General features: G+C 38.7%; 1 protein-coding gene and 1 pseudogene across 1 annotated transcript; one reads left to right on the forward strand and one right to left on the reverse strand.

Moving 5' to 3' along the window:
• The first annotated feature begins 20584 nt into the window (after positions 1-20584).
• On the forward strand, positions 20585-21220 carry LOC149829594 (NDR1/HIN1-like protein 26 pseudogene; annotated as a pseudogene).
• A 33598-nt stretch (positions 21221-54818) lies between these two features.
• Positions 54819-56882, reverse strand: LOC149829595 (uncharacterized). The gene has a single exon (XM_090015592.1). The coding sequence runs from the start codon at positions 56535-56537 to the stop codon at positions 55806-55808; it is 732 nt and encodes a 243-aa protein (XP_089871718.1). The 5' UTR covers positions 56538-56882; the 3' UTR covers positions 54819-55805.
• Positions 56883-72089: the final 15207 nt, after the last annotated feature.

The following is a 72089-nucleotide window of genomic DNA, read 5'->3' on the forward strand; positions in this document are numbered from 1 at the left end:
TGTTAAAAGATCGGTCTCAAGGTCCTGTCATTCTTAAATCTTTAATTGCAGAGATAAAAACTCAATTTGACATATGTGTTAAAATTGTTCGCACTGATAATGCTCTTGAGTTCAAATCCAAAGACTTACTTCAATTCTACTCTGTTAATGGGATTCAACCTCAATTTACATGTCCCCATACCTCCCAGCAAAATGGGGTGGCTGAGAGAAAACATAGACAAATCCTTAATGTTGTTCGGTGGCTTATGATTCAATCAAATATGCCTGCTACATACTGGGGCGATGCGGTTTTGACAGCCGGGTTTCTTATAAATCGCATGCCATCAAGTTCCGTAGAAGACCAAATCCCAATTCAAATTCTCTATCCAGAGGCTCCTCTCTTTCCTATCCCCCCTAAAGTTTTTGGATGTGTGTGTTTTGTGCATAAACTGGGTCCTGATCGAGATAAACTTGCTGCACAGTCTATTAAATGTGTTTTCCTTGGGTATGCTAAGAACAAAAAAGGATATCGTTGCTATGATCCTATATCTCATAAAGAGTATGTCAGTGCGGACGTTACCTTCTTTGAGTCTATTCCTTATTTTTCGAGTACTACTCCAAGGTTACAAGAGAGTCAGGGTGATGTTTTTCCTCTGCCAATTCCCCATTTTCCTTTAGAGTCATTCACTCCAAAGCCTGTGGCTCCATCCTCTGGGGAGACTCGATACAGAAACCCTCCTATTGTGTATACTCACAGGTTACCACCTACCTCCATGCCCCCATTATCTCCTTCTCCTGAGGCAAGTATCTCTGAGCATCCTGAAGTTTCTGCTATTGATGAGGATCTTCCTATTGCTCTGCGAAAAGGGAAAAGACAGTGCACCCTTTATCCCATTTCTCAGTTTGTTTCTGAAGTTAATCTTGGGGCTTCTATGAAGAATTTTATCTCGGCTTTGTCTGCCTCCTCTGTTCCGCTTCATCACAGTCAGGCTCTATTCGACTCCAAATGGATGCAGGCTATGCAGGATGAGATGGATGCCCTATGCTCTAGGGGCACTTGGGATTTGGTTGATCCTCCAACTGATGCAGATATTGTTGGCTGTAAATGGGTATATACCATTAAATATAACTCGAATGGGTCAATTGAACGGTACAAAGCCCGGTTGGTTGCAAAAGAGTATACTCAGACTTATGCTGTTGACTTTTTTGAAACTTTCTCCCCAGTTGCTCGTCTTGGCACTATTCGTCTTGTTCTGTCTGTTGCTGTGCACCATGAATGGCCCTTGTTTCAGTTGGATGTCAAGATTGCCTTTTTGTATGGGGATTTGCATGAAACTGTCTACATGCAACAACCCCCAGCCTTCGAGGTTTAGGGGGAGTGTAAGAAGGTGTGCAAGTTGAAGAAGGCTATTTATGGCCTGAAGCAGAGTCCAAGGGCATGGTTTCACAAATTATTTGAGGTAATGTCGAGTTTTGGCTTTGTCAGGTCAGCTTCAGATCACTCCTTGTTTATCAAGAAAACCAGTACTGGAATTGTTGTTATGGTGGTATATGTCGATGACATCATATTAATAGGGAGTTGTGCCCAAGATATTTCTGCCACAAAAGATCATCTTCAGAAACACTTTGTTACTAAAGATCTTGGTCACCTTCGATATTTTCTGGGTATCGAAGTTGCAAGAAACAAAAAGGGCTTAGTATTTTCTCAAAGAAAGTATGTGTTGGACTTATTAAAAGAGACTGGAATGCTAGGAGCCAAGCCAGCTAATATTCCAATGGATCCCAAAACTCACATGTTCGATGAGAAGTCTGAGTATGTGGACAGTGCCAGTTTTAGATCCTTGGTGGGTAAGTTGCTATATGTGACTGTTACTAGACCTGACATTTCATTAGCTGTGAGTAAAATCAGTCAGTTCATGGACAAACCTACAAAAGTTCACTGGGATGCAGCTATGATGGTTCTCCGGTACTTAAAGGCATCTCCTGGTAAAGGTCTGTTGTTTAAACGAAATCCATCTTTGGACGTTGTTGCTTACACTGATGCAGATTATGCAGGATCTGTTGAAGATAGGAAGTCAACATCTGGATTTTGTGCGTTTGTGGGAGGAAATCTTGTTACCTGGAGGAGTAAGAAACAAACTGTTGTAGCCAGGTCAAGTGCTGAATCTGAATACCGAGCAATGGCCCAGATTGCAACTGAGATTATGTGGGTAAACTCAATCTTGACCGAGCTTCAGGAGAAAGTATCCCTACCTATGTTGATGATGTGTGACAATAGGGCTGCTACATATATTGCCAACAACCCAGTGTTTCATGAAAGGACTAAACATATTGAAGTTGATTGTCACTATGTTCGCGACTTGGTTCAGGCTGGGTATATCTGCACCGATCATGTATGTTCCGATGATCAAGTAGCTGATGTTTTTACCAAAGCCCTGGCGAGACCAAATTTCTCAAAGTGTTGTGACAAGCTGAGCATGATTGATATCTATGCTCCAGCTTGAGGGGGAGTGTTGAGACTTAGATGTTTTTAGTAAATAAGTTTTTCTAAACTAGAGGTTATTTGAATCTTATTCTTTAATGAGGGACCTGGGTGTAATTTTGTTCTTTGGACTATCTCTATTTAATATAGAGATTAGCCCTAATTGAAGCAGAGTGTTCACTCTTTTCTAGTGCAGCCGTCTCTCTCTCTATCTCTTTCTCTCTCTCTCTCTCTCTCTCTCTTCTCTCTTGATTTAGGGCTCGGTGCCTCTTCAACATTATTAATTAGGATCTTTTTATCTTTTTTATTTTTTATTTTTCCTTTTTTTAAATTTCATTTTTGCACATGCATTGGGGGTCCCACATAGAGTCGTTGGGACCCCAATGGTCATAAATGTGATCGTTGGGGGCTCCCAATGACACTATGGGTGTGAGAAATCAGATGTGGGAGTCACCTTACTATCGTAGCAAGAGATAGAGAGAGAGGTAAGAGGGAAGAAAGAAAAAAATGTTGGGCGTAATGTCTTCTCCCCTTTCCATTGATATTTATATGTTGTACGAGTGGTACAATACAGTACAATAGTACAATACAGTACAGTATGCTGTACAATACAGTACAATAGTACAATACAGTACAGTATGCTGTACAATACAGTACAGTAGTACAATACAGTACAGTATGTTGTATAATACAGTACAGTAGTACAATATAGTACAGTATGCTGTACAAGTGGTACAATACAGTACAGAAATATATTCATTTACATATACATATTTAACAGCCTCCCTCAAGTTGAGGATGATCTTCAATCATGCTCAACTTGCCCTTAAGTAACCAAAATTGATGACTAACCAATCCTTTGGTGAAGATGTCTGCTACTTGGTCTTCTGATCTGACATACGAAGCCTCAATTTCTTCTGTTTCAATCTTTTGTCTAACAAAATGCTGATCAATCTCAATGTGCTTCGTGCGACAATGATGAATAGGGTTAAAAGAAATATTAATGGCACTTTGATTATCACATAAAAGCAGAGAGAAAGAGATAGGTTCATTCAACTCTTGAAGAAGATGCCGTACCCAAGTGACATCAGCTGTCCCTGCTGCCATTGCCCTGTACTCTGCCTCAGTGCTGGATTTAGCAATGGCCTTTTGTTTCTTATTACTCCAAGTGACAATATTTGGGCCAATAAAAACACAATATCCTGAAACCGACCTACGCTCATCAGGGTCCCCACCCCAATCTGCATCACAATATGTAAGTAAACGGTGTCCTGTAGTGAAGCTTTCATCTTTGTGATAGAGCAATCCATCTCCAATAGTCCCTTTCAGATATCTGAGAATACGCTTAATACATTCCATATGACAATCAGTGGGAGCATGCATAAACTGAGATGCTTGATTTACAGCATAAGCAATGTCAGGTCTTGTAAATGTAAGATATTGCAACATACCAACAATGCGGCGATATAAAGTGGAATCATGATATAATTGGCCTTCTTTTGCACTAAACTTATGATTTAAGACAGATGGGGTGCTGAGAGGTTTACAATTAATCATACCAGTGGTGTGAAGAATGTCAAGAGTATACTTGTGTTGACTTAGAGTGAGTCGATCATCTTGTCTATCGACTTCAACTCCCAAGAAGTATCGCAATGGGCCTAAGTCCTTCATCTTGAATTTGGCCATGAGTAAAGACTTGACCAAGGCAATATGTGCATCATCACTCCCAGTGATAATGATGTCATCAACATATATAAGAACCCAAGTAGTAACATGATCATTCTTATACATAAATAAAGAATGATCAAGTATACTCTTAGAAAAGCCATGCTGCTGAATTTCCATGGAGAAACTCTCAAACCAAGACCGAGATGCCTGTTTTAAACCATAAAGAGACCTTCTCAATTTACAAACCCATGTAGCCGCATCATGTTCACTATATCCAGGAGGTTGCTCCATATACACCTCTTCCTTCAAGTCCCCATGTAGGAACGCATTGTTGACATCCAACTGGCTAAGAGACCAACCATGCTGAAGTGCCAAAGTGAGGATCACACGAATGGTGTCAATTTTGACAACAGGGCTAAAAGTTTCCTCATAATGTTGCCCATATTGTTGTGTGAATCCGCGTGCAACAAGGCGAGCTTTATATCTTTCAATGCTACCATCTGGTTTACGCTTGATCTTGTAAACCCATTTGGAACCAACAACATTTCTATCAACAGGTCGAGGAACAATATCCCATGTATGACATTCATGAAGTGCTGCCATTTCTTCGTTCATAGCTTCAATCCAAGCTCGAGAATGGGCTGCCTGATGGAAAGTAGACGGCTCTTTCTCTTTGGCCACATTGGTTAGAAACAACTGAAAGTCAAGAGAAAAATTGTTGTAACTAACCCAACGATGGATAGGATGCCTTTCACGTGTGGATCGTCGAAGAGGGGGAGCCTCGTGAGATGGAGTTGAAGGGGCTCCTCGACGGGCATAAACCAAACCTGAAAACCGTGAAGGTGCATCCTGGATGATGGAGTTGTCTGCTTCAAACTGAATTGGTTCATCAACAACAGGATCTCTGATAGAGTCATATAGCAAAGTATCACAAAGCCATGGATCATAAGTAGTTTGCTCATATACCTGAGAAGTATCACAAGTGCTGAAATGGTCATCATAAAAAACAACATTTCTAGACACCTTAATCTTACCCAAAATAGGATCATAACATCTATATCCTTTATACCCATCGGCATATCCCAGAAATCTGCACTGAACTGCTCTGTCCTGAAACTTGTTACGTAAAGAATGATCCACATGGACATAACAAATGCATCCGAAAGCATGCAAATCATCATAAGAAGGGTGAGAACCGTGAAGCAAATAATAAGGAGACTGATCTCCTAATAATTCCATAGGCAACCTGTTAATGATATGCACTGCAGTGTGAAAGGCCTCAGTCCAAAGAGAGAAAGAAATATCAATATTGTGCATCATACTTAACGCGGTTTCAACAATATGCCGATGCTTACGTTCTGCTACTCCATTATGTTGTGGAGTGTAAGGACAAGAGGAGTTACGTGTGATGCCATGGTCCTTTAAATATTCACTAAAATCATGAGATATGTATTCTCCACCACCATCACACTGGAAATAAGTGATATTTGAATTGAAAAGGTTCTGAACAAGAGCATGGAATTGTTTGAAAAGTTTGAACACTTCAGATTTAGATTTCATAAAGTAAATCCAAGTGTAACGAGTGAAAGAGTCAAGAAATAACACATAATAACGAGAGCCAGATAGAGATGAAACAGGAGCTGGGCCCCAAACATCAGAGTGAATAATTTCAAATGACTTGGAAGCTCTTTTATTGATACTTTGAAAGGGAAGTACATGACTCTTGCAGACATTACAACTAGGACACTTATGATCTAATTTGACTTTGGGAATAAAACCCTGAGAAGACAATTTGTCAAGGAACCCTTGACTACAATGACCTAACCGACGATGCCAAGAAACTGGCTTATTACATTGCATAACAGAAGAAGACTGACTCAAATAAGCAGGAAAAGATGGAGACACGGTAGATGACGTCTTCAAAGTCCCGGGGGCTGCTTCGAAGACGTACATGTTTCCGCGTCGTTCACCCTTAGCGAGCATCTTCTTGGTTCGAAGGTCCTTAAGACAAACAGAAGACGGAGTAAATTCCATGGATGAATTTGTTTCATCAACCAATTTAGAAACAGATAAAATGTTTTTCTCAATGGCAGGAGTGAGTAAGACATTTTTCAATGGTAGTGTAGATTGTGACAAAGAGAGAGATGCATTTCCAGTATGAGAAATAGGGTGGTGGGAACCATCTCCCGTGACAATAGTGCCAGTGCCAATATAAGGAACCATGTTGGAAAGTTTACCTGCATCAGAAGTAACATGTGCGGCTGCTCCAGAATCAATATACCAAACTCCATCATCATTCTGACGCAAATTCATGTTGTTAAATGCAGTCATCAGAATTTGTTGCACATCATGTGGCAACCCTGCACTCTGTCCCTGATCAGTACCCTGATGTGCTCGAAAATTTTCCTGCGGCTGCCCTTGAAACTGTCTAACATTCATCTGTCCAGCTCTTGGTCCTGGCCTCCCTGCCTTGTTGCGATTCTGTGGGTTGTGCCAACAATCTGCTTTCACATGGCCACGCTTGTTGCAATGGAAGCAAGTAGGGACACAGGTACCTCTAGTGGCAGGTGGAGCAGTAGGAGTAGGAAGGAGTCCTCCACGGCCCATATGAGCAGCAGGTGGACGAAATGAGGTAGACCCAGATGTAAACATGACAGGATGAGGATCATCAATAAGATGATCTTGAGTCAAACTAACTTCATACTGTAGGAGTTTGGCCTGTAAATCCTCAAAGCATGGAAGTGTAGAGGCAACCTGTAATGCAGTGCAAAACATACGATATTGGGGCCCAAGGCTTCCCAATACCTGCTGAACAACATCTCTGTCAGAAACAGGATATCCAATAGCGGCCAACTGATCAATGATAATTTTGATATCCCCTAGAAATTCAGTAATGGTCTTAGTTCCCTTTCGCATAGATTGGAACTGCCATTTCAGTTGAAGTGCACGTGATTCAGAAACCTGTGAATAAGAGTGAGCAAGATGTCTCCATAGTTCTGCAGCAGTAAAATGGTCAGAGATAGTTTGTAATATACGATCAGATAACGTGGCAGTCAAATAGGCAACCACAGATTGGTCCTTCTGAAACCAAACATCATACGCAGGATTTGGAATAGCAATGCAACTCACCTTCCCATCATTACCAGTTACCTCTTGCGTAATAGTCATAGGTGGGGCGGGTGATCCCCCATCCAGATGCCCGGAAAGACCATGACTTCGGATAAACGGCAGAATTTGGCGTTTCCAAAGTAAGTAGTTATCATGAGTTAATTTGTGAGAAACAAGTTGAGAAAGAAATCCGGGGCTGATTTTAGAATCCATAAGGAAGAAGATCAAAGATGAATCAAACAGCACGACAGAAATTCGTAGGTTGTACGGACAGAACCGTACGGACAGAAATTTTTGAGTTTTGGAAATCACGATTTTTTAGTTAATCGTGCAGAATGTACGATTTATCAACTATATTGCAAGAAATAGATAAGAAATCACAAGAAGTTTGAGAAAAGAGGCACTTTTGAGAAATGAGGGTTCCCAAATTTGGGGAAAACAGAAATTAGGGTTGATAAAATTGGGGATAACAGAATATGTAAGAAGAAAAAGATGCACGATATGAGGAAATGAAGAAACGACGTCGAAATATAGTGATTCAACGGAGAAACAACAGAGAAAAGATGAAAAAAAAAACACTTTCCTTGAGAACGCCCCAAAACGCACGTCAAGGTCCTTAGGGGCCTTCCAGATGATCGTGATTACCACGCCCTTGGCTCTGATACCATGTGAGAAATCAGATGTGGGAGTCACCTTACTATCGTAGCAAGAGATAGAGAGAGAGGTAAGAGGGAAGAGAGAAAAAAATGTTGGGCGTAATGTCTTCTCCCCTTTCCATTGATATTTATATGTTGTACGAGTGGTACAATACAGTACAATAGTACAATACAGTACAGTATGCTGTACAATACAGTACAATACAGTACAATAGTATAATACAGTACAGTATGCTGTACAATACAGTACAGTAGTACAATACAGTACAGTATGCTGTATAAGTGGTACAATACAGTACAAAAATATATTCATTTACATATACATATTTAACAATGGGGAGCCCCCAATGGCTCCTCTTTTTTGCTCATTCTTTTTGTATAAATAGGGGTAGGGGTGGCAAAATTTGACCTGACCCCCCAACCTGCTTCTTAGCCGGGTTAGGGTTTGGCTTAAACGGGTTCGTGTCGTAAACGGGTCGACCTGCCTAACCCGTTTATTAAACGGGTCATGTTCGTGTTAGGGGTATGCCAACCTGCCAACCCGTTTGACCCATTTAATAAACGGGTTAGGCGGGCGGGTCAACCCGTTTACACGAACCTGTCAACCCGCAACCCGTTTATATATATATATATATTAACTTATCTAACCCTAACTCCTAACTTTACACTTTAGTCACCCACCTAACTCCTGAAATGAAATGGGGATCTTCGAAACACGAGCTTTGATTAACAAGAGCAAGTGTCAAGAATGACACTAAAGCATAACCCTTAAAAAGGGTATAACTGGAAACAAAATAAAAATAAAAATGTATTCTTTATTGATATGAAAAACCAATTGCTTAAGAAGCATTGAAGTGAAATACAAGAGGGGCTGCACCCCTTTATATACACAGCTGAAAGAGGACTCAATAGAGCTGTTGGGCACAGTCCAACAGCTCTATTTAGAGCTGTTGGAATGTGTCAGTCCAACAGCTCTATTGCTAGTCAAGTCTGGACAGGACTTGACTAGCAACAGTCATTCTAGTTCAAACTGAACTAGATGACATAAAGACAAAAAATAAAAATAAAGGAAAAAAAATACAGAAAAGAAAGAAATTAAAAATGTATTTATATATATATATATATATAATAATATAATATTATTATATATACATATATGTACAGTTTTACATTTTAACACTCCCCCTCAAACTTACGGTACAATGAGCGAAAGTTTGTCTAAGAGAAAGTGAAATCGGGGAGCAGCGAGAGGCTTTGTAAAGAGGTCTGCTAACTGATATTCTGAAGTGACATATGGCAGATCAATTATCCCGTGTAGATATTCCTCTCTGACGTAGTGACAATCCATTTCGATGTGTTTGGTGCGTTCGTGGAATGTTCTGTTACTGGCAATGTAGATCGCACTTTTGTTGTCACAACACATTTGTGAAGCCTTTGTTGCTTCAACTCCCATGTCAGCAAGCAGTCGTCGGAGCCAAACTACTTCCATGGTCGTGGTTGCCATGGCTCTGTATTCAGCTTCGGTGGATGAGAGAGATACCTTCTGCTGCTTTTTACACCTCCACGAGATTAATGATTCCCCTAAAAAGACACAAAAGCCAGTGGTTGAGTGTCTGTTATTGGGATCACCTCCCCAATCAGCATCAGTATATGCAATTAAATCAAGAGAAGAGGAGGAAGATAAGAAAAGTCCTCGTGAAAGAGAGGACTTGATGTATCTGATAATACGCATGACTGCTCCCATATGAACAGAAGTAGGAGCATGTTGAAATTGACTTGCTGTATGAACAGCATGTGCTATATCTGGTTTGGTAATGGATAGATAGGAAAGTGCCCCGACAAGCTGTCTGTAAGGAGTAGGGTCTGCAAGAAGTTCTCCATCATCAATCTTCATTTTAACATTAACAACTTCTGGAGTGTCAACTTTCTTATCATCAGTAATACCAGACCTGAAAACAATATCAAAAGCAAATTTAGTCTGAGATAATAAATATCCTCTAGGAGAATAAGCAATTTCAATGCCTAAAAAATATCTCAACAAGCCCAAATCAGTCATTTCAAAATGAGATTTAAAAAGTGTTTTGATTGTTTCAACTCCCTGTTTATCGCTTCCGGTGATGATCATATCATCCACATAGAGAAGAAGCACAATGATCCCTGCATCAGAATTCTTAATAAACAAAGCAGTGTCAGTTAAACAGAATTGAAAACCAATATCAATCATAACACGACTAAACCTATCATACCAAGCTTTTGGTGCTTGTTTAAGTCCATAAAGAGCTTTTTCTAAGCGAAGGACTTTACCCTTAGGAATACTTAGACCAGGAGGGGGTTCCATATATACTTCTTCAACTAGCTTTCCATTCAAAAAAGCATTTTTGACATCCATTTGAAAAATAGACCATTTTTTGATAGAAGCTAAGGCAATTAAGGTTCGGACAGTAGTCATACGAGCCACCGGAGCAAAGGTTTCTTTATAATCAATCCCATATTCTTGGGCATAACCTTTGGCTACTAAACGGGCTTTATATCTTTTAAGAGTACCATCACTCTTGGTTTTAATTTTATAAACCCATCGACATCCTATAGTTTTCTTCCCTGGAGGAAGATCTTGAATATTCCATGTAGAAGCCTTTTCAAGTGCATCTAATTCAACTTTCATGGCTTCTATCCATTTGATATCATTTTTTGCTTGAAAATATGTGGATGGTTCTTCATATGAGTGAATTAATGCAATAACTGCCCTATATGTGGGTGAGAAAGACTCGTATGATACAAACTTTTCTGGAGGCCTCGAGATTCGGGATGATTGTCTAGTTGGAATGTTAGAATATTTCTCAAGTGCACATGGAGTATTAGACTCTTGTCGCCTGGAATATTGAATACTAGTATCTCTATGAACTTCTTCATTTTCAACATTAAGATCAATAATTCTTGGATCATCATCAAAGTTACAATCAAGGTCATATTCATCAGATGTTGATGTTAGATCTAGCAAAAAGGAGTACTCAGTGACGTCTTTTAATTTTCTAAAATCAAAGAAGCTCTCCTTTTCAAGAAAGGAAACATTTCTAGACATATAGTTTATTATTTTTGAAGTCATAACATCTATAACCTTTCTGGTTTTCAGCATATCCTAAAAAGGCACAGGGAATCGCACGAGGGGAAAGTTTATCATTTTTGTCAGTAAATATGAAACATTTGCACCCAAATATTCTTAATCTAGAGTAGTCTGGAGAAATGTTCATAAGTTTTTCAATGGGAGTGATATTTTGTAACGAAGAAGATGGCATCCTATTAATGAGATAGGTGGCAGTTAAGGCAGCTTCTGCCCAAAAGTCTTTAGGGACTTGATTTGCTATTAATAAAGTTCTAGTGGTTTCTATAATATGGCGATGTTTTCGTTCTGCCAGTCCATTTTGTTGAGGTGTATAAGGACAAGATCTTTGATGTGTGATGCCATGCAATTTAAGATAATTTTGAAAATCTGTGGATAAAAACTCTCCCCCTGAATCTGTGCGAAAAATAGTAATATCATTTTGAAATTTGTTTTTAACCATATTATGAAAAGTTTGAAAGTATGAAAATACTTCAGACTTATGTTTGAGAAAGTACATCCACGTATGTCGGGAGAAATCATCGACAAAAATAACATAGTAAACAAATCCTCCTTTAGAAATTACTGGTGCAGGACCCCAAACATCCAAGTGTATTAATTCAAGTGGTCTTGAAGAGAAAAAGGTTCTGTTCTGAAATGGTAATCTTTTCATTTTGCCGAGAATACAATCTTTACAATCAAATGATTCAGAGTTACAAAATTTCCCTAGATTTGGAAAATGTTGGATTTTGGCTATATGTGGGTGACCAAGTCTCTTATGCCACAGTTCCAACTCTATTTTTTGAATATTATAACAAAAAGCTTTCTTCGGCATTTCCAAAAAATCCATGTAATAGAGTCCTCCTTCTCTATGGCCTTCCCCAATCAGCTTGCCTGACTGGCGATCCTGTACCAACAACCATGAGAAGAAAAAGAAATATTACACCCATAATCAGAAATTTGAGATACAGATAAAAGATTTAAATTTAATTTGGGAACATGTCTAATTTCTGGAATAAAAAAAATTTTTGTTTTATAAATTTTTTCAAAATCTCCTATTCCTTCTATTTCAAGAGAAGTCCCAACAGCAGTAAAGACCTTTGACACACTTGTTTTATTTTTAACACATTTGGATAGACTTTGATTATTTGGGGTCATATGAAAAGATGCACCAGAGTCAAGAAGCCAAGAAATTTTACCTAAATCAGAAAAAGATGAGGCTGCTGCGCCGGTTGAAGCTTCAGATGAGGAAGAGGCACCTTTGATGAGAGGCTGAAGGATCTCCATTAGTTGGGCCAGGGAAACTGGTGCATCCTGATCTTTAGGCTCCGATCCAGCAATTGCAGCTATTTTTTCTCTCAGCTCCTTAAGTTTGGGACATTGTGGCCTGTAGTGTCCCGGTTCATGACAGTGATGACAAATAACTTTCTTCTTATCATAGTCACCATTTTGTCGGTTAAAGTGAGGAGGCCTATATGATCGAACATGATTCCCTGGTCTAGACACGACTAAAACGGAATCATCTTCAATTTTTAAAGAACCTTTCCGGAGACGATTTTCTTCCATTGTTAACTCTTCAATAGTTTCAACAATAGAAGGAATTTTTCCCCGGTGAAGTAGGGCCGATTTAGTGGTTTCAAATTCCGGCCTTAATCCAGTGATAAACTGGTAAAAATGTTCAACATCGAGTTGTTTCTGACGAAGCTCGATGTCTTCGGCACAATGCCACTTTGGTTCTAAAAGGGAAAGTTCTTCCCAAAGTTCGGACAACCCATTGTAATATTCACGAATAGTTTTGTCTCCTTGTGTCATCATTCGAACTTTTTCTTGGAGGTTGCACACGTGTGCAATATCTTTAAGGGAATACATATTCTTAAGGTATTCCCATGCCTTATCGGCATGATCAAATTTGGCAAGACTTGAGCATTTTTTAATGTCAACGCTATTGATAAGCCATGACATTATCTTCGCATGAGATATTCTCCATTCTTTCCATTTCTTCTCGTATGAGGCAATAACCTTGATTTTCTCTTCTTCCGATAGAGGGACGTCTTTATCTCCCTCCTTTTTAGTAAGAGATAGCTTAGGTTCCGAATCGGAACCATCCACAATCCCCCATAAGCCTTTTCCCCATATATGGTGCTTCATGATTGAAGCCCATGTTACATAGTTCGTATCGCTTAGTTTCATAGGCATGATGGTGACTTTATCATTGTCATCCATCGATTACAAGGAGAGAAAGAATAGGGATAGAAGAGAAACAAGAAGGAAAATGAGAAAGAAAGAGAAAAAAAACAATACAACAAGATGTGAAATCTTCTCCAATGAAGTGATAAAACACTTCTCTTCAAGTGGCGAACACTTTTGCAAACGGGCACGGAAACCAAGACAGCTTTTCCTCAAGATTTAGTACTTCCGCGGCTCTGATACCATGAAATGAAATGGGGATCTTCGAAACACGAGCTTTGATTAACAAGAGCAAGTGTCAAGAATGACACTAAAGCATAACCCTTAAAAAGGGTATAACTGGAAACAAAATAAAAATAAAAATGTATTCTTTATTGATATGAAAAACCAATTGCTTAAGAAGCATTGAAGTGAAATACAAGAGGGGCTGCACCCCTTTATATACACAGCTGAAAGAGGACTCAATAGAGCTGTTGGGCACAGTCCAACAACTCTATTTAGAGCTGTTGGAATGTGTCAGTCCAACAGCTCTATTAAGAGCTGTTGGACTGTGTCAGTCCAACAACTCTATTGCTAGTCAAGTCTGGACAGGACTTGACTAGCAACAGTCATTCTAGTTCAAACTGAACTAGATGACATAAAGACAAAAAATAAAAATAAAGGAAAAAAAATACAGAAAAGAAAGAAATTAAAAATGTATTTATATATATATAATAATATAATATTATTATATATACATATATGTACAGTTTTACATTTTAACAACTCCTTCCTACCCAGCCGCTGCCGAGAGCCCGAGACCTCTCCTCTCTACCTCGTTGCCATCACCCCACAGGCGCACACCACCACCCTCTTCTCTCCTCCCTCTTGTTCCTCCTCTTGGTTTGGCACCCAAGCAAAGCAAGCCCAACGTTTCGTCTCTCCCGTTAAAGGCACCTCATTTTTTGATCTTGAAGGAGGGGTTGGAATAAGTGATATGTACTTATTCCCGGGTTAGACAGGTTATTCGGGTTAGACATGTTATTTGGGTTACTCGGGTCGGTTATCGTGTCTATGTTATCGGGTCGACCCGTTTAATAAACGGGTCACCATGTCGTGTAATCGTGTCGACCCGACCCGTTTATTAAACGGGTTAACCGTGTCGTGTCGGGTTACCCATTTAATAAATGGGTCGTGTTCGTGTTTGCCACATCCGACCCGTTTAATAAACAGGTCGTGTTCGTGTTGAGGTATTCTGACCCACCAACCCGCCGACCCGACCCGATTGCCACCCCTAAATAGGGGTCACTCCCCCTTGTATTTGTTAAGCTTTAGAGCCCCTCTCTAATAAATCTAATTATTGTGTTGCCTTTTAAAGGCTTGTTGTATTGTCCCATAGTGGACTTCTCTCTTATCTCTCTCTTGTATTTGTCCATTGTAGGACATTGTGAATGCATTAAGCATTCTTTATATTTTCGCATACTTTGTTACAAGTAATGAAATTTATTTATTATGGGAATTGCAAGACATTTATTGAAATTCTGTTGTAGACATTTAGGCAAATCAGTAACCAATTTATTGCAATAATAACGTCTCAGCTTACCCCTATAGATGATTTTTGTTTGTTTTTCTTTAAAATCTCCATGCATTCCTTTAGTGTCTATATGTGGTGGTCTGCTGTATATAGGAATCAGTCATCAAATCAAACTTTCATCTCCATTCTAATTGTTCATTGTTTCTCTTTGTTTGTGAGTGCTGAACTCCAACCTTTTCTGTATAATCTTCAAGAGGTCTTTCATGGATAGGATGTGACATTCATAAGTTTTTTTTTGTATAGGTGCATGTGTACCTACTTTATACCGGAGTTACCGGAAGCTTCTTAGGTAGGTGGGAAGCTATTTTTCCGGAAACTAGCTTCGGAAGCGCGATACTCCTCGCTTCCGAAATTTCATGGGAAGCTCGATTCCCCCACGCTTCTTCTATGCTTCTCATATACATGGTCTGTGCATACTATATACTTTTCTCACGTTTCTTTTCATCTTTTTCATGTATGTTCTCTCACGCTTTCACTCACTTTCCATGTACTTTCTTTAAATTAGTAACCAACATTGTTAAATTTTAACAAAAGATTTAACTCTTTTACGGAAAAATCATGAAATATAAGAATGATCAATTTTATTTTAGTTTTTATTTGTTTCTTGTTTGATTCCATATTGCTTCATTTTTTATTCATATTTTGCTTTTAAATTGAAATTTCGCTTCCCACTTCATATAAATTTTAAAATGCCTCGCTTCCGCTTCCCGTATCGTTTCCCGCTTCCGCTTCCGCTTCCGCTTCCTAGTTTGACAACCTTGCTTTATACTATTTATATTTCTTTCTTGTACTCTTGCATGCCATTCCACATTGTGAACTTGGTTTTACCCTACATAACTCACATTGATACATTTTTTTTTGTCTAGATGCTTCAATGGAAGCTTATAGTTGATGCACAGGTAATTTGAATCATTCCACTCTTTTAGCCATGGCAGCTTTGACATTATTTGGTTTGTTACATTGCTATCAGGATGCTCTCTTTAAATTTCACTAGGAATTTGCTGTTTCATCAGATATTCCAGGAATATTTCCATTTACAGGTTGTCCTTTATCACCTGTGGTCCTTTCTTATACTAAAGAATTCAATTGGATCCTTTGAGGGCGATTTAAAGTTACTTGAAGATACCGTTGAATCTTAAAATTATTTAATACTGCTGACAAGTAACTGAAAGATGCATGAGCTCAGCAATCTGGTGCTGAGAGAAGATTTTGTGCTTCTTATTTCAAAAAGATCAACAGTTGATCGCCGCCTTCTGGTTGGCATTCACATATTTGTTTCTTCTACCCACTCAGTTGGATATGTTGAGAGCATCCAAGTCATTGAAGCAAGTTGTGAATGTCTGTTTTTCCTGATAGCCTGTAATTGCTCTTTTTTCCATCAGCTGTTCAAATCGTTTCTTCACTGCAGAAATCCCTGTTTGAACTGGTTTCATTTCCCAATCTGTCAGATAGCAGTCATACTACACTTAAACATAGAAAGAAAAAGCATTGCCTGGTTGCACCATTAGAGAGGCAAGATAAGCATTAAGGAAAAAATTTCTTGGCTTGCAGTGAGTCTCCTCCAGTCATGGTTTAGACTGGGTGGAATTGTTCCTCACTTGTTTGATTTTCTTCCATTAGGAGTTGACAGCAACATTTTATGTTCTTCCTTTCTTCTAAAAGACGTTATTTGACCGCAACACAATTTTATATCATATTGTCATTATCGGGAAACTGAAACCAAATGGATTTGGGATTCTATTTATTTACTAGTTCGATCATCACAATTTTCAATTCCTACTAATTTCAATTCTTGATTTTGTCTTATGCACCATTTCTTGCTGTTCATATTTGTCATATGGCTTTTAACTTGCTTAACAGAATTCATGAATTGAAAATGAAAAACTATTCATCTGCACTTGAAATGACAGCGGCATTGATTTTTTGCCAATTACTAATACTGCTCTGAGCTGGACTAGTATATTTGTATTCAAGCTTTAAGGAAAATTAAATATTGCTATCAATTTCTATTGTCATAAATAAACTATCAAATTTTTATTATTATGAATAAGTTCCAAAATTTTATGGTAATGCTTTGTCTTGAGTGACACTACCAAGAGTATTTTTCACAAACTTACTGGTTATCAAATACCTACTATTTCTTAAAAATGATCACCTCCTTTTGGAAAGTTGCAAGTGCATCTGTACTACATAAAACTACAGCTCTTTTGTGGAGCGAAACTTCTAAACAGTTCTCTTTTTCATCAGAGATCCAGGAAACTCTATTGAAAATTCTCTGAGCATTTTGAAGGAGTTTGAGATTGTTTTAGGCCTTTTAATAAGTTTGTAAACAAAAAGTCCAGTTTCATTTCCTTCAACCTCTCGGTACTTCAGACTATTCAAGTTCAAACATTGTTTGGACTTTGGCTGGAAAGTAGACTCCTCACCGTTTGTTTAGGCATTGGGGTATCATTTTCAATGTCAACTCAGGTGCATCAACTTTTTTTTTTTATTAGTAAGCTGGGGTTAGGCAGACTCCGACCTGAGAATACAAGAACTAAGAAGCCAAAAAAGACCATTACAAGCTATTGGGATCTGGAGTCCAGTCAGGTGGCTTGTCTTTCCAGGTGCAGTTTTCCCTCAATATACCCATCTTGGCGAGTAACTTAGCCGAAACATTTTTGCCTTTGTCAATCAACACACATTGAAAACGATCAAATTTGAATATCTCTTGCAACATCCTCTCATCTGTATGCTCTGGTCTTCCTCTTCTATCATAGAGTTGAAACCTGACGCAACTTCTCTTCTAGATGATTCAAGAATCACATTGTTATTTTGTGGGATGTTAGTTAAGATATAAGGCTATACACACCACTCTTCTGATGGTTAAATCTAGGCTTGGAGATCCACCTGAGCTGTAAGTTCCATCCCTTATCATCTCGAATAGTGAAACCCACCCTCCAATTATGCTCTCTATAACTATATACATTGACCTTGATCCAACTTGCTGGAGGAGGAACCCAACAATCTGCATACCTCCATCTTGATAAGAAGGTATGACATGTGCCCTCTGCAACTCAAAGGACATGAAACCTAACTTCGTTCATGACAGTACAGACCACCCTAACCACAGTAATACACAGGTTATCATGTAGAATCGTGTTTCAAATATCCCAAAGCATGCGAACGATTACTTGAAATGCCACAACCCAAGCATTATATACAGGTTTACTGTTGAGTGTGTGCTCACTCCAAAGCAGGAGAGAGTTTGAGATGGTAAGATTGGGAATTCTCCATTGTCACGCCTGGTCGATTGAGATTCTCATACCCAGCTTCGTTTGCACACCTCAATGGCAAATTCCAAGCTTGCGGCCGCAAGCCACGGAAAAGGACAAGGCATAGCTGTAGCATGTTGAGAGAGAGAGAGAGAGAGAGAGAGAGAGAGAGAGAGAGGGGTCAACAAAGATTGTATGTTAGAAGGGATATTGAGGACGGTGGACAGAGAGGAGGAAGGGGGAGAAGATAGGGGTTCTTCAAGGGTCCCCAAACTCCAAAACTTTTAAAAGGAAATCACTTATCTTTTATTACTTCTCAATACCAATATAAATAGGAACGTATTTATCAATATAGAATAACCTCCTATGGGTTGGGTTTCAATGATCCGATCTGGCTTCTACCCACAAAAATAAAATCTAGACTCGATCAAGAAACACAAACAAATAAACCCAAAGAAATGAACCTAAACAAATGTCCAACCCAACCCAAATAATTCAAACACTACTTTAGACGCCCTGCCATTACCTAGGAGCATTGGACTATGGCAGCAACTCAGATTGTGACTTGGTTCCTAAATGAGAATTAAGCTTGTTTCAGTCAAAATGGATATTTGGATTTATGGCTATTCATACCGGGCATTAACTGATCATGGGTTGGGTTGCTCTTGATTCAAGTCTGGTGAAGCAAGAATTGGGTGTGGACTGAGATTCTTAATTAGCCATTTCTCGAGTGCTAGTTGGGATTATTTTGTAGTTCTCTCATAGAGATGCGGGGAATTGATGGATTGCTAGAAGGGAGAAGGCAACCGGCTTGTTAATCTAAAAAAAAATCGAAGACAAGGTCCCAACAGATACAAAAATATGCCCCGAATAATAGAAGTTGATGAACTGTGGCTGCTTAACTCTGTTTTGAACAACATTTTCCTTCATTCTCAAAGAAAAAATAGTTCATGAATTGTGCTACACGTGCATGTGTGTGTGTGCTTACATGTTATTGCGATTTGTTTAGAAAAGAAGATCAATGGCCTAATTGATGTCAACAATGAAGTGTGTGATATGCATAGGAATAAATGGGGTCATCATGGGTGATCAAGTGTTTAACTCGAATCACTTTTAGAGATGAATCAACAAAATAAAGAAATGAAATGGCTTTTCTCAGCTGCTGTGCTGGCTATATAGATGGCAATACTTTTCTTCATGTTTTCTGAAAAAGGCTTTAGGTTCTAGCTTGTAAGAGAACACCGCAGTCGAAAGGAGAGTGTTTAAAACTTTAAATTGTTCACACTTACCTCTGCTTTTTTAAATGGGGGCTCAGACCCTAATCTTTAAAACACATGAGATTTATCTTAGAGTTTAGAATCATGAAACTTTTGGCCGATGCGGGCTCCAAACGTGCAATCATTTCTTGCTTCAAAAAGCTGACCCAAGTGATCTCTCCATTCCCTTATATCTTTAAAGCATCCATTAAAAAGGGAACACAATTGTTACTTAAGATAATTTTCACCACCGAGGTGGTATCCCATGTGGTAAACGGGGTCCTGTGCCAAGCTGAAGGCCCAGGTTCGAATCCCTCTGCTACATGGGGCTTAAGAGATATCTGGTAGGGGTCTGCCTAACCCCAGTTTGCTTATAAAAAAAAAAGAAAAGAAAAGATAATTTTCAAAATGAATATGCAACACATTGACATGAAAAATGAATTTCCAACATACTTGTTGAGGAAATCAAGTTCTCAATTCTCTGGAGGCTAACCCCTCTCAAAGTGTTGAAGTATGAAAGAAGTGTGGTTTCATTTTTGCAAAGTTAACTTTTGCAGTTTTAATAAGCTTCTGGTAGCCCATGTGGTAAGTGGGGTCCAGTGCCAAGCTGAAGGCCCAGGTTCGAACTGCTACATATGGCTCAAGAGATATCTGGTAGGGGTCTGCCTAACCCCAGCTTGCCTATCAAAAAGAAAATGAAGAAGCTTCTGGTAGCCATAGTACCATGCATAAACAGGTTCATGGAGCTCTCCTGTTTGCAGAAATGATCCAGTGCTTGGTGCAAGTGGGAATTGGGGGGGTGGGGGGGCTCAATCTAGTTGTTAATTGTGGCGCGTCCTGAGGTCCTCAAATGTGGTATGTTATGTCCATCCACGCTTGAGCACTCTGTCAAAGAGATGGATGTGACGCCACAATCCATGCCCTTCATGACTTGGTTCTTCTGCCGTGTCCACCCCAATTCCCACTTGCACCAAGCTCTCTATTCTAAACAAAGAACACATTAGTGCTTCACTTTTTCAATTATTCTAAAAGCGTCTCCACTTTATTCCAAAACCAGATATCCTTGCATCTATTAGTATAAACGCAATCTCAACTCTAATCTCCACCAGAATCTTATGGAATGGAAAAGTTCACGAGATAAACCCACCTTTGTTTTCATGAAACCGGAGCTACCGGTCAAAAGAGAGGGCCAAATAATTGTTGCTTGGCCATGTCTCCTTTTTCATGACCCCCTCAGCCACCACCTTCCTTACTGCACACTTCTGTATTATTTTCTCCGTCTTTCCTTTCACCACACCCATCCCAACCCCACTCCCCTCAACCAATGTCAAACTATCTGATAACATCTCCAAAGCCTTGCTCCAGCAAACAGCTCAGCCATGGGAAGAAGCTATTCAAGAAGCTCTCTCTCTTCTTCTCTTTCATTGCCTCCATAATCATGATCATTATTATCATCTGGTACACCCTTCATCCTTCTAAGCCCAAGTTCTCTCTACAAGATGCTGTCATATATCAGATGAATCTCTCCAGCCAGCATCTTCTCACCTCAGCCATGCAGGTCACTCTGGTCACCAAGAACCCAAATCAGAGAGTGGGAATCTACTATGATAAGCTTGAAGCTTATGTTGCCTACAAGGGACAGCAGATTACTGTGCACTGCTCTTTCCCTCCTTTCTACCAAGGCCATGATGATGTCAATGTTTTATCTTCATTGTTAGCAGGGAACTCGGTTCCTGTATCTCCTTCCTTTGGTTATGACATGGGTGCCGATCAGTCGGCCGGAAAATTTCTGCTGAATGTGAAGTTGACAGGGAGAGTGAGGTGGAAAGTGGGCACCTGGGCTTCTAGTCACAACAATCTGGAGGTGGAGTGCGATGCATTCATGGCTTATAACACAAATACTTCTTCTGGTAGCTATATCAGTTTGATGCCTGGCTCACAGTGCCATTCAACAGTTTGAGTGTGGAGGATTGGCTTGTAGTTGTTCATGTGTACTTAGTGATGCATAAGTGTAGTTTAGTGTTACCAATGGGGGCTCCGCTTGTCTGGCAGGAGCAGTTAGTGCACGTCACTTTGTGTTGGGACGTTGCAAGTATGGTTGTATAACTGGTAGGGGTCTGCCTAACCCTAGCTTTCTCGGTCGAAAAAGAAAAAAAAATTGTAGTTTAGCGTTGTTGGTAATAGTCTTGTTTCTAGTGTCGTTGAAGAGGCTTCTAGATATTAAATAAACAAGAGGGAAAGAAAACAAAATGATAAAAGGAACAGTGTCACTGTATTAATAAAAAAGCGAGTTCTCCTTGTTGGCTAGATGTCTACTAATGCTTGTACTTTTCATTGTACTATAATGATGATAAACATGAAATTAGGCATTTTTATGTTTGCAGAAATAGAGTGTATAAGTTACGAGGACATTAGATTAATAGAGGGGGACAAAAGGATGAGGAGGGCTCCATGCTACTTTTGATCCTTGTGATAATGAGATTCTCTCCAAGTAAATAAAAGCTTTTGGAATGACTCAGTGCCCTTGCTTTCTTTTCTTTGTTAGCAGGGAATCTGTTAAATTTGGTCACCTTTCCCTTTAATTATTGAACCAGTAGTGCAAATTTCATGGCTTCTCATGTAATGCTAAGTTATATCAACCACAGAACTACGCCAGTTAGTAGAAGACACCACTAGTGATGTAGCCCGCTCAGAGGCCACCAACGCATGAAGGCAAACTGACATTCAAGGTCGTGTTTGGACATCACATGAAACATGTCCACTTCATGTTCCACAAACTTTTTGTGAGTTCATGTACTTGGTCTTGTTCTAGCTACCCTAGGTCTGGTTGGTCTGTATTGAAACATCGAATATCATGAACTTGTTGCATTTGTTGTGGTGCCAGATAGGGGTGGCAATCGGGGTCGGGTCGGCGGGTCAGAATACCTCAACACGAACACGACCCGTTTATTAAACGGGTCGGATGTGGCAAACACAAACATGACCCATTTATTAAACGGGTAACCCGACACGACGACCCTGAGCAAACAAGCTGTGGAGTTTTATATCTGCATCCGCCATGTATAAGGGTAACTAAGTTCCCACTTTGACATGTAAGATAAAATCTGTTTGTATTGTGCTTATGCCTGTTTATAGGAAAGATAAAAAAGAGTAACAACTTTCAAGTTTTGAGAATTATAAGAAAAAGGCCATTGTTTCTCTTTAAAGTAGGTATAGACCGTCTAACACCACAATTGTAATTTGATTAAGAGTTAAGAAACCTACACATAGAAGACAAGAGCAACGAATAGATAGAGTTGCTCCACCAACAGGAAAGTTATCGGATTCTTTGCTTTCTTTCGCGTATCCCGAGTGGTTGAAGATGTAGTGGTTCAACACATGATTCCTGATAGGAGAAAAGCTATCTGTCTAGTTGGATTCATGGTTCACCTGATCAGACAAGCCAGACTTGTCCTATTCAAGGACCTCCCATAAAGCCCCTGAGCAACTAAAAGAATCGTAGGAAGATACATGGAGACCAAGAAAACGTAGAAAGATCTTTTGGCAAATACAGATTAACTGTATGAGGTGGGAAACTGAACAGGCGAATCAGAGCTTTGCTATTCAAGGGCCTACCATAAAGCTCTTGGACAGTGAGCAACTAAAAGAATCTTAGAAAAATACAAGGAAATTAAATAAAAAAAATGAGAGATCTTTTGGCATGTAGTATGTTAACTTACATGAAGTATAAAAAGAAGTAAAAAATTTGTAGGATTAGAAAAGAAAAGTTTGTAGATCACATAAATTACAAGGTCACCCGCCCACTTGTTGAAAGGCTTTCTTGTGGGCAAAATACCTTCTTGCATGCAAAAATGGGAAACCCATAATGCAAAAATTCAAAAGAATAAATAAAAAAAGAAAAGTTTTTTGTCCGATGATTTCCAAAGAGTGCGTATCAGGTCAGAGTGGGTTATCACGGATCATCGTCAGAGCTCACCCTGATGCTGTTCATCCATGCGACGCCATGGATGAACCTATGTTTTCAGCTGTTCATTTTGCAAACTCTTGATGCCATTTCATCTAAGGCATCAACGGCTTTGAAAAAAAAAAATGTGGGCTCATTTAAAAGATTCAGAGTTCATCCATGGCATTTTTGGATGCCGGCATAGATGAACAGCATCGGGGTGAGCTCTGATGGTAAGCCGTCAGATCCCACTCTGACCTGATACACACTCATTTCCAAACCACCTATGTCACTGTAGATAAGTAACATGACCCCTCCTCAAGATGGAGGGTGGGTTAGGTGCAATCACATTGCACACTTTGAATGTGCGGCTGTACCTGACTGCTCTCCATCTCTGAATACAGGCTGTCAGCTGTGGGGCCCAAGACAAGATGAAAGGCATATATCAGGTGTACTGGCACGCTAAAGTGGGCAATGTGATTGAGCCTGATCTGCCGTCCTCGAGATGTGGAGGTGCAATCATATTTCAAAATGTGAAAGCCTGGCGGGGCAACACCTATCTAGTTCATATTGTGAGCTCTACAAAATTAACCAGTTCTTGGCAAGTTTGATGGACATGTATCGCACAGAAAAGTATGGCATCATGTGCGTATCTTTCGCCATTACAGACCTTGAGTTTCATGATTAGTGCTCTGCCAACATGAGGAAAAAAATAAATCAAATTTAATATATAAAATGGCTAGGCACAAGGTTTTGCCGTCAGATCTTATCTTGGAAGTGTAACCAATAGGAAAAGTGGGTGTGGTATTGTTAGTGCAAACAGGTGACAAAAAAATGATTTAAGGAAGTGGAGAGCTCAAGCCCAGAGGCACGTTCTTAATATAACTATCATTAGAACTTCAATCGCCCAACTCCGAGAATTTTGAAAAAGTGAAAAAAGGGTTTGTTGCGACTAAGTTTCCAGGATACAACTAGGCTTGAACCTCAGAGAGTCACTGCTTCGCAAGAACAAATGACCTCTCCCCACACTTGAACTCTGCAAGCCAAATCAGGAAGAAAGAAAGGAGAAAACTGAAGAGTCAGAAATTCGTATTTCAAAAGATGAGAAAACGAAGAGATTTATAGACTTCTAGTAAGGCCAAAACGTTTTGCGATAAATGAGATTAATTGCCATAAATCTGACGATTTGAAAGGTCCCTGAACAGTCACCCACCTTTGACTGTAGATTAAAGGCCTTCAAAACCGTTCAACAACCACAATGCACCACAAACTCAATATATTATAAATGCAATTAAAACCTTTCAAACTGCCAGACATCTCAAAATCGAAAAGACAAAATGAACATTTGTGCCTCATATGCACCTCGCACAGCTGCGAGCATGCAAAGTGCGTCATCAAAACACCACATTGCGCCTCAAACGTCCTTGCGCACACACACGCGCATGCGCGAATGATGCGTCCGTTGCTGTACGATGCGCAACAACGTCCACAAGCCACCTAAAGACTCAAGGCTTACCAAAGTAAAGAATAAATAACAAACCATCTATTTAAACCACTTGAAAAACTTTTCTCTCTTAGATATGAGACTAAACATTTTCAAAGCACTTTTGGTGAAAAACAAAACTTAAAAGGATTTTATATTTTAAAACTTTTCTAACAATCCCCCACTAGTTTTAAAATGTATTTGGCTTGCATAGAAACTTATGCATCAGTGAGAGTGTCTGTAAGACTAGAACCCCCACTTATTGAAAGAAAACCTAAATTAACCAAGGTGTTAAGTGGACTTACCTTGAACTTATCTCCTTATATTGTTAATGAGTTTTCAATCATACATAGGTTTTCAAAAAGTTCAATTGTGTGGATTTCATGTTGGCACATTTTGAGCCTTGTGCTTCCCTGGATTCATGAGTGTTCTAGAGAATTTCCAAATCTCATAAGAAGCGGCTCACACTTCTACACTTACATATTTGAGTTTGTCTAGGTGTACTGTAACACACACCCTAGCCTTAAGGCCTACAAACTCATTAAGAGCTATTAGCTCAACCCTCACATTAGTTACAACTCATGAGCAAACAACATCAGTAATGGGTTCACATAAATATGCTCAATATTTGTCATTCACCAAAATTCGTTTTCCATTGAACCTAGGCATGTGAGATCTCCAACACTCTAGGTTGGGTATCCTTAGGTGATGACTTAATTGGCTTAATTCCCATTCCCCTCGATGTTTTATTGATGACATTTCTTGAAAGTCCTTTCGTAAATGGGTCTGCCAAATTTTGACATGACTTCACATATTTCAATGATATAATATTGTCACCAAATATTTGTCTTATGAAACTGTGTCTTAGACTAATATATCTAGACTTCCTATTGTATTTCATATTATCTGCTTTACATATAGCTGATTGGATATCACAAAACATTGAAATAGCATGTATAGGCTTCTCACCTAGTAGAATATCCACTAGCATATTCTTAAGCCATTCAGTTTCTCTACAAGCAGATGCCAAAGCAATAAACTAAGATTCCATTGTAGAATGAGTTATACAGGTTTGTTTCTTAGACCCCCATACAACTGCTCCTCCACCAAGGGTAAAAACCCAACCACTCGTAGACTTGGAATCTTCAAAGTCGGTATTTCAACTTGCATCACTATACCCTTCAATAATAGCAGGAAACTCAGTATAGTGGATTCCGTAGACTAAAGTATGCTTAAGATATCTAAGAATCCTGTTCACTGCATTTCAATGTTGATGACTAGGATTATTAGTATATCTACACACTTTACTCATTGCATAGGCAATATCGGGCCTTGTGTAATTCATTGCATAAATAAGACTACCTACAACACTGGCATATTTTAATTGTTGAACACTTGCACCAACATTTGAAGTCAATTTCATATTTGGATCATATGGTGTGCATGCGGATGAACTATTAATATATCCATATTTTGTAAGAATTTTTTCAATATAATGTGATTGACATAATGCAAAGCCATTATCATTTCTTATAATTTTGATTCCTAAAATAACATCTGCAACACCCAAATCTTTCATACAAAATATGAAAGATAAAAAATCTTTTTGTTTGATTTATGCATTCACTATTGGAATCCAAAATAAGCATATCATCAATATATAAACAAATAATAATAATTGAGTTACAATCTAGTTTACTGTAGACACACTTATCAGCATCATGTATTTTAAAACCATTATATACCAGAGAACTATCAAAATTTTCATGCCATTGCTTAGGGGCTTGCTTTAATCCATATAAGGATTTCTCAAGTTTGCAAACTTTGCGCTCTTGCCCTAGCACTACAAAACCTTCAGGTTGCTCCATAAATATCTCTTCATCCAATTCTCTATTCAAAAAGGCCGTTTTCACCTCCATTTGATGGATTTGAAGCTTATATATGACAACCATAACAATTAAAATTCTAATAGTAGACATTCTGGTTATAGGAGCAAAAATATCAAAATAATCAATGCCTTCTTTTTGTTTAAAACCTTTTGCAACCAAACGAGCTTTAAATTTATCGATTGTACCATCAACTTTTAATTTCTTTTTGAAAATCTATCTGCAGCCAATAGTTTTGCAACCAACAGGTAAATCGACTAATTTCCAAACATTATTAGACATAATTGATTCAATTTCATCATTTACAGCTTCTCTCTTAAAGACAACATCTTGAGAAGACATTGCCTCTCGAAAGGACACAAGATCATTCTCAATTAGAAATGTATAAAAGTCAGAACCAAAATTAGTTGGTTTTCTAATGCGTTTACTGTGTCTAACTTCAGTTTCTGGTTCAACAGTACAATCATCAGAATATTTAATCATGTCATTAACAAAATGTTCATCTACTATAATATGACTGCCATTAAGAAGAGAATCAAATGCATTTTTATGTTCTATGAAAGATACATCTCTAGATTCTACAATAACATCATTAACAATGTCCACAAATCTATATGCTTTACTATGTTCAGCATACCCAACAAATGCACATTTAAATGCTTTAGGTCCAACCTTCTTTCTTTTATTTTCTAGAATTTTAACATATGCTAAACAACCCCAAACACGAAAATAACTAAGATTAGGTTTCTCACCAAAACATAATTCATAAGGCGGTTTTTCAAATTTGGAATAAGGAACTCGGTTAAGAATATAACAAGCAGAAAGTGTAGCCTCTCCCCATAAGTTGGAATGAAAACTTGTATTAAGAAGCATAGCATTCATCATTTCTACAAGTGTTTTATTTTTTCTTTCTGCTACTCCATTCTGTTCAATAGTTCTAGGAGCTGATGTTTAATGGATAATACCATTATCTCCACAAAATTTATCAAATTCTCCACCTAAGTATTCACCTCCTCTATCTGTTTTTAAATGTATAATCTTTGTTTTAAATCTATTTTATACTTCAGCAAAATAAAGGAAATTTTTTGAAAATACTTCAGATTTATGTTTCATCTTATAAACATAACAGAATTTTGAATAGTCATCTATAAAGGTAGTAAAGTACCTATTGCCGCCATGACTCAAAACATTATCCATCGTACACACGTCAGAATACACTAATTCAAGCAATTTATAATTCTTTTCTACACTAGAAAATGGGAGTCTAGTTAGCTTGGTTTGAATGCATGTCTCACACTTATGATTATGTTCTATTCTAATATGACAAGGAAGAAGACGAAAGTTATTCATATTATGAATGCAACGAGAATTTATATGCCCTAATCATGAATGCCAAAAAAATAGGAGTCAACCATATAAACAGAAGTAATAGCTTTATTTATGCTCATCTTGAACATACCACCAGTGCCAAACCCTTTTCTTACAAAGATTTTTCCTTTGGTCACAGTTACAATCCCAGACTCAATAACAATCTTAAAACCATTTCGTGACAGTAGATCTGCAGAGATTAAATTTTTTCGAACTTCTGGAGCATAGTGTACATTCTCAAGTGTTAGAACTTTTCTGGAGGTGAAATTAATTTCCACACTCCCTTTTCCTAATACTTTAGTTGAGGACGAGTTTCCCATAAAAAGATTACATCCCTCCCCCACTACTTCATATGACTTGAACAAGTTCATGTCGTTTGACACATGAACAATGCTTCTAGTATCCAGGTACCAGTTCTTATTTGCTGCCACCATGAAGGTTTCAAAGATTACATCAGCAAGCCTCTCCTCTGTCTCATTTGGCTTAGGACTAGTCCTCTTCCTTTCTCTGCACTCTCTAACAAAATGGCCAAATTTACCACAAATATAACAACTTATTTTCTTTTTATCAGTTGGCTTTTTCCCTTTCACGAAACTCTTTTTGATCTTCTGGGTTTTCATGATTTTGCCACCTTTGTTACTAATAAAATTCACTTTAGGATAACCCTCTTTAGGACTTGAATTCTTTTTGTCACAAAGATGAGTTTCCTCCTTAATTCGGATGTCCTTAAGAAGACTATCTAAAGTGATTTACTCATTTTTATGTTTTAGGTGATTCCTATATTCTTTCCAGGAATCCGGTAGTTTCCCAATGATGACAACAACTTGAAAGTCATCATCAAGATACATACCTTCTACTTTGATTTTATAGGCCAATATTTGCATCTCATGAATTTGAGCGAGTATAGACTTATCATCAACAATAGAAAAATTAACATACTGATCTACGATAAACCCTTTGTTACCAACATCTTCTGCATTGTACTTGATCTCGAGAGCATCCCACAACTCTCTAGTCGACTCCAATGGTGAATACAAGTCAAAGAGAGAATAAGCTAAAGTATTCAAGATATGCCATTTGCATCGGTCGTTATCACTATGCCACTTCTCTCGCTCTTTCTTTTGTCTCAACTTCTCCAACAACAACAGTAGGATAGGCCTTTTTGAGGACATCGTCGATATGCAACTCAGACAAAAAGAAAGAGACCTTTGATTGCCACCGCTTGAAGTTTGACTCATCAAATTGATCAAGTTTTTCAAGGTCACGACTAAGCAAATTGATGAAGTTGGATGTCGAATCAGAGGCCATATTGAAGTTCTAAAATTGTTAGTGCAAACAGGTGACCAAAACAGATTTAAGGAAATGGAGAGCTCAAGCCTAGAGGCACGTTCTTAAGATCATTATCTTTAGAACTTCAATTGTCTCACTCCGGGTATTCCAAAGATGCGAAAAAGGGGTTTGTTGCGACTGAGTTCCCAGGATACAACTAGGCTTGAACCTTAGAGTCATTGCTTCGCAAGAACATATGACCTCTCCCCACACTTGAACTCTACAAGCCAAATCAAGAAGAAAAAAAAGAGAAAACTGGAGAGTCAGAAATTTGTATTTCAAAAGATGAGAAAATGAAGAGATTTATAGACTTCTAGTAAGGCCAAAACATTTTGCAATAAATGAGATTAATTGCCATAAATTTAACGATTTGAAAAGGTCCCTGAACGGTCACCCACCTTTGACTATAGATTAAAGGCCTTCAAAACCGTCCAACAACCACAATGCACCATAAACTCAATATAAATGCAATTAAAACATTTCAAACTGCCAGACATCTCAAAATCGAAAAGATCAAATGGATATTTACGCCTCATATGCACCTCGCACCGCTGCGAGCGTGCAAAGTGCGCTATCAAATTGCCATATTGTGCCTCAAGCGCCCTTACGCACACACACGCGTGCACGCATGCGTGTGCACGAATGACGCATTCGTTGCTGCATGATGCGCAGCAACGTCTGCAAGCCAACTAAAGACTCAAGGCTTACCAAAGTAAAAAATAGATAACAAACCTTCTATTTAAACCACTTGAAAAACTTTTCTCTCTTAGATATGGGACTAAACATTTTCAAAGCACTTTTGGTGGGAAACAAAACTTAAAAGGATTTTATATTTTAAAACTTTTCTAACAGGTATTTCACGCTTACTGCTTCCCCTCTTGCCACTAATTAAAAAAGGTGAATACTTTTATAATTAGGTAAGTTATAAATATGAATTGCAAAAGTCCAAATCTGTTTAGAGCATATCACCTCCATCAATTTTGGTTTTTGAACCGTCTGCAAATTCTTCTCCGATATGGAAACAAGTTCTATTCAAACTTTACCGTATAAAATATGTAAAACTCATGAAGAAAAAGAGAACATATGAGAAAGAATGTAATAGTATTCTCTATATAGCCTATATGAACAATGAGATATACATACAGAGGAGAAGAAACATCGAGATACATAAAGAGAATACAATACAAAACAAAAAGAAAAAATCTAGATCTTGAAATGTAGTAGCACGTCCCCATCTCTCTATAAAAAATTTCTTGTTGTTTTGACTTTGTTATCTTCTCTTGTAACAGAATGAGATTTGTTGCCACCCTAAATTCCTTTCTTTGTTTCCTTAACATGCTCCCTCAAGTTGAATGTTGGTTCAACCACGTTAAGCTTGCTTCTAAAAGATTTGAACATGACTGGGCCAAGTGCCTTTGTGAACCCGTATGCTAATGGTTCTGACGGAATGAAAGTCCACTTCTATATCTTTGGTTTGAGCATGAAAAACAGGATTAGCTGCAAGATATAGGGCACCAATGTTATTGTTGCACACAAAATCTCGAAGAGCCTTGCAACGTGCCATAGGTATGGGACTTGGTGCAGTGCATGGGATTGAAGATATGTGTGCATGTCACAAATAGTGCCCTATGCCTGAGTTTGGCACTGGGCTGTGCAAAGGGGTGTAGCATGTACACGGGTGTGGTGCAACGTAGGTGTTAAAGAGGTGTGTGCATGTCACTGATTGCGTCTTGTGCCCGAGCTTGGCACTGGACGGTGCAAGGAGTATGTGGCATGTGCACAGGCATGGTGCAATGCACATGTAGAAGAGGTGCGTGCAAGCCACAAATTGTGTCTTGTGCCTGAGTGTGACACTGGGCTATGCAAGGAACGTGGCATGTACACAGGTGTGGTACAGTGCGGATACGACAACATATGTATGAATGTGTGTGAAATGCGGTGGAAGTGCCCCAGAAGTGATGAATTGGCTGGTTGCGGCATGCACGAGGCAGTCGGGCCAGGCCCGTGGCAAACAGGCCCTGCCCATGTGTGCAGAGTTTGGTGCACATGCACAACAATGGTGCCGCATGTGCACGACCATTGTCGTGTGTGATGCATGTGGTGTGCGAAGCACAACATGCGGTGGGCACGTGGCTGTGGTGAGCTTGGTAAATGCGTGGCATGTGCAGCAATGTGTGCAGTGCGGGCACAGTTGCGTGCACAATCTTTGAGGCAATAATCCAGCATGCATTTGAAGTTATTCGGAGCCAAGATCGAAGATTCACCATGTAAATGAACTATGGGGAAAGCATGGGTGAAGGCAGATTTGAAGAATTCAAAAGTTGAGAAATTTATGGTTCCTCAAGTATTTTTGGGTTCCTCTTGCTGGCAGGGGCCTGGCTTTTAAAACATCTATAGGGGGGACCTCCTGTTTAAGCTGTTTGACACATGTTGCAGCTGCTTGGCATAGGCACTCCTTATATCGCACAAGCAACATTGGGAGTGCATGGGTGTGTTTGTGTGTAGTGCAAATCCCCCATGGGACGTAGACAAAGGCCTTGGGTGCACATGTAGGCGGCTCTTGGTGTAGCGGTGCGGTCCCAACCATGCATGGTGACACGAGATTGTGCAAGTGAGTGCACAACACCGATAAATGAGTTTGGGTAGTGCTTTTTGCTATGGCATGAAATCATCAACTGGTCTTTGGACTGGGGGTCGAAAGACCTTGTCCCTTCGGTGGTGAGGTTATGGTAGGGGCGTGCCTATGGAGTCACTATCTGCTCCATGGCACGCGAGGCTAAGGCATCCGTGCGTTGTTGGCTTGGATGGCTGGAATTAAGGAAAGGTAGATCACAATAATGGTTGGAGGCATGGCATGCATCAGTAAAGGCTTTGTGATGTGATATGCTCCCCATGACCCGTGTTAGATGTTGGTTAAGTCGGTAGTGCCGTGAAGGCACGTTTTAGCTCTTGCCAACGTGCGCTTGCTTGTGGGAGTAGTAAGGCACGTTTGGCTCAGTGGTTGAACACTACAAGAAAAACCCTAATTAGCAACAACCATTTGAGACAAAAAAATCCATCGCAAAGTATCGACGGATTAGCGAGAGAAAGATATTCATCGCTAAAATATCAGTTATTTGTGATTTTGGCGACAGAAAGTATTTTGTCGATAATCCATCGCAAAGTAGAGACGAATTAGCGATGGATTTTATTTTGTTGTCATATTCATTGCAACTTAGCGACGGATCAACGACAAAACTATTTTGTCACTAAGTCGTCGCCCATTAGCGATGGCGTAGCGATAGAATTTGGCCGTCGCAAATCTGTCGCTAATTTCCTCATAAATCCCTATTTTCCCCCTTTCTTTCTCTTTTTTGCTTCATCTCCCGTCGCCCCTGGCCCACCTCCCATCGCCCCCGGCCTGCCTCCCGTCTCCTTTCGGCCCTCCTCCTGTCGCCCCCGAGCCCTCCTCCCATCGCCCTCCGGCCGTCCTCCCGTCGGCCGGCCGCCTGTCCGCTCTCTCTCTCTCTCCGCTATATTTCCCGATCGCCACCGGCGACCCCTCAGGTGGAGACCCCCCTCCCCCCCCCTTTTGTCTTCTTCCTCTTCTCTCCTCCAGTCTGGCAAGGGCCTCTGCCCTGTCGTTCGGGCTTTCCGGCAGGCGAGGGCCTTTGCCTCCTCCCGTTAGGCAGGGGCCTCGGCCCCTACCGCTCATGTCTTTCCAAGAAACAGAGCGAGGCCCAACCTCTTCCCGTTTAGCAGGGGCCTCCCTGCCGCTTAGGTTTTTGGACAGCCAAGGGGCAAAGCCCCCTGCCTCTATGTGTTTCTGACAGGCAGGGGGGGGGGGGGGGCTCTGCCCCCTGCCTCTTTGTTTTTCTGCAAGCAAGGGCATTTACCTCCTCCTGTCAGATAGCTACCGAGGCCCCTGCCGCTCGGGTCTTTCTAGCAAGCAGGGCGAGGCTCTGCCTCTTCCCGTCTGGCGAAGGCTTCGGCTTTGCCGTTCGGGCTTTCCGGTAGGCAAGGCGAGGCCCTGCCTCCTATCGTTTGACAGAGGCCTCGACCCCTGCCGCTTGGGTTTTTCGACAGGCAAGGGGTAAAGCCCCCTGCCTCTGTGTGTTTCTGACAGGCAGGGGGGTGTCTCTGTGATTTTCTGACAGGCAGGGGGGGCTCTGCCCCCTGCCTCTTTGTTTTTTGGCAGGCAGGTGGCCTTTTCCCCCCTATGTCTTTGTGTTCTCATGCAAGCCGACATAAGCCAAGCCCCTGTCGATTAGGCTTTTGTGGGTCGGCAGGGTTCGAGCCTCTACCGCCTCCCGTTCTTCTTATTGGCAAGTCGGCAGGGGCTGAGTCCCTGCCCCTGTCTGTTTTTTTTTTTTCATGTCGGCAGGGGACCTAGTGGGTGGGTGCATGCTAGGGTTTTGTCAAGGTTAGGGTTTAGGCTTTATTCGTAAGGCATTTTTTAAGAAGTATTATTTTTTGTTTTGATTTTTGTTTTGTTTTGTTTTAATCTATTTTGATTTCCTACTGTGATTTTTAGCATTCAACTAAGTTTTTGGTGTGTTTTTCAGCAGATTTTACTATTTTCAGTAAATATAAGGAGCTCTGAGCACTGTGCTTGTAAAGAATTTCCGATGAAAATCAATTTAAATCGAGTAAATACCATGATGAGTAAGTGATGCAAGAGCACATCACATGTTATTTGATTTATTGGATGAAACACTTTTCTGTTCACACACTCACTTAGTTGTGGATATCTAGGACTGCTTTGATGGCGTTTGGAGATCATGTTGAACATGATTTTAATGTATGAGAATAGAAGTGTTCTTATTTTTTGAGTACAGATTCCATGCTAGGCATGGTAGTAGTTAGCAGAATATTATAGTGTGTTTGCTGTAGGTACATGTTTGACATTTTTTTGATATGAATGATTTGGATGTATTGCAATGTTTAATGTGATTGTATCCATGCTTGCATGTAGTTACTTTCAATTTGATTATGACTTCTATGCGAAATTGTATAATGAAAGCATGCTTCAAATGAATGTATCGTGTTATGAATAATTTGCACATGAAAATATTAAGCTATCAATGCATGCATCATAGTTCTTGTGATTGTATGACATTATATATATATATATATATATATGTGTGTGTGTGTGTGTGTGTGTGTGTGATATATCAAATATATAACATGCATCATATATTACATGATAAATTTAATATTTTCTTCATCATAGCATTCTGATGATTCACTTTTAACTAGTTAGGATACTATTTGTAACATCATACAACAAAATGACTGCAAACCGTGAATGGATGTACCATAGGATAGTTGACAATGAAGTATCACATGAATATATGGATGGCGTTGAAAGTTTTATTGAATTTGCAACGACAAATGTCAGTACAGTGGATCCCACAGGTCGAATTAGGTGTCCCTGCAAGATTTGTAAGAACAATCGATTTGTAGAACCTTATGACATTAGACATCACCTATACAGGAATGGCGTTGTGAGTGATTATCAGAATTTGATGTTTCATGGTGTAGAATTTAGAAAAATTTTGATGCACGGGTGAATGTGGTGCACGATAATCTATATATGGATTTGATATTTGATGCCGCAGGAACATAACTGGGTTATGCTATGGGTCATAATGATGTAACAACTACGATAGATGAAGAATCACCAAACGATGCAACTAGTAGATTTTATGATTTACTTAAAGATGCTGATGAGTCACTTTGGAATGGTTGTGAGAGTCACACTATCTTGTCTACAGTTCTTCAACTACTGAATTTGAAGTCTGAGTATAATTTGAGTCAATCATGTTTTGACCGTTTGTGCATGATTGTGAAGAGTATGTTGCCAAAAGATGAGAAATTGCCACAAAAATTTTATTGTGCTAAGGTTATGGTCAACGCTCTAGGTATGAGGTATCAAAAGATAGATGCTTGTCCAAATCACTGCATGTTGTATTTCAAGGATCAGGAAAAAAACATATCATGCTCGTCATGTGGGCATCCTCGGTTCAAGCCAAAGACAAGAGGCAATGGTAGCACGAGATCAAAAGAAGTTTCATACAAGTCACTCCGCTACTTTCCTATCACCCATAGATTGCAACGATTGTATATGTCTTCAAGGACAACTAAACACATGAGATGACATGCAAATAAAGTTCGACATGATGAAGACAAGATCACGCATCCTATTGACGCGAAATCTTGGAAGCACTTTGATCGTACTCATCAGAACTTCGCAATGGAAGTGAGAAATGTTAGACTCGGTCTATGTACAGATGAATTTAGTCCATTTGAGGGTAGATCAACTTTATACTCATGTTGACCAGTCTTTATAACTCCATACAACCTTCCACCAATCTTGTGTATGAAGTGTCAAAATCTTTTCTTGTCTCTATTGATCCCTCGTTCGACCTCACCTAGCCAAAATCTTGATGTATATTTAAGGCTATTGATTGATGAACTAAAAGTACTGTGGGATGATGATGTTATCACGCACGATGCCCACAAAAAATAAAATTTCAATATGAAGGCCGCTGTTCTATGGACAATCAATGACTTTCCTACATATGGTATGTTATCTGGTTGGAGCACACATGGGAGGTTGGCATGTCCATACTACATGAAGGATACAAAAACTTTTAGATTGACACATGGAAGAAAGCCATGCTGGTTTGAGTGTCATAGTCGATTTCTACCCAGCGACCATCCGTTCCGATGACAAAGGAATGTGTTTTGAGCAGACACAACTAAAATAAAAGGTCCACCCACAAGATTATCTGGCATAGAGATTTTAAGAAGATTGCGATACTTTCCAGATGTATTAATAGATGCCCATAGTCGGACACCCTTCCTTGAATTTGGGAAGGATCATAATTGGACAAAGAAATCTATATTTTGGGAACTACTATATTGGCCGACCTTATTGATACGATATAATTTGGATGTGATGCATGTGGAGAAAAATGTGTTTGATAATGTGTTCAATACAATAATGAATGCTAAAGGGAAAACGAAGGATAATCTAGAGGCCCGTATGGATTTAAAAGTAATATGTAAAAGATCAGAATTGAAACTCAAAGAGTATAATGGCAAAGTACTGAAACCAAAGGTAAGGTATGTGCTTAAACCTGATAAAATAAAGCAGGTATGTCAATGGTTGAGATAGTTGAAATTTTCGAATGGATATGTCTTTAACATTGCTCAAGCTGTGAAGATCGACGATGGACAGTTATATGGGTTGAAGAGCCACGATTGTCATATCTTTATGCAACGATTGATACCCCTAGCATTCCATGATATGTTAGACAAACCTATATGGGGGGTATTATCTGAGTTGAGTAGATTTTTTAGAACATTGTGCACATCGGAAGTCGTAGTATCTGAGGTAAAGAATCTCGATGATTCTGTCGTCACTAGTATTTGTCAGCTAGAGAAGATATTTTCGCCAACATTTTTCGATGTTATGAAACATTTGATCATACATTTGCCATATAAACCAAGGGTTGGTGGTCCTGTGTAATATCGGTGGATGTACCCATTTGAAAGTTATATGTTTTCTTATATTTGTCTCTTCAATGACAAATATTTCAAATTTGAGATGTATATTTTTGACAGATGCATGTTGGACCTAAAAAAAAAAGGTTCGAAATAAAGCAAGAGTAGAAGACTTTATTTGTGAGGAATACACTTTAGAAGAGATTTCAAATTTCTCACCTATGTACTTTGAACCTCACATTCCAACACGTTACACATGCCCGCCTCGTAACGATGATGAAAAATAATTTACTGTTGCTGACAAACTATCGATATTTCAACCACTTGGGCATGCATTTGGTAGTTGCCGATCAAGACTCTTGGCAGATCGAGAGAAAAACACAACATAAATCTATATTCTTTTTAATTGCTCAGCGATCGACCCATATATCGAGTAAGTATATGTAGACGCAACACAAATCTAAATCCTTTTATGTTCTATGCGTGCATACATGCTTTGGTAATATAAGTATTTGTTAAGTACAAACGATTTGATCTGGAGTTGCGAAGAGAAGTTTCACATCTCACTGACGCAGAAGTACAAAAAGAACGTGAAACTAAGTTTGTGGAGTGGTTGAAAGAGTTGGTAAGGACGATGACATAAATTGTCTACGTGTAAACAACACTAAGTTACTTAATTGGTTGTGATCACAATCATTGTTTATGTTTGTAGGTTCGCCATGATGATGTTAAAGATCAATGAATATGTGATTTACAAAATGGTCTGACCAAAGTTGTGCAATGTTACAACGGGTACATCGTAAATGGTTATCGATTCCATATAAAAGACTACGGTATAAACAAATCAATGATGAATAGTGGCGTGTGTGTCAAGGGTAGCAGCTACGGTGAAAATGAACATGATTACTATGGTGTTATAGATGAAATAATGAAGTTGACTTACTTAGGCATAAATAATAGGGTAACTTTATTCAAGTGTCATTTGTTTGATCCAACTGCAACAAGAGTCAACAAAGCCTCAGGCATTGTGAAGGTGAATCATAAATCAAGGTTTGGAACATATGAACCATTCATATTAGCCTCGCAAGCTCAACAAGTTTATTATACTTCATATCCGAGTACAAAAAAGTCAGATAGAAATGAATGGTGGGTAGTTTGCAAGGTGAAGTCCAAAATATACCCTGAGTATGATCAGTTACAGGAAGACAAGTTAACTGGAGAGAGTGATTACTATCAATCAGATGATATCTATAACTTCTCTTATGGTCACAATGTTGCGCATGATATGCATGTCATATCTCTATTAATCGATGAAATATTCATGGAAGAATGTGATCCAAATGATATGCCAAGTGGATGAGAAAACAATGAAGAAGAAGAAAAAGAAGAAGAAGAAGAAGAGGAGGAAGAAGAAGAATATGAAAGTCAAACAAGTGATGAGGAAGAATTCTCGAGCTAGTGAGCAAAATCTTGTAATACAAACCTCTATTGAATGTATTGTATCGTGTTTGAATGATTTGAATGTATTGCAATACTTGATGTGAATGATTTGAATTATTTGAATGTATTGAAATGTATTGCAATGATTCGAAGGTATTCCAATGTTTGAATGTATTGCATGACATTTTTTATTCTTTGATTATGTATCTTCGATACATATATAGTTATGATTTGAATGTATTGTAACGTGTTTGAAAGATTTTAATGTATTACAATACTTGATGTGAATGATTTGAATTATTTGAATGTATTACAATGATTTGAAGGTATTCCAATGTTTGAATGTATTGCATGACATTTTTTATTCTTTGATTATGTATCTTCAATACATATAGAGTTATGATTTGAATGTATTGTAACATGTTTGAATGATTTGAATATATTGCAATACTTGATGTGAATAATTTGAATTATTTCAATGTATTGCATGACATTTTTTATTTGTTAGAATATGGTTCGTGGAGGTTACAATGGTCGTTCACCTAGTGGTAGCCAGTCTCAACCTTCATCTTCACGGGCTGCTTTGATAGGTATATCATTTAACTAATTGTATACTTGATTAGTTTAAATGCACATTCTGAGAATTTCTAACGCATTTTTCTACAGATGATGTTTCGCCTGTACATGACCCACCTACACCAGTTGTTCATACAAGTCACAAGCCAACGCAGAATGTAGGGTCTTCTCAGTCTGACACAAGAAGACTCATTCAAATAGTGTATATCGATAATCAATCGTAAGTATTTTATTTTCACTTATTACATATCTTATAAATATTGTATATTGACAGTTAATGTGTACCAATTCATGTGCAGCGCGAGGTTCGAGCCACAAGAAGTAATACGAGATATTAGGAATTCACTACTTCAACATCTACCAGGACCGATCACTCAGTGAAAAGAGTACCTGAAGGAAGTGTTGGATAGATTATGGTCCTCATTCACGGTATACAATCGTTTCTCATAGTTAATGTGTTTCATATTTAATTTTTTATTATAGTCACGTCTACTAACTTTCTGAAAATATTTGTAGGCTTCGAATCGCTTCACGACTACGATGGAGGAACAAGATGCAAGGAAGGTGTAGTAGAAGGTGACTGTCAATCGATTTGCAGATATGCTGCATAATATGAAGACTGTAGCAAGAAAAGTATCTGGCGGGATAAATGATTCACTGTAGTGGAAGGGCCATGGACCTCCTACTATCAGGTCAGATGTTTGAGATGCAATGTGCGACAAGTGAGCGGGGCATAAATTTTGAAACCGCTTAGCAAAGGCTGCACAAAACCGAGCGAAAATGTCTGATGCCCATCTACACACAAGTGAATCTAGGACTCTTGGAAGCCACCTGAAGAAAATGGTAACTCATCAATATATATTGTCAATTTTATAAGTATTGTTGCAAACCTGTTAAATAATTCTTTTATTATTTAACTTCGCAGAAAGTAGAAAAAGGAGGCATTGTACCATACAAGGATGTGTTTGTTGAAACACATAAACGTAAGACCACGGGAGAGTTTATATCAGAGAAGGCGAGAATGACAACGGTATGCATTTATTGTATTAATAATCATTGTAATATACAAGCTATCATAAATATTGTAATTCTTAATTCTTAATTCATACTGTAATCATTATTTTGTAGGAGTCATATGAGCAACAAATGGTAGAGCGATATGGCAATGACTCTACTCAGCATCCATCATTTGATCTTGCAGCATGGGTGACTGCAACAGGTGAACCCAAAAAGAGTCGTGTGTTCGAGTTTGGGAGTAATATGAACACCTCACCAGTCGTTGCTTCCTCAAGTCACGACTTACAAAGTTCTCCCATCAGCATCAGCTCCAAGCATTCGACTGACCCGCCTAATTCTTGGGATGGTGTACGCCAGCTCGTTAAGGACACAATGCATGACTACTTTCATGATGCAATTTCTGACATTGTCCGTAATGAGTTGAACAATTTTTTTCAGAACAAGGGAACTTCGTATGCAGGTGCCTCTCAGGTATAAAAGTTTCATGTGATGCATTGCATGTCGTTAGATTTCATGTTACTTTGATTGCCTTAACTTAGGTGCATTGCATATAATTTATTTCAGTATATTTTGTTTATCAATACTAACCTTTCTTTTCTCGTGTAGGTTGCTAGTGATAATCAGCGTAGTGGAGCTGAAAGGGCAGATCGAGACAATGAAGAAAAGGACGCACATAATCTTGGCGATGATTAGATTCATGTGTTGAATTTGTTGTACCTTCTTTTTGTTTCAAAAATATAAATGTTCAATTGTAAATAATTAGAACTTGTGAATTTTATAGTGGATCGATTAATTGTTTTAATTTTCTTTTATATGTATTTTGATGTGTAATTTATTTTTTATTCATAGAAAATATAAATTGTATCACAATAATTTTTTTCTCGATATTTATGTTTTAAACATTTTTTTTAATTTTTTTCCCTTGTTTGCGATGGATATATCCATCGCTATTTACTACTGACGTCAAATTTAGCGTCAAATTTTAATTCGTCGTTGTTTACTAGTTGGTCAATGTTTTTTGCGATGGATCTTAATTTGTTGCTAGGTTCGTCACTATAGTACCAACGACATTAGCGACGAATATTAATCTGTCGTAAAACCAAAATCTTCGTATAGTAACGATGGCCTTGCAACAGATCTTGGCATTCGTTAATTCATCGCAAATTAGTGATGGAACTGGAGACATATAGTTTCTGTCATAAAATAGCGACTGTAATTTTGCGATGGAAGCTATCCGTCGTGACTCCGAGGCTAATCCGTCGCTAAACTATTTTGCGACGGATTTAGGTCGTCGCTAATCCACAGATTTCTTGTAGTGGAAGGTGCTAGCTGGTATGGGATGACTATGCACGTAAGTGGCAATCAGATGCGCGATGGACCATGTTCAGAAGGATTTCTTGAAAAGAAGAGTTTGCTAAGTTGACGTTCCGCTGGGTAAGAAGTTTACATGTGGAAAACACGTGTTGTGAGGCTGACTAGGCCGCAAGACCTTGTGCCGCACGAGCATTTCTTGGCTTCAAAGGCGAAAAATTTGGCCTTAGAAAATAAGCCCGTGACCATTATCATACCACAAGACAAGAGGATTTGATACTGGAACACCAAGTTCCTTTAGAAGCGATTTCAACCATAGAAGTTCTGCCGCTGCAGAAGCTAGAGACTTATATTCAGCCTCAATACTAGACTGAGCTATAGTCCTTTGTTTTTGCAAGGCCCATGACACAATATTATTGCTTAAGAACGTGACAAATCCCCCTGTTGATTTTCTGTCTTTTGGACTTCCTGCCCAATCAGCATCTGCAAATGCACTCAACTGTAATAATGAGGAAGCAACAAGATGAAGAGCATAGTGTCTCATTCCATTTAAATATCGTAAAGTTCTTTTGACCATAGCCCAATGAGCAACTCGAGGGGCATGCATGAACTGACAAGCTCGATTGACTGCAAAGGCAATATCAAGACGAGCCAGTGTGGCATACTGTAATGCCCCTACCACACTGCGATATAATGAGGGATCCTCAAACAATAGTGAGGTAGAAGCATCAATTTTACTTGTGCTCATAGGAGTGGAATTTGATTTGGCAACAAACATATTTGCTCTCTAAAGAATATTTTCGACGTACGTTTGTTGACATAAAAGCAATTCTTGTGTCCCTCGCTTGACCTCAATTTCAAGGAAGTAAGATAAAGAGCCAAGATCTTTGACTGAAAATGCCTCCCCTAGCTACTGAATGACCTGGTCAACTAAACATGAGGAAGCGCCAGTTACAATGAGATTGTCAACATATACAAGTAAATATAATGTCATAGATAAAGAGAGATGCATCAAACTGAGAAATACAAAAGCCAAGCCTTTTCAGATGACAACTCAACCTGTGATACCAAGCTCGTGGTGCCTGTTTGAGACCATATAATGCCTTATCTAGCTTGCACACATAATTAGGATATTTTGGATCCTCAAATCCATCTGGTTGGGTCATATAAACATTTTCGTCAAGATAACCATTGAAAAAGGCATTATCAAAATCTAATTGCCGAAGAGACCACCATATTGTATTGCCAAAGTGAGAAATACCCGTACAGTAGTGGGTTTAATGGTAGGACTGAAAGTTTCCAAGTAATCAATTCCAGCTTCTTGAAGAAAACCCCGAGCAACTAATCGTGCCTTATGACGAGCAATTGAACTGTCTGCATTCCGTTTCAACTTATAATCCCACTTAAAGCTTATGATATTGTATTTAGGTTTTGGTGGTACAAGATGCCACATTTTGTTTTGTTTGAGAGCAAGAAATTCTTGAAGCATAGCTTGTCGCCAATGACTATTCAAGACAACTTCTTTGAATGTAGTCATTTTATCTTGATTGGTGATGCCACTGAAAGACTTTGGTGTGTGTGATCCAGTCACCAAACGGGTAATTATGGGGTGAATGTGATACTCAGGCTGATTAATATGTGATTCTTCTTGTGACTGAGATCTATCATTGTCTGATAAAGTGCGATCTTGATCAAAAGACTGAATTGTATTCCCTTCATTAGATTCATTTTGTGAATCTAAAATGACTAAAGGATCATTTTGATGTGAAAGTGTGGGTAGGCCTTGGTGAGGCTCCAAATTGATCTGCTGAGAAGGTGAAGATGACAAATCGAGATGAAGAGCAACCTCATGTAATGCCTTGGGCTTTGTTTGAGATGCTTGATTTTCAGACCTCGTATCATCAGCTACTTTGTCATCCTTTGGAGGAGCTCTCAATATCCATAACGACAAATCAGAAACAGAGTTAGCTCGATCCATGGATGTTTGTAAGTCCTTTGGTCTATCAAAGTTTTCATCAAAAATAACATGCCGAGATATAATAACTCGATAGAACTTAGCATCATAACATAAATATCCTTTATGTCGGCTTCCATAACCAATAAAGATACATTGTGTAGTTTTGGGTTGAAATTTAGACTTGTTGGATAGAGTAAGAAGAGGATAATACTTAGGTCCGAAAACTCTTAAGTGACCATAGTCTGGGATCTTGTTAAACAACATTTCAAAAGGAGATTTTTGATTCAATTTAATAATGGGCAATCTATTGATGATGTAAACTGTAGTCTAAAAGGCTTCAACCCAAAAATTATAAGACAAACCAATATCATGAAGTATGCTCAAACCTGTTTCAATGACATGGCGATTTTTGTGTTCTACCACCCCATTTTGCTCAGACGTGTGAGGACATGAGAACCTGTGTAAGATGTCATTATCCTCACAAAACAATTCAAGATCCCGGTTGCAAAATTCTCCACTATTATATGATTGAATAGTTGTAATAGTCGATCCCAATTGTTTTTCAACCAAAACCTTAAAACTTTTAAAGCAATCAACCACTTTTGATTTTGCTTTAAGAGGAAAAAGCCAAGTAAAGCGAGAGAAATTATCAACTATGAGGAGAAAATATTTGTATCCATCTTTAGAAATGACCAGGGTTGGCCTCCACACATCCATATGCAAAATTTGAAATGCCTGAAAAGCATGAAACATAGAAATAGGAAAGGGTTGTTTATGTGCCTTTCTTATAAGACATGACTAATATACTCCCTTTGAGATAGGAGAGTTTATTGAAATTAAATGACTTGAATTAAGAAATGACAATCTTCTTATTTGCATGACCTAATCTTCGATGCCACAATGTAAATAAAGCTGAGACTGATTTTGTTGTCCAAATACCAAGTTCTGAAAGCCATTTTTTCTTCCTTTTCACCAGCTCTTGATGCCTTCATGGGATAAAGTCCATCACGCATCTTTGGTATCCGAAGAACTTGGCCCTTTTGACGATCCCTTATCACAAATTTACATGGTGAGAATTAAAAAATGCAGTCATTATAAGAGGTAAAATTTTCCACCGACAAGAGATTATGAGCTATCTTAAGAACATGCAAGGTGTTCTTGAGATTGAAGTAATTTCCATGAATACTGACTAATAAATCACCAGAATGCTTAATAGGAAGATGAGATCTGTTACCGATCATCACATTTTCAGATCCATCATAAGACGCCTTATTATTCCGCATTTCATTATTGCTAACAATGTGATTGGTGGTGCCGGTATCTGGATACCAATACTCATCAGTAGTTTCCTGAAGATTCATAGCCGAGAACACCAAAGGAATGTCATAACACATTTTAGCTGAATAACCCTTCCTTCCACAGTATTGACAAACAATCAGATTTCGTTGATGCCCATTATTATCCGAACCAGGTTGTTGCTGTGACTGATTTCCTTGACCCTGGTTCCTTCCTCCTCTGCCGTGAAAAGATCCTTGTCATCTTCTTCTTCCTCGAAAAGCATTAAAGGCTGTCTAATTAACTACCTATGAAGATGACTGCAAAGAATCATTATTTCCAAACAATTTTGACTTGAGTAACTCAAGCCGTTTTTCTTGAGTAATAAGGAGATCATAAAGTTCAACAAACATAAAAACATGAGCAATCGAGCCAGCAGTTATCATAGTTATAAAGCTTTCATAATCAGACGAGAGTACATTTAACGTGATTTAAATAAGATCTTCATCAGATGTTTCATGACCAACTGCTACTAGGGCATCAGAGAGAAATTTGATCCTCTCCAAATAAGTCTGCATGTTCATATTTTCTTTCTTAATAAAATACAGTTCCTTTTTCATCAACATGATTCTCAATGGTGACTGAGAACCATACGATTTTTCCAATATCTTTCAGGCTTCGTGAGCTATTCTGGTTCAAACAATCTGCCCCAACACTGCTTCCGAAACTGTTGCCTTGATCCAACTTAGCGTATGCTGGTCTGATTTTTACCACATGACGAACTCAAGGTTGAGTTCAGATTTGTCTTAGTTACGTAGTCTGCAGAAGCAGGTTTGGTTCCATCTACAAATTGAAGAAGATCTTGAGACATCACTGATTCAAGCTGACTTTGCCATAATAAATAATTGTCTCGATTGAGTTTAACCGAGACCAAGGCAGCAATGGCGTTCCACTGGGTCGACGATACTCCACCCATTGATCTTTTAGAGGAAGAAGATAATGGCTTTGATACCATATAAAGAAAAAAATAACAATTGAGAAAGAATATAATAGTATTCTCTATATTGCCTGTATGAATGCTGAGATATATATACAGAGGAGAAAAAACATCAAGATAGATGAAAGAGAATACAACACAAAACAAAAAGGAAAAATCTAGATCCTGAAATGTAGCACCACATCCTCATCTTTCTATAAAAGAATTTCTTGATGTTTTGACTTCGTTATCTTCTCTTATAACAGAACCAGATTTGTTGCCACCCTTAACTTCATTTCTTTCTGGATTCTTCTTTGTTTCCTTAACACCCCATGCCTATTCCTTCATGAGAACTTCCATTGTCCTACAACCTTTTTTTGCTTGTCATCTATAGCTCCCATGGCTTTCTTGGGGAAGTTGGTGTGGAGCAATGGCAAGGTTGTTATGGATGACCCAAAAAGATGAGTGAGAGAAGAAGATAGGGGAGGCCTCCCTCTGATAAATAACTGACCTTATTGAAAATTTGTTGGTTTTTTTTACTGAAACATCATTCTAGGGATCCAAAACAACATTTTGAAAATGTCATTTTGCTAAAGTTGTCAGCCACTCTCAAAATGACTCTCAAGAAATCGTTTGAGCGTCAACCAAATGCTCCCTAAATACTTTGTTGAATCATCATTATCATCATGAAGTCTTATTCCAACTACATAGGGGCTTCAAAATAAATAGATTTGCTAATTAAAAAACTAATTTGGTTTTGTTTGTGAGATTCTCCAGTCGTCTGAAGAATGTTATTGAATTGGACCCACACATCTGATTTCTCATGTAGGCTGCAATCCAGTTCTCACTAGGTTTTGTCAAGGTTGCAACAACTATACAAATTATATCCAAGCTAGACCGGATCACTCTTTCAATACATTCATGTACGCACGAAAGCCAAGGTAGGGCACCTACATGGGACCCAAAATGACAACCACCCACCTGCATGCAACCATGCATATCTTGCAACTTAATGTCCAAATTTCTTGGATTTTCAAACTCCCTAATCTAGAACTTCAAAAGTCATATTTGATTGACAAAAAGAATTTTCACGTTTGCAATGGTTCAAAATATGAACCATCTCTCTCTCTCCATATGTGTGTGAGTGTGTACATGTGATGGATCCTGGATTTGGATCTAGTGTGGCTATAGGGTCTCACATTGAAATCCGGAAAACCACACAATAGTGGGCTGGTAACTCATGTAATGTGAGTTAACTATGGTATTGAATGAGATTAAAAACCCCATTCATGGTTGGGATAACAAGAGGATTATATATTCCCAGTCCCTGTGCATTGCAAGTATGGGCTGAGAAGGACCCCCATGAAGCAGACCGTTAATCACCTCTTTCATTCAATTCTCCTCTCTCACACTGACCATACCATCGGTCCTAAATACCAACAGTGGTATCAGAGCAAGACACCAATGCATATAGGAGCAGTCAGCAATGAGCCAGAGCATAAACTCAGTCGAGGCAAGGCAAGACCATGCATTATGCGACGACAATGCAAGGGTTCGGCCACCACCAGGAGAAAATAAAAAAAAAGTGAAAATAAAAACAAAAAGAGTGCAAACTCTGCCAGATAGCCACTGAAGAGGTGGGGCTGCGTAGGAGGTTAATGAAAAAAAAGAAAAGGAAAACCCCCTACCATCAGAACAGGAGGTCGCCGGACTCCGGCAACCCTTGCTGTCAGCAACATAGGAGGAAGGACCTTGAGTCGATGCTCCTGATCGAGTCCAACCCCAATGCGAGGTTGGGCAGCATGAGTGCCAACACAACCCTCACCAGGTTCACCTTCGAGGAGGACAAGAACTAAGAAGGGTAGACCACCCAACTGCATCTGGTTGACATGTCATCTCTTTTATAAACTTCTCTGCTTCTAATTTTCCAACTCGACCAAGCAGGTAAATCATGCATGTACAATGATTTGAGGTATCAACTATACCTTGTTGTTTCAGTAATGAGAAATAGTGATGACCTTTCTCTGCCATGCTTGCTCTACTACAAGTAGAAAGCACACCAACAAAAGTAACCCCATCTGGCTTCAAACCACTAGCAACCATTTTCTCATACAAGTCTATACTTGCTTTAGCATTGCCTTGTTGTGCATAGGCTACAAGAAGAGTTGTCCAAGAGACTTCATTTCTTCTCACCATTTCATCAAACAAACAATGAGCTTCTTCAATACTGCCACATTCGACATACATTTGACTAATGAATTGGCCACAAAAAACAAAAGAAACTAACCCTGAGACAAGTCCATGATAATGAAATTGTGTTCCTTCTTGAAAAAATGATATTGCTCCATCGCCGGGGATGCCGAGTTTGGCCACAAGGTCGAGCTCATTGCGCGCGTCCACCACCGCAACCTAGTGGCCCTTAAGGGATTATGCATCCACGCCAACTTTGAATACCAGATGGAGGTTCAACTGGCTCGTAGTCTGCTTCCCACTCTCATCAGGATGTTGGGTACAAGACCAGCGTCAGAGCCCTTAACGAGACCGCTGAGTTCTGCTCAGCCCCATGACTCTGATGGCCATGACTCGACGAGGCTCTGAGGAAGAGAGTGGCAACGTCGCAGACCTAGTCGACGTTTGCCAAGTCAAAGGTCTTGAGCCAAAGCCAAGTGGGAGCCGTGGCCTTCTCATACCAGAATCCTGTAGGCCATTCGACGACACTAAACAAGCAGATACCCATTTTGGTGCTGAAGAACCTCAGTCGATGATGGAGCGGAGGACGAGCATGAACCTTGTGGTAGCATTTGTAGCAGAGCAGAAGACAAGCAAGACTGTTAAGGAGGTGGAGCCACTGCTGACATCAAGTGGTCGTGTCGAAAGCCTCTATATGCAATAGGTGGTTGTTCTTGGAAGAGAAAGCATGACGACAATGTCGGTCTTTGTGAGGCGGTAGAGCTTCTGCAGGTGATGGTGAGACCTGCAGAACAAAACAGAGGAAACAATTGAAACAAAGGAAAACAAAGAAGAGGAAGAGGGAGGCAGCTCCCACCTCTCATAAAGAGGGAACCTAATCGGGTTTTTCCCTTTTACCGTAAAGAAAGAAAAAATAGAAAGGAAAAATAAAATGTAAGTAAAAAAATGGAAAAAGGGGTTACATTTTTTTAGATAAAATTACATTTCAACCTCCGATCTTTTTAGTTATTTTTGTTTGTATCCCTCTATTTTATAAAACAAAGGCTTTGTTTTCTGAGATATTCCAGAAATAAACATGTTATCTAAAAAATACCCGAGACATGGTCATATTTTCTGTTTTTATTCAGAAAGACCTTTGAACTTTTCTGAAATTATAAAAAACACCTAAATTTTTTTGTTTAACTCAATTTTTTTTGAATAATTTGTTTCAAGGTTTAGGTTTGTTGTTTTTACCCAAAACTACCTTCTGACTTGTTTGATTTTGTAGAAAAGTGCATCTAGTTTGCGAAATACCTCCTAGAGCTTTATCCAAATAGGTTTAGATTTTGATTGGATCAAATCGGTACAAGTAATTTCTTATAAACTTGGATAGATCCAATAAATTTCTTTTAGACCCCGTTATGATCTACTTTGAATCTCTACCTTGATATGAGAGAGAAATTTTTAGCATGTATTAGATCTTGAAATGATTTTCATGATTGTATATTATTTTTATATGCTATATATTTTGTTAATGTTCTGATCTAATTATATATAGATCTGGACTTGATATGACTTTGTATTATGATGAATCAAGTTTAATTGGACTAAGATTTATTAGATCTGATGTTTGGGTGAAGAGTAAATTTGATCAATATTGAATCAGATGTTTGAATATAGTAAGGTGATATAGACATGGTTTCATCCAATAAAACAATATTGGATCTGACTGAACTTGTATGGATCTAGAGAGATCCTATTGAATGAGTTTAAATATAGTCGTATTAGTTTGGATCTAGATAATGTTATTAGATATTGTTGAACTTGAATGGATTTAAATATATCCAGTTAATAGGACATGAATCCAGATTTGGTCAAGAGACATATGAAATATACTGACAAATATGGGACATGGATTCAAATTTGATCCTGAGTTTATGATGGATCTAGATAGTATCAAGACCGAATATTAGATCTTATAATAATATCTTCTGTATGGGTCCTCTGGATAAATCCATATAAGAATTATGCTGGATGTAAGATGTTGATCCATTTGAATATGGAACATACGAATATGATTTTGGATTATAGATAAATCTTTTTATGATCCATTTGAATTTTAATATGGATCGTGTTGGACTTGATAGATAACATCTGAAGTCAGGATTTGGATTTAGATTTTTTAAGTAGATCTGGTAATGGTATGAATTTATATGTTCACAAGCTTGTGATTTGATTTAAAGTCATGGAATTGGCTTATCATGTTTGGCATATTCAAATCATAATGAATAACTTTCATGAGATTTGGTTCTGGATATATCGATCAAAAAATGGCCAGTCGGTAATTAACCTGATAGAATTTAAGCATGTTGCATGTGATGATGCACATGAATAGTGAGAGTATGGACTATGGTGAAAGTTTACAAAATATGAGTATTTTCTATATTTGACAAATAATATTTAATCATGGATTCATGAGTTGATAAAATTCATAGTACTCCACTAGTGTGCACGAGGACATGATGATGTCCTATGATATGGTCATGAAAGACCCATAAGAATCCCATGATTATATCAGACCCACATTATGATATATTCACTTTGTACTGTATGATAAAATATGCAATGAATGATGAATACTGAAAATAAATTTTTGCACATTGTATTACAGATTTAGGGTTATGATGAAAATTATGACATGATGAGAAAACCCATATAGTAATGTGAAATGAGTGCATGAAAAGATCATGATGAAAAAGCAACCTAGTTTGTGCATAACCTTATCATAGAGATATATCATGAAAAAAAAATCCATTTAGTATATGTAAAACCTCGTGATGTCATGGCTAAACTATACTATATTTAGAAAAATATTATGGTTCATATGATGATGAAAAAACTATATGACTATGTGGTAAATAACCCATATCGTATATGAAAAATCTCATACTTGAATATAATGATGAAAGAAATTCACATGACTGTGAAAAATAACTTATAACATGTGTGAAAACCTCGTACTTGAAAATGAATGATGAAAAAATTTACATGATTATGTAAAAAATAGCCCATAACATGTGAGAAAAACATCATTGATATAACCCAAAGAATTGTGTATGGTTACTTGATGCATATTTTATTATGAAGTACTATATGTGATACATGATGCATCAATTGTGATACAATGTGGGTATTCACCTCATATAGCCAAGTGAGATATGTTAGATCCTGAATTTGGATCTAGTGTGATCATATGGTCTCACACCAAAATCCGAAGAGCCACACAATGGTGGGCTGGTAACTCATGTAACATGTGAGTTAAATATGATATTGAATGAGATTAAAAACATTATTCATGGCTGGGATAGTGGCTACCCATGGGAGGATTATACATTCCTCCTGCACTGCATGTATGAACCAAGAAAGAACCCTCAAGCAGGCCGTTAATCACCTCATTCCATTCTCCTTTCTCTCTCACACTACGCACGTCCTAAAAATCAACATGTGCTTTGTCTCATGATTTTCCACCACCATCATAAGTGTCTCACCTTCTAGGCACAAGTGTGCCCCTTCCTGCCACTCTTTCGTTAACCCACCCTCCTTTCTCTCTCACACTGCGCACACCACCAGTCCTAAAAACCAACATGTGCTGTCTCATGATTTTCCACCACCATCATAAGTGTCTCACTTTCACTAGACACAAATGTGCACCTTCCTGCCACTCTTTCGTTAACCCACCCTCCTTAGAAAGTACAAACCATCCCCAGTACCAACACCAGCAAGAGCAATCCATAGGATCAGCAACCCAAGAAAAAGAATAAGAGCAGCAAGACAACAACCGAACCCATTGTAAGCCTATAGCACCATCTCCCAAATCATCAACAACCAACCATGGTTGCCCAAATCTGGAATCATCTGCGCACCCTCTCTCCTCCAACATCTTCCACTGCTGACATCGAGGTCCTCGAGCATGTTAAGCTGTCTCCAAACCCCACCAGTTCTGCAGTTGGATGCAGGCTCAAAGGGGTCCCAACCACACTGATAAGACCTACTTCAAGATCATTGAGATCCTCACCTGTAGCCAGGGGCGTAGCTAGGGGGGGGGGCAGGACTGGGCTGTAGCCCAGTCCTGCCTCCCCAAACAGTTAAATTTTTTTTTTAAAAGCCCAGTCCTAGCCCTGCCCTGATTCCATATGAAATAGATTTTTATCCATTTTTTAGCCCAGCCCAGCCCTTACTGCAGCAAATAGTTTGATTTGTCCATATGAAATAGATTTTTATTAATAATTGTAGCCATTTTTTTTTATTTTATCTCAAAAAAAAAATTTTTCGGGGGCGCTGCCCCCAAACCCCCGACTAGCACACAAATATTTTTTTTTCTACACCCCTGTTTGCCCCCCCCTTCACATGAATCCTAGCTACGCCCCTGCCTGTAGCAGAAACCGTAAGTGGGGAGGCTCAATTCTTCAACAGCATGATGCCACAAGACTCCATCAAGGCACCAACGGGGCTCCACATGGTTGGTAGGAGCTGTCAGTGCACGTCTCCCTGTGGTGGGACTTTGCAGGTTCAAAACCCCAGTACGTTGAATAATAACTGGTGGGGGTCTGCCTAATCCCAGCTTGCCTTAAAAAAAAAAGACTCCATCAAGGTCTGCTGGGAGAAAAAAGCACTTGGTGTCCCTCCTGTTTATACTTTCAACATCTCAATTCTCTGAAGTGACTGGGCCAACATGATCCGAGCTGCCACAGTGACATGGTCGACTACAGTATTTCCCCAGACATCTACACCTTCAATGTCCTCATCAGAGGGTTATACCTGGATTCTGTGGTTGAGGAAATGTTCAGGCTCTTGAACGAAATGGTGAAGCAGGGTGTCTTGCCGACATGGTTACTTGCAACACTCTCCCAGATGAGCACTGCTGGTCCAGGAAGGTCACCAACATGCATAATTTGACGAGGACAATGAGAAGGAAGGGGATTTGATCCCCGATGTGATTTCTCATACCACATTGGACCTGCTTGAAGAAATGGTGAAGCAAGCATTGAAGCTCAAGCAGTAGTTACAAGGAACCATATTTTCACTTTAAACACTGATAACTGTAAAATGTGATATGAAGAAGCTGCATGAAGCATCGATGATATGCAGTAAGCTCTCGAAGCCAGGAACTGAGGCCAACTCAGCGATGCACAGTGTTCTTAACATGCCACCAGTTGCTTCTTATAGCCAAAGTTCTGAGCACTTGTCTGCAAATGGGAAGACAGTAAGGCAGTTGCTCAAGAGTACGCTAGATCCTTGTATTTTCCATTGACACCGGGTATGAGCTTTGGGTGCTGATGTTGAGGAGGGACATTGCACCTGATCTGGAAACATACAGCTCCCTGATTAATAAGTTCATGCAGAAGGATGATCCAGTTATGCAACATAAGACTCTTGGGAAGATTGACAAGCGGGCATATGCCCAGGACATTCACCTTCCATCAGATTTGTAGTGCTCGTTGCCGCAGGTAATGCTGCTGATGCAGCTTCTTTACAAGCATCGTGATGATGAGCAAGCTCGCCAGAACATCAGCCTGTCAATAGATGTTGGGACTGGCCTCTTCTAAGATTTTCATGGGGATGATGTCGTAAAGTTCAACAGGAATATGACTATTTTTAAAGATGGAAAATGATGTCGATGTGCATAGATGGGCGGAGGATTGGGGAATGTGAATCATTGGTTTGCAGCATGACTGAATTTGGCACTCTGTTCTGTAAAAGAAGTGTCCAAGCATGGTCTCAATGAAGAGGGGAAATCAAATGAAACAGCTTTTGTTTGCAAACACATGAATGAGAAGTTATTTGCCAGTGGCGAACGAGGTCGTGAAATTAACAAAATTTCTTCAAAGATTCACTGCTGAATTTTACTCAAGGGGAGAAAGTGTAGAATGTTGGGTATTACGGCTCAAAATATTCTTCTCTCAACCATGAATTCGTGCTGCAATCTTGCATTAGTGCTTGTTTACCAAAGTTCTGTCCACTGGATGTTCTTGCAGCTATTTGTGCAATCTATACCAAGGCTGAAAGTCCAAGCTCTAGTACTCTTTTGTACATTTTGACCAAATTCTGTTTTGATTGGTTTGATGGTTTTGGATTTTATTGGTATCATCTGAACTCTTCCATATTGGTTAAGGCCTGTACCATATGCTACGAGTGCACCTTTTGTTCAGATTTTGCAGAAATGCTTTCCATTTTCAACATGAATGGTGCAAACTCATTCCAGTGCAGAATGTTTCTAAGCTTCACATGCATACATCAACAGATAAGATCTCATATAATGATCAAAGCATTGTGTTTGGAATTCTATTTACTGTTATTCTGATGGCCATAAGAAATACTTTTAATTTTGGACATGAATGGTGCAAGTTCTTCTCGTCCTGCAGAATGTTTCTAAGCTTTAGTATGCACACACCAATCACAGATAAGATATCATATAATGACCAAAGCATTATGTTTGGAATTTTTCTTTACTGTTCTTCTGATGGACATAAATGTCACCCGCATCCAAATTTCAGTTCACCTCTCAGTTTTCTGAAGCATGCATTTGTGGATACTTTCGTCCTTAAAATGGCCACAATTGTTTTTTAAGGAGAAAATGTAGTTATTCACTTCTTGTTTTTCACTAGTCCCTAGAACACACACTCAATATTGCTTTGAGTCACCTTGGAGTATGTTCATACTGCTGGGGTTTTATTAACGTTTTCCAAGTATGTGCTTATTGACAAATTTTCATTCACCATTCTGTTATTTGATGTGCTGAACTAGGGAGGCTAAGTTCAACCCTTTTCACTTGGACGTACATATATAGGGAAAATCCCGTAGCATAATGTTAGAGTAACTCAAGTCTGCTTGCTTGAACTTTTTTCATTTCTATGGGACCTCCTCACATCTAATTATTAAGGAGATTTCAGGGGTTGAATCTGATAAGGCCAGAATTGATTAGTTTTAATTTAGTCCTGTCAAGACTCGAAACAAAGACAATCGTTTGCATACTATAATGGCGCAAATGGGCTGTGCAAACCTCGATACCCTGCCAATTTGTTTTGATTTATATTTAACTCTGAGTTTTGGCTGGAGGCCTATCCAGCCTTATTTGGCAGGACCTAACTGTTGGAATAAGGGTTTGGGCCAAATTTCAGGCTCAACAGCCAAACCTATCTATAATTTTGCTGTAGTTATCCAATGTATAGAGCGTCAGGCATACCATAATCAGCCTAAAACTTGGCCACTTTGCAAACTATTCTTTTCAGATAAGAAGAAAGCTGGGGGATTGAGGCCTTTCTTATCAATCAAAATGCTTTGTAAAGAAGGGAGTGAAAATCACTTTGAACAAATACGCACAACTCTAAGCCGAGAAAAAAGGCGGCCCGAAGGTTCATATCTGACTTCAGTGGAAAGTTTTAACCATTAATCCCTAGGATTAAGAAAGTCTTTTTTTGTATGGGACTTGGTTACTGCAAAATTCAACCTGCTATTGGATGAGGCAGGTTGCACGACATGGATCACTATGAGGCCTCAGAGCCAGGTGAATTCAGGTTAAGGTATATGTATACTGGAATGCATAGATGCTGGATATTCATGACAACGGGTTTTGGGTTGTGGTTTCAGCTCAGGAACCAGAAGGCCTTAAGGAAGAATCTTGCAGATCAAGGATTGACGGTTGTTGCAGCTCTGGCACCTGGAGACTTGGGTCATTAACTGATTCTACGCTGATGAACAGTTGACAGGCTGAATGCTGCAGGACTAAGGATTTGGAAATGGATATGATGGGTGTTGGTTCTTCAACCTTTCACGCATTTGCATATGCATAGACATGAGATCAGGTTCTCTCTTTAAATGGACACCATACACCCCACTGGACATTCTTCTCTATCCGCCTCCGGAGATGAATCTATGATTGAAACGTATCTCTTAGTCATAATCTGTGCTAAGCTTCATCAAGGGGACAAGTAATTCAGCATGATGATATAAACAACCACCTTAAGCACATATTCCCCAAGTGGGATCATTTCCTTAATATCAAGATATGTGTAACATGTCGAACATACACATCCAATTTCAATCCTTCTAAAGAACAGACTCTTCAGACATCAAAAGGATCTGAGCACCCCATCTGTTACTGGTAAAATTTTCATTAGAATACACCCAACAATAGCCAATCACTTACAAGAAATACTGCATCGAAATCTAGGTCACTAGAGAATGCAAAGGTAAACCACAGTCCCCCCATATGATTTCTAAAGAAAGAAAAGGGGAAAACCCAGAAGAAAAATTGGAAATCGGCACTAACCCGAACCTGCTGAAGCTTCTTCCCGAGGAACCCACTTCCAGAAATGCCTCCTCACGACGACCGCGCCCTCCGCAACCCCGCCGCCTCTCCCCGCGTACTCGTCATCCTCCTCCGTGAAGAACTCCCCCTCCGGCAGACCGTCCTCGACGATGGCATCCACCGAATGCAAGATGTAGCACGCGGGCATCCCGGGGTAGGAAGCGGAGTCCCTATCCTCGACCCTTCTGGAGTAAGTGTCCTTAAGCAACTGAATCCCGTCGGTGGAGCCCAATTCCTCGCGAACGGCCCGGAGGGCGGCCTTTCGGACGGTCTCGCCGGGCTTCATCTTCTCCGAGAGCGGGCGGCAGCGGGTCCGGACGCTTCCGTCGCTGAGCTCCTGTTGGGACTCGATCAGGACGTCCCCAGCGCGGTTGCGGAGGTTGACGACGGCGACGTTGACGGTGCGCCGGGGAGGGAAGGAGTCCTGCAGGAGGGTCTCGCCGTGGGCGAGCTCGAGCCAGAGGTTGGAGACGTTCTTGGTGCCGGGCTTGACTCCCCAGCAGGGGAGGTCTTGGGGAAGCCTGGGCCTGAGCCAGTCGGAGAGGGCCTGAGGCGATGAGAAGCTCTGGGCAGTAAGGAAGGCGTTGCTTGTGCTGTTGGAAGTGTCGGTGGTGGCGGTGGGATGGCTCATGGTCTGGGACTTGGGGAGGTGCGAAGGAATTGTGTGGCCGTTGTTGATGGGCAACATGAAACGAGAGGAGAAGGGGAGGGAACGAGGAGGGTGCACACCGCGATGACCATCTGTGATATCTGTGACTTTTTTTAGTCCACGACCAATATCTTTATCACGTTTCTGGACAAACACGAAGCTTCTTCTGTCAATATTTTCAGAGATTTCTTTTTGCTTCTGTCAATATTCTTCATTTCTCACACTAGAGTATCTTAGTCTCAACATGGTTTGTTTATTAGGATCAAACCATGAATCAAAGTTTTTTAGATGTAAAAGAACTGGGTTTTTGAAATCCCAAAATTTTAATACGATCTGCGTCATTGATTTTTTAATCGAAGTTTTTTAGATGTCAAACAACAGGGTTATTGTGGTGAAACAGGAAGGAGAAAGAATAAACCCCTTGTGCCCACGGTGACCTAAACGACTTCAAAAACATTAACACCAACCTAAACCTAATTAATAAATAAAAATATATTTTTAAACAATATTTGTTTTAAAAAAAACACAATTAAAAAAACAATATTGTGGTGAAACAGGAAGGAGAAAGAATTTGACTCATGTTTTACATGAAGATCCATTTGATTATATGCTATACCAGCCATTAGATGATTGATTCTTTATTCTACACATATTTGAATATTTTTTGAACGGGATCGCATCAGTGCGAGCAAATCTATGCCTTTTAAAAGTTTTGATTGTTCTTTATTTCTTGCAATTAAAACTCAATTAGAAGAAGCAAGCGTGATCCAGCCTTGAGGGCAAGTCTTGTCCAACCTAGAAAGAATGATGCAGGAGCAAAGCAGAATACCTGAATCTATTGAGATCCGTTTGAATCCAATTTAGTTTAAGCTTTTTATTTAGATTTCTTATTTAGAATTTAATAGTTTTTTTGTAATGAATTCATTTCGAATCCAAAGTAGACTTAGAGTTTATCATGTTTTCCAATTAAGTACTTATTATAGGGATTCTTGAGAGTTTAGAGTTTTGGATGATTGATTATTCATATTTTGGTTGAATTTATGCAATTTTTTTTCAGTATTTTTTTTGTTTTCTCTCAATTTAATGCATAGAGTAGTGTATCGTAGTTTTCTACGTGTTGCCAGATCAATCTCGGTTGGTAAACGCCGTGTTCGAAGCAACACAAACTCCGAGTGGCAGTGGGCTCCACCTGGAGTTTAGCTCGCTGGGGAGCTGGTCCATTAAATGGCCGGGTTATAAAGACTGGTTTCTCGTCACCAAAAAAAATCGATGGAAGCTTCCTCTAGCCCTCAGTGTCAATAAACAAAGGAAAATTGAATTCTTCTGGCCACCCCCTTTTCTAAAACAACGGAAGATTCCTGCTATACGCATTGAAAACGGATTTTGTGGGAGTCCTTGCAGCACCTAGTCAAGTTGGTTTCTTGGAAACAATTTCATTGAAATCTGCGTTTAAATTCTTTTCTCTGAGTTTTAACTTTCGATTGGCAGCATTCAAATTACTTGGAAGTAAAGGTATGTATATCAAGGAATACATGTGCTCTGCTAATGACTTCAGGGACTTGAGGGTCTATCTCATTCACCCCAAATGAAACTCAGTAGCTGACATCTCGGCCAGGGAAGTGCTAAGGTTGATTGTTGTTCTCTTGTTTCTGATAGTAGCAGTAATCCTGTCTACGCAGTAAGGACTAAGAATGGATTCTTCCTGTAAAACCAAGAGAGAGAGAGAGAGAGAGAGAGAGAGAGAGAGAGAGAGAGAGAGAGAGAGAGAGAGAGAGAGAGAGAGACTGTGCTGGAAAGCAGCGGATTTCCTTATGAGACAGCAGAACTAATGATCGCCTAACTAATCAAAATCAACCATGGTATCTCTTCCAAAGAAATTGCCCATCTGTCTGTAACATCCATACCTAGCTAGATAGGGAACAAAACCCTTTTGTTGGTAGAAGGCTTTCCAAATAAGCACGCAGAAAGAAGAAAACGAACGGCAACGATATGATTTGAAGTAAAAACACCTGAAAATTTGATTACAGAATTGAACTCATCCATTTAAGCGCATGCCTTATAAATGGCAGTCTCTCAGACCCAAATGAATTAAGAAAAAAAAATCAATAGCATGATTCAACAGAGACAAGAAATATCTAAACCACACTAAAAAAAGAAAGGAAAATAATTGGGATTTATTAATAAAAATCAAACCAATAATCCTCATGTTCGAATTGACAATACCCATCAAAGAATTCCATTCATCCATTACATCTATACCTGTAAGTGCCTATTAAAAATTGACAAATACATGAGCGATCATCTACAGATTTATAGGGAAACATAGATTATATCTCGCCTTCCAAAAAAAAACAGATTATATCTCTGCCAACAAATCCTCGCCAAATAGATAAGATATTCTGTCGATCAACCACGAATCATCATCATCAAACCCACCCGTCGACTGAGGCATCAGGAGCGACCTACACAAGGGGCAAGTGTGCTGCCCTTGATCCACCCACTTATCCAGGCACCCCCTGTGGAACACATGGCTACAGTTGTACAGTTCCCTCACTTGATGCCTTCTCTCTACGCGGCACAAGCAAACGGCGCAGTCCGTTTCCTCTTCTCTGCACTCCGCAAACCTGTCAACGTAACTACCGAACTCCACCACTTTCAGCGCATTCTTGATCATCTGCGAGCTCGCCTGCGACGCGCAGTTTCCTTGCTCGTCGTCGACGTGTTCCAGAAGATCGATGCAAGAGAGCACCCAAGTGATTAATAGTCTGATCTGGGCCAGTATACAAATCGATTCCGGCAGAAGACTTGGAAGAATGATGCTACAACCAAATGCAGAAGGGAAACCCATCAAAGAAAAAAGAGACAACGATGCTGAAGATGATCAAGATGATGAAACGAAGATGTCGAAACGAAGAAGAAGAATATAAAGGTTGGTCGGGAAAGGTGGGAAAGGGAAAACTCAGTTTGAAGGGCGATACATAAAATCTTACAGGAAACAGGTGGAATTGGGAATTCAACGAGTAATATGTGGGACCCACAAGGGCCATTCTTTTCACACCTTTGGGTCATAGTTGAACGTCTTTGTCTGGCTCACTCTGTGTAGAAAATTGCCACCAACCTACTATTCGTTGCCCTGATTAGGCTCTGCACCCAAGTTCAAGAGTGGTTCTGACCAACTTTATCCATCTGACCCAGGTTGACTGTGAACCTATCAGAGCTTGGTTTGAGCTCTTAGCCAGTTGTAGGGATGTAAAACAGTTAGCTAACAACATATTCGATTAATGGGGTGTTGGCTAAACAGATTCTAATTTGGATTTGGACACATGATAAAAAGATCATACCAAATCTGTTTTTTTACATGTAAACCAATTCAGATATCCTACGGATCGGATTCGAAATCTAAAAATCAAAACCATATCCGCATCCGAATATACTCGGATATGGTTTTGAATTACCAAATCCAACTAAATGGAATCAAATTCGGTGATATGTCAGATGCAATCCAGTTTATTGTCATCCTAGATATATTATATACTGGGAGATCAGCCTACAAAGTTAAGCCGTGAGCCAAGAATAAGCCAGACCCACATGTCAGCTAATTGGAGAAGGCTGCAGTGGAGCACAGAAAGCTCTGCCATGGTGGCATCCACGCGTCGTTGACATGGCATGGCTGATGTGTTTACTGACTCTGGTGGCTGCTGAGTAGATAGGACGTGGGGGAATCAAGTCATCAACAGTGTTGCGGTGTCCACCTTCGTCGTCCCTTCCTCCCTCTAACCATCTACTACACGCTGATGTTGACAAAAACAAGCCATAAATACCAGCCAAATTAACAATTTTAGTCCCGGAATAAAAGTCTCACATTATCTTTTTTTAATAGATGATAACGAGTTGATGACGGTGATGTGCATGGTGCTCGCAGTTATGAATCGTCCTCATCACTTGTCTTTTAGATGGTTATTATAATAAATCCTTACCTAATTATAACCATCTTATACTTTTACTGGTACGAATCATACTATAATAATGGGTGCCGATCTACGTTACTTAAGCAAAAACAGTCAATGCATGCATTTGTAGAAAAATGTGCTTCCCTAGTTAGCCTCTAGACCATTTGTACATGATTGGACCTTCTGCCACTCACACCAGATAACTTGTCATCAGAGTAATATCACATGTTTTTATACTTAGTTAAATTTAAAGACTTTTAGAATTTGGTACTCTAGAAATATATACAGAAAGAACCCTCAATATTAAGAGGTGATAATTGAGTCTGGACCTGACACAGGTCTTGTTCACAAGACCGAAACAAGCTAATTAAAAGGTGATAAAAAGTTTTATTTTTAACTTTTAAAAATAAGCAAAATCATATTTTTTCGAAAATCATATTTTTTCAAAAAAAGCTAGTCGGTCCAAATTTGGATTGAAGTTGATCTAATTCATATTATTCAAATTAATATGGATCTGGACTCAATCCAAGTTTCATATTAATTAGGATATGATCCAACTTAAACTTCAAATAGATTTTGGATATAGATTTGAATATTTCTAGATCCAAATTCAGATCCAAAACCCAAATCCCATAAAAATATAGCTTTAAATTTAATATATAGGTTTGAATTAAAGTTATTTAAAGTCAAAAAGACTCCCAAAGATATAAAGTACCCTCTATAAGCTTCTAAATATTTAATTGATAATAAATAACTAATAATTAATTCCAAATTTTAAAAGTTGCTAAATGGTAGGCATCTAGAAGAGTCCACAATTACCATGAGGTAAAAATAAAAAGAAGGTAAGTAAACAAAAACATAATTCTATAAAATTAAGAATTTTTGAAAAGGCAAAGATAGAACTTTTTGAAAATTGAAAAGAAAGGTGGAGGAGGACTCCCATATGGGAAGTCCTCTCTCCCATCCCTTTTTAGAAGAAACTAGAAAAATGCGAGGGCGTCATCCCCTATGGACCCTATTTAAGCTCGAACAAAAAAAAAGTAAGAAAGAGAGAGGAAAAGAGAGAAAAGCGAGAGGAAAAGAGAGAAAAGGAGGAGAAGGAGAAGAACAATCCATCATCTTTTCTGATCATCTGATGTTTCATTCATCTTTTTTTTTGAACTTCAAATAAGGTACGTGTTTTCTCTTTTGGTTCGGATGAGAAAAAGAGCCTAAATAAGATTTAGGCAATATTTTGAAGGAAACCATGTATTTTATTTCAGTTTTACATGCTTCGATCCATGAAAATTGATATGTGCATGGTTGAGATACGTATTTTTCGATTCCTATATATATATACATGTAGGATATATGTTTATATATATTTGGACCTGACCCTTCACACATGTTGTCCGAACTAGACAAATCTGTCCACTACAATGGTGGACATATCTGGACATATCTAAAGAAGGGTTTTGATACCTAAAAATGAATGAAAGTATGGATGAAAAAAAAACTAATAACATATAGACATGCATTGACTACTCATTTTTTATTTAAATTCTGGCATAAATATAATAGGATGTTGGATACTTGGCTTGTTGTGAATAAAATCCTATTAAAAAATTACCATGTTCATTCAATAAACTTATATGTACAGTCTGTTACATGAAGTGGTCTCTTTCGTTATATATATATATATGATTATGTGTATGTAAATCTGCACCAGAGAGGGCAGATTTGCATTTGTTGTCAAGCCCAACCGAGCATAGATCAGTTGGGCAGAACCATGTTGGTATTCAGACCCAACAAACCTGTTGTTCAGCTGGGCAGGTACCGATACTGTCAAGCCCAACCGAATAGTAGGTCGGCTAGGCAAACTTGAAACAATGACATATATATATATATATATATATATAATACTTTTTAGTGGCAGGACACTTGTGGTCTGATCCCAGCTAATTGGTTCGGCTGGGACAGGGTCTCTGTCAACAAAAAAAAAATTAATGAATTAGCTAGCCCAGCCGACAGCTAATCGACTGAGCAATCAATTGAAAGACAGAGCCCAATCGACTATCGGCTAGGTAGAATATTCAACAAAAAGAAAAAAAAGGTAATTTTGGCAGATTTAAGGGGCCTGCCATTCCCAGCTGACCTGGGTTCGACTGAGCAAGCATAGGGCTTGCTAGGCCTAGCCAACCTGACTTCAGCTGGGCATGTATGTGCAATCTAATAGGCCCAGCCGAACTCACTTCGGCTGAGCATGCTTAATAAACAAAAAAGAGTTTTACTGGTTGAAACATTCGTATTGTTTGAATATGATAAACATGCAAGTATATACATGTTATATATCTTAATTCATGCATGTAAAACATTCAAATTTCTATATGATACATGCATCAATTTTCTTTATACATGTTACGGTGTAGATTTTTACATGATCAATGCTTAGGTTTATGCATGATCAAATGTTCAGAATTTGTATAGTTGATATTTAGAATTGTACATGATAAATATTCAATTTATGCATATTAAATGCGCTGATTTGAGCTTGATCACAGATCTGTTTGGTGTACTTATTTTCAGATTTTGCCTATAATGAATATTTAAACTTCATGCATGTCAAAAGTCTAGATTTCACATGCTTATGACCGGTTCATTAAGCAAGGTCAATATGTTTAATGCGATATTTACTTACATGTGCAAGTAGTGGGCATGTGCAAACCCTGAAATTGAAATTGTTCTGCACTTGCATAATCACATGAATCTTCGTATATTGATTATCAGAAGAATCATGCAAAGAAAGTGTATTTCTGAGATCATGTAATCATATGCATGTGAAAACTTGTTATTTATGTACATTCTTTTTTAATGTGTATTTGAGAGCATGTTGAACGATTGCATAAGTGATGTTTTTTGCTTTAGATGCATTGGTTTTTAAAAGTGGACCATTGTAGGCCATGTGGGCCTTGAGCAGTTATTGCTCCATGTTTAGTTTCCATGCATCGCAAAAATCAATTTGATATATTTGAACTAAATTGCACTGTTTCATATTGTAACGGGCTGAGGTCTCATAATGAGTTTCGCATGTTGATTTGCAAAATGAATGTTGTGTTTTGCATGTTGATTTGCAAAATTGGTATTGTGAAATAAATCGTTCTTATGATAAAAAGATAAAAAGAGAAAATAATGTAATTAATATTTTTTCTGGATGTCCTTTCCATAGTGTGAAAATCTTGAGCTGCAGTTTTGGGAAACTGTGAGGATACTAAAACTCCATGTGCATTTGTATTCCTAAAACAAATTAAGTAGTTCATCTTCCGACCACGATTTTAGGGAGGTTTCGCTACTTTGCCTGGAGGTGGCATGTAGAAACAATTGTTGTTAGTGGTATACCAAGAAAGTGACATTAGTGGATGTTGATTTTTCTAATGTCCTGACATTAGACGTTGATTTCTAATGTTTCGATAGATGGTATTGATTCCTGATAGCGGTCGAGGGCCAAGTATGAAACCTAATAATAAAATATAAATTGTGTGTTAAGCTACAACTAGGAACCTAACTTTAACTCAGGAATTTGTTATGCCCGTTTTTAGTATCCACAGGTTTTAATGACAGTGAAATTAAAATTGTGTGTATTTAATAGAGTCATGCATACAGACGAAAAACTCTGATAATAACTTATTAAGTTATTCATGCATGTGCATTGCTTGCATGCATATTTACTGTTTTGCATTAGATCATGCATCTTTACTGCTTTCTTACATGTGATATATTATATTGCATGATTATTGCTCATAAGGCATGAATGATTGTTCAGATTACGTGCTAGTGTTATATTTCTTCTAAAATGTTGCTTTAATCTAATTTATAAGCTTTTTACTTGTTTGATTCATTAGAGAAATTTATACGCAGGATCTATAATTCTGACACCCTACTTTTTGTGTTTTTCATAGCCTTTGAGACCTAGTGATGAGACCTGTTGCTTCGGAGAGTTACGAAGGCTATACGATTGCTTGATAGTTTTCAGTTTGGATAGATGAGCTCGACTTTTGGGCATATTATTATTATTGTTATTATTATTCGTCTTCATTGTTTCTAGACATTATGGTTTTAATTGAATAAAGTTGATTTGGTTTCATTGATGGTAGTGTAAGATCCCTTGTAGTTATGGATATGGTTTGGACTATAAGACTTGGGTCTTTGGGATTATTTCTGCAATTGTTTAAAAAAATAAGTTTTTTTTTTCACTTTTTCCACGGGTATGAGTTGGGGTTGTTACAGCTTTAGTATCAGAGCATACCACAAAATCTTACATTTTCACCATCTTTATGTACCAAATTTCCCTTTATGGTGAGTTAGCCCTGTCCAACATGTCAGCAAGTCACATCTCATGCTAAAGAGCAGTCTTCATCATTGGTAAGGGCTATAAGATACTTTTTTTTACTAATATTCATTTGTTTAAATTTCATATGATGGGATGTATGAATGATTTAATTTAATTCTTTTATGGTATAAATTAAGAATTTTGATATGATTGTATTGATTATTGTGGGGATCAATCCTAAGGAGTTAGGATTGATCAGGATATAGAATTCTAATAACTTTTCATGTTTAAGATGTATACCTACACTTATTCGGTACGTTCTTTTTTGTGGCTGAAATTATTTTAAGGAGATAGGGATATAATATCACATATTTTTATACTTAGTTAAATTTAGAGACTTTTGGAATTTGGCTAAGTGTTGTAGAAATATTGAAAGAACCCTCGATGTTAGGAGGTCATAATTGAGTCTGGGCGTGGCCCAGGTCTCATTGACAAGACCGAAATGAGCTAATTAAAATATGATAAAAAGTTTTATTTTTAACATTTAAAATCAAGCAAAATTTGAGCAAAATTTTGGTTAAATTCAGGCAAATTTTAGAGGCAAAATTTGAATCATATACCGTTAGATGCCTCAAAAAAGCTGAGTTCAATGGTATTTTACTTTTCTGAATTCGGGCTATGGTTGACCCGAAAATCATAATTTTTCAAAAAAGGCATGCCTCGATCGACAGTCTGAGTCCGGATTTGGATTAGATAGGATCTGATCCATATGATGCAAATTAATATGGATCTAGACTCAGTCCAACACTCATATTAATTAGGATATGATCCAACTTAAAATACAAATAGATTTTAGATTTAGATTTAGATCTAGATCTTGGATCTGGATCTAGATCCAATAAAAATATAGCTTTAAATTCAATATACAGGTCTGAATTGAAGTTATTTAAATTTTAAAAGACTCCAAGAGGGATAAGGTACCCTCTAGAAGCTTCTAGATATTTAATTAGTAATAAATAGTTAATAATTAATTAATTGATTATTAAATAATAATTAATTTCGAATTTCAAAAGTTGCTAAATGGTGGGCTTCTAGAAGAGTCCACAATTGCCATGAGGCAAGAATAAAAAGAAGGTTAGTAAACAAAAATAGAATTCTATGAAATTAGGAATCTTTTAAAAGTCAAACATAATTTTTTTTGGAAATTGGAAAGAAAGGTGGGGAAAGACTCCCATATGAGAAGTCCTCTTTCGAGCCCCTTTTTAGAAGAAACTAGAAAAAGGGGGGGTGGGGGGGGGGGAGCATCACCCCCTATGGACCCTATTTAAGCTCAAAAAAATAAAAAAAGAAAGGAAGAAAGAGAAAGAGAGAGGAAAAGAGAGAAAAGAGGGAAAGATAGAAAAGGAGGAAAAGGAAAAGAGAAGAAGAAGAGGAATGGTCCATCCGCTTTTTCAATCATTTGACGTTTCATCCATCTTTTTTTTGAACTTCAAATAAGGTATGGGTTTTCTCTTTTGGTTCATATGAGAAAAAAGACCTAAATCATATTTAGGCAATATTTTGAAGGAAACCATGTATTTTATTTCAGTTTCAAATGCTTGAATTTGTGAAAATCGATATGTGCATGGTTAGGATAGGTATTTTTGGATTCCTATGCATATATATAGAATATATATGTATATATATCTGTCCCATAGGATGAGTGGACAGATCTGATCATCGCAATGATGGGCTGATCTAGACAGATCTGACCCATCACGTGTGTTGTCCAATCTAGACATATCTGCCCACTATAATGGTGGACAGATCTGGACAAATCTAAAGAGGGGTTTTAATACGTGAAATTGAATGGAAGTATGGATGAAAAAAAAAAACTAATAACATATAGAGATGCATTGACTACTCGTTTCTTATTTAAATTCTGGCATGAATATACCAGGATGTTAGATACTTGGTTTGTTGTGAATAAAAATCCTATTAAAAATTTATCATGTTCATTCATTAAACTTATATATACAGTCTGTTACATGAAGTGGTCTCTTTGGTTGGCTGATATATATATATATATATATATATATATATATATATATATATATATATATATATATATATATATATATATATATATATATATATATATATATATATATATATACCTGAATACCAAGTACAGCTTGGGCAGGTACTGATACTATTAAGCCCAACCGAATAGTATGCTGGGGGCCGCCTCTCTCACTCTCTCTCCCTTTTGATCTCCTCTGATCTACATGAATACCAAGTCCCCAAGGGCTGGCCATTCACCCTTTCTGAAGAGCCCAAGCCTTCGATGGTTTCTGATCGAGTGATCTAGCTTTCCACTCTAAGTTACAGCATTGCAGTGTTGCAGATCATGTGTCTGAGTTCTAAAACATGAGAAGGACTTTCTAGACCAGCATATTAGTGGTAAATAGACCTCTACACTTACCCAAGACTTTTACCCAAGCCTCAGAGCCTTTCCAGAACCCCAAAAACCAAATCACAATTCTTGAGAGCCCAAGAGACCCGTTTTGCCTATTTCAACTTTTCTAACCTTCCTGCAACTTAATCCATGACCAAAGACCTATTCCACACCTTCCTCCATGTCCCTAGACCCCATCTGAACCTTCTCATCAAGTCCCATAGTCGTTTGACTCTGTTTCACATTAAAATACGAAATTGCACCACTACCTGATTACTCAATTAGCCTATTTAACCGATTTCCTTGTCTAAACCCCAAATTGTCAAAATAAGGAACCTAAGGCCTCTATTGCACAATATCCAGCAAGGTACATGTCCTACAAACCCTCACCCATAGGTCTCAGACCCTTTGTCTAACAGGTTCAATCCATTGAAAACCACATACATCCATTTAAAGTACATGTTCACCGCACCACCTGATATCTCGACTGATCTATCTTCCTTGGTGAATCTGGTTCCGCCTGCCTCAAGTGGTGAAAATTTTGAGGTCACCACAGAAAGCGACAGAGGGATATAGAAAATACTACAAAAGTAGAAAAGTCTTTTAGTTTCTATGGCATAAGATACATGCTGAATCAACCATGACAAGAGAGTAAGGGCTTCTCCATGGGTTGGACAACAACACAAGAGAAGAATTGTCGAGAACCTAATAAGGCATATAAGGTGAAGAGTATGACAATGTGCAAGGTCAATAGACAATGACTCATTTGAGGATAGGGTACCCACTCAACTTGAAATTTTCCATAAAGAACGATGAGAGTAAGAGGCAAACATCAATTTTATTGGAAAGAAAACCCTTAGGTTTGGAGCTTGGGGGTAGCAGTGGGCCATTTGAGAGTGAGGGATCATTGTTGAAGTGACTTGAAGTGCATCATGGTATGAGACACGACGTGTTGAGAGTTGTGATGGTAGCATGGTGAAGCTGGGAGAATGCACCACGAGATGAAAGTTCAGGTGCTTGAGAGTGACACAGGTCGATATTTGCATGGGCGTGAGGCACACTCAAGAGTTTAGGATGCTTGAAGTTTTGAGAATGGTCACATGTTTTGGAAAAAAAATTGTTCTTTATTGAGAAGTAACTTGGAAAGAGGGGGAACTTGACAAGAAAGTGCACAACAGCGTGTTGAAATATCTTTAGTGAGAGGCCCATGCTAGTGAGGATCCTAGCAGAGTGCTCTGGAACAAGGAGCCCTGTCGTGTTGAGGACAATGCAAGGTGAATGCTCAATTGTCACTCTTGGTGTTAAAGGCAGAACAAAGCAGATTTTTTGGTAGTGACTCATGCTGTAGGGCAGCACAAAGTAGATTCTTTGGTTGTCTCTCCATTGATGGCTCTCGAGGCAAACCAAACACACCCTGAGCAGAGGCGTGAGCAAAGGCGTGAGCAGAGGCATGTAGACATATCCCACATTGGGGATCCCTGCCAATTGAAATTAAGAGAACCTAAAAGTGACAGAGACAAGTGAAATGTCAATAAGGGTTTACAAGGAAAGTTGATAGAAACCCCCCCCTCAAAATTGGCTTCATTTTATGACAATCAGTGTGTGGACTGCATATGTTGAGTGTTGATGAAGTGGGGGCGAAGGCGGAAACCCAAAGTTCAAAAGATAGTGATCATGTACAAGGGGATCATACGTAAAATAAGGGCTCCATTGTTAGAGTTGGATATTTCGGAGCAACTTGAGTTGGAGAGGGATTGACACAAAATGAAACCAAAGTGATATGTGCGAAGGAAAACTAGAAATTTGAATAAAGTCCATGTTCCTACTAGCACCAACTTCTATGAGAATGTCTAAGAGTTTGGTGGGGGAGAGTGTCAAAGGCTGACCTTGTAGGCACTATTGGGCATGCAAGTGAAAGAGGGCACCCGACGTTTAGGCATAGCCTTGATGCGGATGTACATTGTCATGTGCAGTGGGTGTTGCAAGACAATATCATTGGCACAACCAGTGGTGTGGGTGATAGAGGGCAGTCGATGTTCAGGTAGACAACGAGCGTTTGATAGGAGATGCATGTGCATTGTCTGGTGTTGCGAGAGTCAAAATGTGGCAAGGGCAGTGTGAAGCACCATTGACTAGAAAATGCATGGGTGTAGTAGCTGACAATATGTATTGGGATATCATCGATGTGCTGTGATAGCATACCATGTAATAGGCAATGGTATCGGCATTAGTATGACGGTGTGTGATGGCACAAACATGGTGTGTTGTTCTGTATTATGTTGGGCTAACAAACTTGACTATGCCTTTGGAGTTTTGGCTAAGTACATCTTAACTCAGGATAAGAGTATCCCACATGTAACATTTGATATGCACATGGGTATGTGTGGGTTAGAGCTAATTCTCTCTAGGATTACATTAGGTGGTCTCAACTGTGCATGGTGGCATGGGGCTGGGTAAGTGAGTGCCTAGGCATCTATGAATAATATGGATAGTGTTGCTCACTAAGAGTATGTTTAGTGGCTTGTCCAAGATTGAACGAAATGAATAAACAAAATAGATAGAACACAAGTTCTCTAACAACTGTACTTCATCCAACATTGTTTCGATTGCACACGAAAGTTGTGTTCCTTATGTCCAACATTTGTTTTACAATGTGCAGACAATACAAACACACATGGATAATGGGTCAGATAACTTTGTTTTGGACCGTATGACTCGATCCACCCAACCATATGAGTGTTTTAACATGTTTATTATGGATTTTAACTTCAAATATAGATCTCGGGTTAGATAAAAAAACTAAAAAATATTTGAAATTTGGGTAATTTAAGAAAAAATAAGAGCATATTTTTTTGGTATATAAATGCTTTAATTGATGTCATATTAGATATAATTATGAAAGTTTATCAAAAAAATTATGGATTTTAGCCTCAAATATGAATCTTAATCTGGATCCAAGTACGAAAAAAATGTTTAAATTTTGAGTAATTTAAAAAAAAAGAATTCATATTTTTTAAATACAAATGCAAAAACTATAAATAAATCATAAAATCCTAAAATACAAGAAAATAAATCATAAATAAACCAAAAACCCGTAAACTATAAGAAAAATAAACCATAATTAAACCATAAAATTAAATATAAAAAACCCTAATAAAATTACATATAAAAATTTGATTCAAAACCCTAATAAAAAAAATCAAAGAAAAAAGTCCTAATCAAATTAAATATCTAAAACCCTAATTAAAGATATTTGATTCAAAGCCCTAATCAATGAAAAAAAAAACCCTATTCAATGAAAATAAAAAAAACAATCCTAATAAATGAAAATCAAAGAAAAAACCCCTTATCAATGAAAATCAAAGAAAAAAACTCTAATCAAAGAAAAAATCCCTAATCAATGAAAAAGTTCCTAATTAAGGAAAAAACCTAATCAGAGAAAAGAAAACCTAAGAAGAAGAAAAAGAAGAAGAGAGAGGAACGTAGAAGAAGTGGGGGAGAGAGGGAGGAAAAAAGGAGAGAGAGAGAAAGAAAGAAGAAAGGGGGGGAGAGAAGGACATGAAGAAGGGGAAGAGAGAGAGAGAGAGAGAGAGAGAGAGAGAGAGGGTCGGGGTTAGCGCCCCCTTCACCCATTTTTTTTTCTCAACACTGTTCCCCATTCCCTGTTCTCAGTGTAATAGGGAGTGAAATGTTATGGATCTTGAAATAAAGACATAGTAGATGATGTTCATTTCGTTTGCCGCATCCAATGATTGTTAGCATTTATGTTCTTGGCGGCCATGGTGGTCCGTGCAATGCATGGGTCATGCAACCAAACAAGCCTTAAGACATGTAGATATCAACTGGTCACAAGGTTGGGGGAAGAAAATGACATTTCCCTAGTCGAAAAGTACCTGCAAGTCTCCTAGATGATGCTTTCAGGAGGTTGTGATTGTTAGTTTAGAGGGGTGTGAATGTTATCCCCTCTTTGGAACTCGAACAATAACTGCTTCCCCCACATTTGTGAAGGCTACTGTAACACTATGCATAGGGTGGTGCACAAAGCCATAGCTTGAGCTACGTTGTTGCACATGATGTGGTGCATAGGGATCAACATTCATCTAGGCAGTTGTGCATGAGGTGATGTGTTGGTAGTCATATACGAGGTGTCTGGGGCCTAAGACTGTTAAGCTGACCATGTTTGGCTTGCAAAAATTTTACCTGTGTCAGGGAAAGTGGCAAAAATTAAAAGTACATGGACCATTTATTTGAAAGATTCCAAAAAGCCATTGTTTTAATCCACAACTTTGATCCTAATCTATATGCAGGAGGTGATCAACATCAAGTTGAAATAAGATTACACTTCATTAAAGACGAGCACAAGTTGAAGTAGTCACATCGCCTGAGTAGCAGCTAGCCGGAGGTGAAGGTGTTGACCCCAGGGTTTACCTCATAAGGGGGCAAGCCCATTAAGTGACCTGGTTCTCAACAAAGGTCCCTCATCATAAAAAAAAGGAAAAAGTTGTAGTCTTCATTTAATCAACTCCCTTTCTTCGGTCACATGAATGACCCGATGATTCCATTACTTCAGTCTCACATTTATTTTTCATGATTCTAACTCTTCCTAGAGCCCAAAGGGGATAATGTAGTTGGAGCGGGCTCAGAGTATCAGACGGGCAGTCTGGGTTTGACTCCTGTGGGCGCTAATCCCCTTGCTAAATACCGAGCCAAAGCAAGCATAGTCCCTGAGAGGGGCTGCTAGTGCCTCCTGCCCTGAATGTGGTTTCTCTAGGTGAAATATGAAAAAAAACTCTTCCTAGACTGTCACTTGTGGAGAAGCAACATATAGAATTTGTCTTTGGTTTTATAAACTTGTTGGTGGGAAGCACAAAGCTTAGTAATTGAAAGCAAGCCAACAT

Source organism: Nuphar pumila, chromosome 8 (genome assembly GCF_984573655.1).
Source record: "Nuphar pumila chromosome 8, dmNupPumi1.hap1.1, whole genome shotgun sequence".
Classification (NCBI taxonomy): Eukaryota; Viridiplantae; Streptophyta; class Magnoliopsida; order Nymphaeales; family Nymphaeaceae; genus Nuphar; species Nuphar pumila.

Coding starts and splice junctions, on each gene's coding strand:
- LOC149829595 (XM_090015592.1), bottom strand. CDS start 56,537: ATGTTGCCCATCAACAACGGCCACACAATTCCTTCGCACCTCCCCAAG.